The sequence below is a fragment of the Rhinolophus hipposideros genome (genome assembly GCF_964194185.1).
Source record: "Rhinolophus hipposideros genome assembly, chromosome: 25".
NCBI lineage: Eukaryota > Metazoa > Chordata > Mammalia > Chiroptera > Rhinolophidae > Rhinolophus > Rhinolophus hipposideros.
In genome coordinates, this window is record NC_138071.1 from 26,616,950 (window position 1) to 26,680,732 (window position 63,783).

Consider the following 63,783-nt stretch of genomic DNA (forward strand, 5'->3'; position numbering starts at 1 on the left):
ATCCTGAGAAGAAGGTGGAGACTGCTTTAGAGTCTCAACTAGAGTTCTGGAGACAAAGCTTTCTTTTTTCCCTTCTCCAGTGTTCTGCTGGGGTCCCCAAAGTGGTCTGGGAGATGGTCAAGGGACATGTGGTTTGGTAAAGGAGAGAATGAGGGAGGGGAGAGTTTTGGTTCCCTTTTATTCTTGAAAATATTTTCTATGAGCTTGGAGAAAATGGTACAGGTTGGGCAACTGTATGTATATGTGGAGAGAGAGAATGAGAGAGAGAGACCCAATCTCTTTGGGAGGAGTCCAGCAAACGCTGATCGTTTAGTCACACTACGATGGGGAACCATGAAAAACAACCGTGCTTACTTGGGAAATAAATTTCTTTCTTCTTCAGACCTGCTGGAAGTCTCTGCTTGTTTACCTACTAGTGTTTTTTTTTTGTTTGTTTTTCTTTTTTTTTTTTAAATTTACAAAAATATACCACTTCATTGGCTTGGGATACAATATATAGTTACTTCTCTTTTATTATCCAAAGTGGCATCACTTCAGTCTCCCCTTGCACTTCTAAAAACTGTTTTCCTTCCTCTCTTCAGACCCCTTCCCCGATCACTCATTTAACACACTTTATTGAGCATATACTATATGCCAGACACAATATCAGGGCTTAGGGACACAGAACAAAACAGGCATGATCTCTGCTCTGAGGGAATTTTATGCTAAGGACAGTAGAGAGAAAATTTAAAAAGCAGACAATAAATAATATCGGATAGAAACAATGTTATGACGAAAATAAAGGAGAGTAAGGAGATGGGGAGTTAGGGTGAGGTTTTTCTTTTTTTTTAATGTAGCAGTGTGTCAGGTGAGGAGACGGGCTTAGAAGAGTCCCAACACTGATTGGCCTTAAGTTTCAAAGAAGTTTATTTTTCCCTGGAGCAACAGCTCGGAGGTGGGTGTTTTTAGGCTGAGGCAGGCTTTGCCTCTTGTGTCAGGCAGGAAAGATCCAGATGATTCCAGAGGAGAGCCCAGGCTTCAGTCTGCGGCCCTGATGAGCTGCTCACCTCAGCCCACTGCGTGTCCTTGCCAAATGGGTTGACATGCTAACTTTCCTACCTTCTCTGACTCCTGCTTGCAGTGCAGTGAGGTCCCTTCCCTTCAGCAAGGCCACTGACACTGTCTTCTTCAAAGGTGTGAACTGTGAAATAGCTACACACAAAGCGCTTTTCTCATGCTTCACTCTCTTCGGCTGCATTTCTTTGTTCTTCAAGTCAGTAACCATCTCCTGGGACATAAGCCAGCATTTATCGAATGCCTTCTCTATGTTGCAGGTACGGGGGCCGAACGAAACAGAACAAGTCTCCATTCTCTTGGAATTTACCTTTTAGTGGTGGGGAGACTACAAAGAAAATGATAAGCAAGTAAATGTACAGTGTGAAAGGTGGTAGCAGTGGGTGCTGGGGAGTAAAATAGAGCAGGGAGCAGGGGACGGGAGTGGGTGAGGCACCAGAAGACAGGTTGCTCTTAAATATAGGCTGTCTGAAGACCTCCTATGCCACACAGACAATATGGTAGAGAACTAAGGGAGGTGAATCTGCCTTACACAAGTCCAGGAGAAGATTGTTCTAGCTCAGATGAATAACCAGCACAAAGCCCCAAGATTGCATGTTTGGGGAACAGCAGGGAGGCTGACGTGACTAGGTCAGATAAAGCAAGGTGGGGGGGGGTGAGGTCAGAGAGGCAGCCAGGACCTGGATTGGGGAGGGTCTTGGAGCACTGGGTCACATGGACACCCCTAGTTGGAAGGAAGCTGGGAGAGGGTGTATTAGTTTCCTGTTGCTGCTGTAACAGAGTTCCACAAACTTAATGGCTAAAAACCCACGCGTTTCTTATTTTGCAGCTGTGGAGGTCAGAAGTCCTAAAATCAAGGTGTTGGGCAAACCTGTGGTCCTTCTGGGGACTATGGGAGAATCCGTGCCCTTGCCTTTTCCAGCTTCTAAAGTTCGCATGCATTCCCCTTGGCTTGTGGCCCTTCCTCCATCATCAAAGCCAGCAGGGTAGCATTTGCAAATCTCTCTCACTCTCTGAGCGCTGCTTCTGTTCTCATATCTCTTTTTTCTCGCTCTGACTTTCCTGCCTCCCTCTTCTAAGAACCTCTTAAAATGTGATTGCATTGGGCCCACCTGGATGACCCAAGATTCTCTGTCTCGAGATCCTAAGCTCAGCGGAAACGGAACGTAGTCCAAGATTTTACCATGTAACGTAGTCCAAGATTCTGGGGTTAGTACATGGACATCTGGGGGGCACATTATTCTCTCCTAGAGACTGTCTAGATTTCTCCCAGCACGTGTCGTGGGTGATGTGTACAGAGAGAACAGTTGTCAGTTTAGCCAATCCCCAGTGTTTGACATTTTACTGCCACGAGTTTATTTCACAAACAGGAGCGCAGAGAAGCTCCTGCTCTCTGGAGCAAGCATTTCTTGTTCCAGTCTGGTCTGAGTCTAGGCCTTGCGTAGCCTCAATCCTTGGGCAAAAACTTGAGTCAAAAAGAGAACTCACTTCCCGGCTGTTCCTCGGTTCACTCTGTGTGAGTTCAGTGCTGACATGTTGCTCTCTGTCCCAGCAGAACCAGCGGGAGCCTGTCTCAGGAGGATGTATCAGAGCAGGGCTGCTCCCCACGGGAACTTAGGCTTCTCCTCCTGGGGAAACAGCGGGCAGGAAAAAGTGCCACAGGAAACAGTCTTCTGGGCAAAGCCGTGTTCAAGTCCAATTTCAGTCAGCAGATGGTGACTAAAACGTGCCAGAAAGAGAGCGGGGATATGAAAGGGGCAAAGGTGGTAGTCATCGACACCCCTGACCTTTTCTCCTCAAATGCTTGTGCCGAAGACAAGGCACATAACATTAAAGCCTGCTTACAGCTCTCTGAGCCCAACCTCCACGCGCTGCTGCTGGTCATCCCCATTGGCCACTACACGGGAGAAGACAGGGAGACAGACAAGGGCATCCGGGAGGTGTTTGGAGCTAAAGCCCCAAGGCACACCATTCTAACCTTCACTCGGAAGGATGAGTTGGAGGAAGACTCGATGCAAGATTACATTGAAAACAACGAGTCTCTTAGAGAGTTGGTTCAAACCTATGAAGGCAAATACTGTGCTTTGGACAACAAGGCAGGTGAGGACCAGCGGCACGGCCAGGTGCAGGAGCTTCTCCACATGGTCAGGGAGTTGGTGAAGAAACAAGGACCATATTACACGAGCTCCAGAAATGAAGGCAATGGGTTCCAGGTGAGAGTTCTCGTGAGGGTCTCCAAGGATCTCTGTGTTGCTAGAGTGAGTGGGAAGCAGACGGGCACAAATAAGTGAAATGTCTCCCAGGCTTTGTTTTGAGTGGATATTGATTCATAATATGGAAAAAGGAGGTGCCTGAGGGGAGGTTACTTGGAATAGTACCCTTTGGACTTGATTGGTAAATTAATGGATACATTTAAATCCTTATCTAGCTTTACCCCTGGTCGTTTTGGACACACAAGTGACTCATTAGACCCTCTCTCCCCTTGATTTCAATAAAACTACGCTCTTCTTGTTTCTCCCCCTCTCTCTGGAGGTTGCTGAGTCCTCCTTTAATGACCTCTAAAGTTGGCATCTGCAGGCTTGGTTCTGGCCTCTCCTCAGCTTGCTACACTCTCTCCTCAGGTGAGCCCACATTTTTATGGCTTTGAGCTCCATCTACTGCTAACAGTTTCCAGATTAGTAGCTCTAGTCTAGGTCTCTTCTCTGAGTTCTGACTCCTTTACCTAACTGCTACTTGATTATCTCCACTTGGCTCTCTTATAGGACCCCAAACTTCACATGCCCACACTTCCGGTTTTCTCTCTTACATCTGTACGGCTTCTATTTTCCTCTCAGCTTGGTCAATGGTTGTGCTGCTCACCACACTCTTCATACCTAAACCCAGAGGTCAGCTTTGATACCACAGCTAGCTGGCCTCTACCATCCAAGAAATCCTCAAGTCTGTGCAATCGATGTACCTGGAACTTACCTACTTCTCTTCACCTCCGCTACCACTGTCTGTCCCACGGCAGCCTCTTCTGTTGCCTGTACTATTTTACAAATAATAGTAGCTGCTCACAGTGTCCCTCTCATTCATTCTTGTGCCTTATACCCCCATCCACGTCACACACAGCAGCCAGGGTGATTTTTTATTTAATTTTTAAACTTGAATGGAAGATGTATTCGTAACTAAGGAAGACACGAAAATGCAAGCCTTGGCCACTGTGGAGGTTACACTTCAATGGGAGTGACTTACGTGTAAATCACAAAGCAGTTGCTGGTTCAGTGTAAGTAAATAGATGTTGGTATAGAGAAGTCTGTAAATACAGGTGCCAGAGAACGTAAAGTAAGCAAAAGTTCACCACGAGGGCAACTTTGGGCAGAATCTTCTCAGAGCTGATGAGTAGGAAGCCCAGACAGGATGCTAGTGAGAGGGATTGTGGGAATGGAAGGGATCAGTGTTTACTGAGCACCTACTAAGTTCCAGGCACATACATGAACTCTACGCAGGAATGTTCTATAGATAAGGACACTGAGGCGCCAGAGAACTTACGTCCTGCTCTCATCTCTGATCTGCTAGGCCTGAGCGTGCACGCGCTCTCTCCTTTACGAACACCTGTCTTTCCATGAATGGCTGCATGGAACAATGGATGACAGCAGAGAGGAGAAGGGGCACAGAATGAGTTTTCTACAACATCACCTGAACGCAACACCCTCTTGTTTAAAATGCTTCAGTGACGTCCCACTGGTCTGCAGATCAAGTTCAGAATCCTTGAGCTGACCTGGTTCCTCCCACTCTGCTTTGCTGTCTACGTGCACATCTCACCGGCCTTCCCCTGGCCCCTTAAACTCACTTTCTCAGGGTGTCCTCCCTGATCGTCCCGTGGAACAGCTCCCACAGCGCCCCTGCCCTCACGGTGCTCTGCACACGGCTGTCATCATATCAAGTGATTCCTATGAGTATATTTGCAGTGGTTTCCTCCCAAAAATTCCATGAGGACAGAACTCAGATCTCTCTTGTTGACCCCAGTCTCTTAGTTTCATCTTCTGTGAAACAGAGATAATAATAATAATATATATCTCAGAGACTGTGGTGAGGATACAATGAAATGCTGACAAAGTTGTTTGCAAATACTTGAAAGTGGGTAAATGTTCAATAATTATTAGCTGCTATTATTATGAGCATCATTATTATAGAAATATATGAGGTCCAAGTAAATTATGCAGACATTAAGGACTTTCAACAATCCAGAGATTGGGCACGATTCCTAATTTTAGGACTTTACCATCCTGGAATAAAAATATTAGTATATATAAAGGTGTACGTACAAGGATATTTATCACTGCATATTTTGAAATAGTAAAGCTGGAAATAACCTGAAGGTCTATCAAGAAAGGAATGGTTGCATGAATTGTAAATGAGTGCATATACAACAAATTGCATTACAAAAAAAAAATAATAAAACTACATGTATTGGCTTTGTAGATATATGGAACATATTATTAAGCAGATTGCAGAACTGTAAGCCTAGTAAATCGCCCTATATGTTCATAAATGCTTGTATGCATTTGTATAAACATAGACGGCTATACATGAGTTAACAACCGTTACTTTTCTGCTGGATTGGAGGTGGAAAAATATTAATTTTTAGATCGTGCACATTTGTATTGTAACAATCTTTAGAATTTTAAAAAACACAAAAGCATTTGATCTTGGCTATATAAGGTGAAAGAAGTCTGATAATCAGAGCTGAGTGAGAGGACCCTGGGAAAGAGATGATTGGAGGTGCCAGTGGTTTGGGGGAACACCAGGTAACAAAGCAGAGAGAAACTTTCCTTGGCTGGCATGGAGATTTCACGAAGATAAGGTTAAAATAAAGTATAGGAAGCGTCTAAGAATAACACATTCACCAAGATTGCATATCATTGTTTTCACCTTCTCTTTTGATTCCATGACAATTTAAATTTTGGGGGCAAGTAGAAGGTTCACCAGACAGGTGAAGAGGACGTCAGTTATGTGGCTCTCCATTCTCTGTCATCTCCACTGGCCCACCTGGATGGGAAGGTTCCAAAATTTACTGGATTCATGTTAGAAGAAGCTTCATCTCTACACTGGGTGTGCAGTGAGGGAAGGAGTCATTGGAGATATGTGGGGAACCTCATTCCCAATGCCCCCCCTCCCCTTGTCCCTCAAATGCACATCAGGAATCACTGGGCCAATTTCTTCTTCCAAGAAGTCCAGAAGCTCTCCTTAAGTCTCTGGATTTTCTCCAGGAATAGCAGAGCCTCTGGAAGACTTTGGAAGAAATTACTGTTAGGAACTGTGGAGAAGTAATGTTAGCGCGAGCTGCAGAGAGCTTGGTTAGATGGCATCTGTGGGGCTCCTCTGAGTGAGAGCCAGACCTAGCTCACGTCTGGGGAAGGTGTTGCAGCAGCAGCAACATTGGGGTCTCAAGATTGACTGTCCTTATGGACAGGTCCGCACAGGCCAGCAAGGACCACAGCCATGGCCTTGATTTCAGCACATACTAATCACATTACTCTGAATTATATACTTGTGTCTCCATTTCTTTACTTTGTGAGAAGACGAGATTTTAGATCTGAGTGCATCATTTCCCGTTTTCTTTTCTAGGACACTATGAATGAAGCTACATCTCAGAAGGGGGACAATCCACTTGGTAAGATGATCTTTCCAAAATGTTAAGCTCATACCTTTTTGAATGCCTTTTGAATGCCTTGTGCCTCAAAGTGAAGTGGGAAAAATACCTGGATAAGTCAGAGCAAAACTGCACCCTGGAGACCTCGCTCAGATTGGTGCCTACAGCCTGTCTCCCAGGGCACTCCTAACACTTTTGAGTACATGTAGCACCAGCAAACGTCCTAGACATGGCGTGGCTGCCCCTGACCTCTGAGATGTTATGGAGCTGGGCTTGCCTCCCACGCTTCTCGCCTGACTCAGCCCCTTCCTCCTGGCTTAGGATCCAGCACTACCCAACTTTTGCTTCCTTCCTCCTGGGAGAGGACTAACTTGCAGAATTCAGTGATGGAGCTCAGTCTCCAGTGAGTGACTGTCATCAGTGAGACATCCTGCACTCTACACATGTCAGTACAGACAGATGTACCTCTGTCTACCTGTGTAGCAAATGCAGTTTGGTCCATAGGATGGACATACACAACTATTTCAAACATCCCTGTATTGATGGCCTTTCCAGTTATTTCTGGGCCAGGACTGTGCAAGAACTGAAGAGTCAGCAGTGAATAAGATAGACGATCTCTCTGTCCTCATGGAATTCCCCAAAATAACAATTAAAATGAAAATTTTAATAATAATAATTGCAGCTGACATCGTGTGCTGGAAAATTATGTATAATACATATCGATCCTTCAATCCTCATAGTATAATACATATAATCCTCATACCAACCCTATAAAGAAGATGTTACCATAATTATTCTCGTTTTACAGACAAGGCAACAGCCAGAAACCTGTGAACTCAGGAAGCAGTGAGGATTTAAAGTTCTGTCACTGCCCTTCAGACAAGACCCCCAGGGACATACCCGCGAGCGGACAAAATTGCATTTATTGACTTGTGGTCGCGAGGGCATAGCACCTCACAGGAAACCATGGGGTGTCTCAGAATGTGTTGCAAAGGACTTTTTATAGGGTGTGGGCTTGTGTGGTGATTTTGGGGAAAGTAGTAGCTTTCAGAGGCAACGTAATAGGGATGTGGTGTCACTAGGAATTGAGCTGCTTTCTCTTTCTTTCTTTTCTTTCTTTTTCTTTCTCTCTCTCTCTCTCTCTCTCTCTCTCTCTCTCTCTTTCTTTCTTGGTGAGTCATGATCTTATATTTTTACATATCAAAGGATGTTTTAACAACTTTAAGGATGCAGAAGGAATATGCCATTTTAGCATTTAGATAGTAAGAAAAATCTTATGTAATTAAAGACAATGCAAATTTTGACTCAAAATCTGATCTCATATTATATATTTTGACATAAAGCACACAGTGTCTACAATCAAGATTAACCTTATTGTTAGGAAGAAGAAAAAAATCAGAGAATCTCTGCAACAGGGTCAAGTGATAAGACTTTCAAATCAGCTGCTTTCTTTAAATGCCGTGTTCACTCTCCTTCCCAGACTTGCCCTGCAGACATGGAGCGATGGTTCATACTAATCGTGTCCTGGATGACGCAGAATCAGTGACCATCTCTGTAGCCGATGACGCTGCCATTTGGTCAGCATGTAGGTTTCGTGTTGCTCTTGGATCATGGGAGAAATGGTGGGAACAGGGCATGTGTGGAGAGACAGTTGTGTGTTGCAGGTTTTTACAGAAATTTATTGTGGTATAATTTACACAGAGTAAAATGCACAGAACTTAAGTATACAGCTCAATGACTTTTTACACATCTTACACATACGTGACCACCATCTAGATAAAGATATGCAATATTTCCATCACCTTAGAAGTTCTTCCTGGCCCTCCCCTAAGGGAACCACTCTCCAGCCTTCATCAACATAGAATAATTTTGTCTGTTCTTGAACTTCATAGAATGTATTCATGTAGCGTGTGGTTTTGGCTTCTTTTACTTGGTTTTGGAGATACATTCATGTTGCATATCAGTAGTTCATTCTGTTTTTTTTTTTTTAATTGCTGAGTTGAATTCAATTTTGTGAATATACTACTCTGAGTCCTTTTACATTCATATTCTCCTGGGTCCTGCCTCAGACTTCATGCCCCAGTACCTACCTTTGGTAGCAAAATAAGAGGTGCCCTAAGGACCACCAAGACCAGTGAAAGCCAAGTTTAACATTTGCACGTTCCTGGGAAATCTCAAGCCCTTTAGATATCTCTTAATTTTTTCATGGCCCCTTTCGTGGCTTTCACTTTGATGGGTAGCTTTTGACCAGAACGAAGAGTTCTACTGTTCCAAAGCATTCTTTCCATGCCTATGAAAATGGACAAGGATGAGAAATCATTAAATCTGTCTATGTCTCGGTGTTCAACTGCAAGAAGAGACTCGGAATCTGTCTTTTTCATCCCACAGGGCCAGGGGAGCAGCAGCTGCAGGCCGCAGGGTGTAAGCAGAACCCGAGAATGTCAGAACTGAGAGTCCTGCTTGTGGGGAAGCGGGGTGCCGGCAAGAGTACCATCGGAAACAGCCTTCTGGGGAAGCAAGTCTTTGACACCAGATTCAGTTCTGAAAAGTCAGTAACCCAGACGTTGAAGTCTGAGAGCAGAATCTGGAAAGAAAGGACACTTCGCATCATCGATAGTCCAGATTTGTCATATTTAAGGAACTATAAATCAGAGCTTTTGAATCACATGTCTCCAGGCCCTCATGCCTTCCTGCTGGTGACTCCGCTGGGCTCCTACTCTGAGCAAGATGAGCAGGTGCTTAACATCCTCCAGAACAGTTTTGGAGACAAATGCTTTGAGTTTATGATCATTCTCTTCACCAGGAAAGAAGATGTAGGGGATCAGGAAGTAGACAGTTGCTTAAAAACTAGGGATACAGCCGTCTCTGAGCTCATCAAGAAATGTCAAAGCCGATACAGTGTCTTCAACTACAGAGAAAAGGCAGAATACGGACACAAGGTGGATGAACTCCTACAAAAACTTGTGAGCATGGTGGGACAGAATGAATACAAGCCTTGCAGCTTTTCAAGAAAGAAAAGTAAGTGATTGTACAGAAAACATTTCGTATATGTTTTAAAAATGTAAATATAGGATGTACAAGAGCTTTTTTCTTCTGAAGGGCATAGAGGACAGAGCCTCTCTCTTGACTAATTCTTTTGTCTGTCTCCTTTCTTCTCCAATTCTACTAAAGTTATGTACCTTTCGGTGCACACTACGCCGATCTGGTCTTTAATTCTTTCATGACCCTTATGCCATCTCTCCAATTGGATGGAGAGTGTGTTGAGGGAAGTTGACCTTTTCCAATCTCTTGTTTTCCCCACAGTGTATCTGTTACCCAGGGCTCAGCACTCAGCAGCACCAGTCATGACTTAGCTATGGACCATTGGCTTTCTTTCTCTTTCTCTTAAGCCCAGCTCTCTCCTCCTTTGACATCTTTGTTCATTCTCTTGGTTCTTTTCTCTCTGTTAGTGAGGGGAAGCCATTTTGACAGCAAGGTCTGGGACCCTGAATGCTCATGATGGGTGGGCCCCACATGACACTAGATGGGTTTTATTAGCCCAGCCACACTACCTTATCTACTGCTACACGTTCTGTTGACCTGACCTGAGAGTCTTTCAGCCCAGCACAACTCGTCCCATTCTCTTCTGCTTCAAAATCCTCACGTGGGAGGAACATCAGACCCAAAGGAGCATATCTGTTTATTGAGCCCTTTCCTATTCCTTCTGGGGAGCCAGGTGCTGGGGAGCCTCTTAAAGACATGTGGGAAAGTCAGGAGAAGCTGTGTGGAGAAAGCCCAATTTGAAATGGGCTTTGGAGACTAGGTAGAGTTTGGATGGCTGGGCAGAAAGCTGGACGACATCCCAGACAGTCCACTAGTAATTTGAAGCCAGGACGTAGGACTAAGCATGCCACTTGTCAGGAACAAAAGGAAGTGATCTTGATGGAAATGGAGGGCTCATACCTCTAGATAAAGTTGGAATGGGAGGTTAGGCGAACATCCAGAGGTACTTGAGAACCACATCTCCTGAGGGTCTGAAGGCAGGGACTGAAATGCATGACAAATATGGGGGTGTCAGAAGATATTTTTTCATCCTGTAAGTAACAACTATGAGATTATGGGTTCAGAATAAGCAATTCAGTCATTTCCCCTGGAAAGGAGGGCACAGGGTCGGCTTTCCTCCCTCTTTGTTTTGAGGTGGACATTAGTAACTTGGGAAAGAATTCATAATTGAGGAAAACTGTGAAGAGATGCGAGTGGAAGAGAGAGATTATGGTACAAGTGCAAAGTCCTAAAGAAACCCTCAGTGACGCACATTATACGAGTCCAGTGCACCTGCAATTCCCTTTGTTGGAAAGCTGATTCTCTGCCATCGACACCACACAGAACAGTGGCACTGGCTAGTCATTATAACCACGAGAAAGACACAATTCAGTTTAACGTGGTTGTGATGAGAAATGACTTGTCGTGTGATCCATCTGAAGGAGCTGGTAATCCACTGATGATACATACATGTAGTTGCATTTTCATGGAAAGGAATTCCGTGGAATAATTTTTCAAATACATCAAAGAGGTTTTGCTACAGTCAGTATTCAGTGGCAGCAGGAAGACGCAGTCAGAGCAGGAACAGAAGACAAAGATGAGATGCGTAGACTGGACCCAGCTGAGTAGGTGAAGAGTAATAAATCACAAGGTACCAGGGTGTCAGAGAAGGTACCAGAAAAAGGGAGCAAATTCAGAGATAGGAATAGTGGCGTGTCAGGGGATGAGCAGTGGCCCAAGCCTGCTCCTGAGTTCTGTGTGACTAGAACGAACCACTCCTGTGCTTGGGGCTGCAGCTGGCAGGTGACAGGACGGTCTGGCTGCTCCCTGAGCGCCCATGGCTGTCATGTATGGCCTAACTGAAAGGTGTACCCAGATCAACCCGTAGTCATGAATCATTCCTGCTTCCTTCTGACAGATACCCTGACCCTGGTCCTCGTGGGGAGGAGCGGGACTGGGAAAAGTGCGACTGGGAACACCATCCTCGGGCGTTCCGAGTTCCTCTCTCAGCTCCAAGCACAGCCAATAACCAAGACGTGGCAGAAAAGCGTGAGGATGTGGGATGATCAGGCCGTTGTCGTTGTGGACACTCCTGCAGTCGGCCTGCTCGGTGCTGAAGGAGACCCATCCCAACTACAGGAGCTCAAAAGGTACTTGTCCAGTGGTGAAGGCAGCAACGCCATCTTTGTCCTCGTCCTCCAGCTGGGACGGTTCACTCAAGAGGACCAAATGGCGGTGGAGAGGCTACAGGAAATCTTCGGAAAAGTGGTTATGAAACACACAATCATACTGTTCACCCGGAAGGAAGACCTAGGGGACGGGACTCTTGCTAATTACATCGAAAACACAGATAACAAAGCTCTTAGGAAGCTAATGAAAAAGTGTGAGCAGCGAGTTTATGCTTTTAACAACAAAGAAACTAGCCAACCTAGGGAAAACCAGGTAGAAGGCCTTTTGAAAATGGCCAGCGATCTGATGAATAGACTTGGAGAGTCTAGATGTGTCCTTGCACAGGAGAATGGCAACAAAAAACGAATAGACATGCTAAAATCACACCTAAAGAATTTCAAAGATAAGTCATAGGCAGCTGGGATGTCAGGTTGGGGGTAGGCATGGTAGGACTGGTGGGATGGGAAGAGGGTTCAAGACTTAGGACTTGAGAAGCAAATACACCTCACCTTGTAATGCTTCTGCTCTTTGTAGTTAAAGAATTTGTCGGGCTGGGGCATGGAGTAGGGGATTATAAAGGAGAAAGAAGAAATAAGGGGGGGATGGTTTCAAAGATTAGGCTGATAATAGGGGTCAGAATCCAGTCGCAAGAATCACCTCACCTGTGTAGGCAGATTGGTACCAGGGCTGACACCCTAACTGAGGAGGAGCCAGCCTGTGGTCAGAATGCAGACAGTTATACCAGAACTAGGGCATCCAGGCTCGTGAGAGTGGGGTAACGTCCAGCCAAGGCCCAGGCATAAAAGAGAGAAGCTGGACTCCTGTGGGCCTCCCCACTGGCCCCCTGAGCTGCCCTTTCCTCACCTGGTGACCGTTCCTTCATGCCTTCTTCAAATCTGACTGCAAAGTGGGGTCCAGCCAACGCTTCTTTGTTGTGTCCAAGGAAATGAATATGGCTTGAATGAGGTTTCAGAAGATTTTATTGGTAATCATCACAGTAAAATAGACTAGAACAAAAATCAGAAGCAGAGTAGAATTGCCAAGATCAGACAACCTTGCAAAGTTCTAAAATTCTAAGTATAATTCTTGATTTCCTCTACAAAAAGTTATTGCAAACTCCTTTGCTTCTCTCTCTCTCTCTCTCTCTCCCCCCTGAGGGTTAGGAATTAGATTAAAACTCAGAGAATGCAAATAATAATGGTTTAAACACATCAGGAGCTTATAGTGTGTCCTGTCAAGACGTCTAGGAGAGGCCGTCTGAGGAATGTTCCAGCTTTGTTGTCCTGCAACCTCCACATGTCAGATAGCTTCTTGGTTCCAAGAGGGTGGCGTCCTACCTGTGACTGAGCAGATTACATTGAGAGCTGCCTGATGTGCGCATTCCATGAGATGAGAACTATGGAATCTTTGCCCAGTAGATGTAGGGCCCGATGATTTCAAGATGAACCACTTTATAGATGCTTCGAGAACAGGATCTATGTCATCTGCCTTTGTTTTTTTGAAAGTATCAGGGTACCTTCCAGATTAACCCGTTTGTGAGTGCATGGGCTGTCATCACTAATGCTTTTATACTATATAACCCTTACCACGACAAATTCTAGAAAACGTGTGTGCAAATATTCAGTTATGTGAAATAATAAAGATGAATTATACTATAGTTGACAGCCTCCTGATTTCTACTTTTCTGACTTGGGGAAGGGCCTGCCTCCTCGGAGAGGCAGTGGGATGTTTAGATACCTAGACTCAGCTGAGGTTTTTGCATGTTTGGTGCCTGAGGACCGTTAGACCAGGTGGCAGGCCCTTTCTTAGGCCTCCGCCAGCTCAGGAATCTCCCACCTTGGGCCTTTCACTATAACAAGGACAAATCAATGGAACCTAGGTTAGAACCAGGAACACGGGGGGGAAGAGGGTCTAGAAGGCATTTGTGCCTCTTCCCAGAGCTTTCCTTCGGTTTGAAGGCAGGAACAAACCCCAGGGTGCTACCCATGGTTGAGCAGGTGACATGGGGAGCTGAATGAGGTTGGATGTGTGGGCATCTTCTCCCAGGTAGGACCTAACATATACTCGTATCGCCACGTTATGACCATTCTTGAGTGGGGGAGGGCGGGGACAATACTGCTAAGTCAGTTCATCCTAGACACACTTGCTGACAAAGAGTAGGAGAGCAGGAGGTGTACTGGGGGTGGAGGACGGAGGAATGCCTGTTCAAAGACAAAAAGGAAGAAGCAGAACTGGGCAGAGAAAGCCCCCAGACCTCGCTGCAGATCTGACTTTGCAGAAGGAAAAAGGGGAGTGGACTGGGTTGGGTAATGAGAGCCTCAGATCTGACAAAGCCTGTGCCAACTCGGTAGGAGTTGGGCAAAGACTGCCCAATAGCCAAGTCCTGTGTTGGGCAGACACTGGCAACTCTGCTGAGCTCAGCCCTTGGCTGCAAACTGCCTGGGAAGAGCATGGCTTTGGCTCAAAAACTAAGGTGGTCCTGACAGTGGTGCAGCTGGAGGGGGTCAGCTAACTGCTAAGAATGCCAAATTTTTGTTTCTTCTTCTTTTTTGAATGCTGTATATTCGATTCCTAGAAAGACACAAACTACTGAAAGTGACCCAAGAAGATATAAAAGTCTGAAAATACCTACAAAAACAAAAAATATTAAATTAGGAACGTAAAAAACGACCCCCCAAAGAAAAGCCCAGGACCAGATGGCTTCACTGGTGAATTCTACTAAACATTTAAAGAAGAATTAACACCAATAATTTGCAAACACTTTCACAAAATAGGAGAGGAGAAAGTACTTTACAATTCATTCCGTGAGGTCAGTATTATCCAGACAAAGACATTACAAGAAAACTGCAGACCAATATCTTTTATGAATATAGGAATAAAATCCTCAACAAAATGGCAGCAAATGAAATACAGCAACTCATAAATAGATGTACCTACCATGAGATGTACGTACCATATATAAGTACATATATCTGGGATTCATCCCAGAAATGCAAGATTGGTTCAGCATACAAATATCAATCAATGTATTACAGCGTATTAATAGAATGAAAGACAAAAATCACGTCATCATCTCAAAAGGTGCAGAAAAATTGTTTGACAAAACCTAACCCCCACGTAGGCTAAAAACATTCACTAGACTAGGAAGAAATAGAATTATGATGTTCTTCAGCTTATTATCCTTTTATGCTTCTCAACTGTCCTCACACGTTCCAGACTCCTGGGTATTTTAAGCAAAGCTCTTCATATTGTATTGTCCATTTCAGTCTCCACTCATCTATCAGTATTCTTACTCAGGTAGTTACACCGAAGGGTCCTGCCTTTCTACCCACACCTGACAGTTCCCCCACCTCCACAGGCGTGCACACATGCTGTAGGTGATTATCCAATTCATCATATAGGTTTAAGGATTAATCTTTTTTAATTAAATTAAATTAATTATTTTTAAGAAGGGTGCAGCTCACAGTGGCCCATGCTGGGATCGAACCGGCATGTTGGTGTTGTCAGCACCACACTCTAACCAGTTGAGCTAACGGGCCACCCACGGATTAATCTTAAATCTCATGTTCTTAAGGAAAGTTTTCTGCTCCACCCAAGGCTGACTTAAGTCCTCTCCTATTTATTTGGCTCTATCACATTCCATGCATACCCATGTCAAGTACTTGTTATTTCTTGTCTATATTCCCAAGGATATTGTAAAATCCTTGGTGACAAAAGACTCTTGTTAAATTATATCCCAATATCTGATGTGTCCACGGCCCTCAATTTATAATTTGTCAGTCATATGTCAGTTGGGTGTCCCCTGCTCCTTGATGACTTGGTGAAACTTGGTCCAAACTATAATTTCGCAATGTGTAAGAGTTCAAAATCCTCCCCTCTATTTATAAGAGTTCCTTTTCCTTGTTCCTCAACCTTTTCTCTGTTCCCTCATTTCTGTGAAATTATGCACCGTTTCTATTTCAGCCTATGAGCCTGAAAGCCTAAAAGGCAGTGATTATACTGTTTTTAAGAAAATTGGTATTTACATACAATTATTCATATTCAGCTTTTTCTTTTTTTTCTTTAGTTTTAGAAATTTTACTGGAGATTCTGCAGAGTACAAGAGTTAGCACGCCGACTTCTCCCATTTTGATCACTCTCTTCTCTTTGTTCTCCCTTCTTTTTTTAAAAAATTAAGATGCTTTTTTTGTGTATATGAGATCCTGTCCCTTAGTGGATAATAAATAGTGACATCTCTCTTTTCGTCTGTCAAGCTTTGGTTAAAAAAACCCCAAAAAACAGAAACGAAAAACAACAAAATACCTATTGCCCCTCCTCCCCATATTATATTGAAAGGTAGGAAAAGTCAATTTAACAAACATTATAAAATTTCCCACATATTCAGAATGTTGGATAAATTATAGACGAACATCACGGGTGGACCAAAGAATGTTCAGGTACTCCAGCAGGTCTAATAAGAAGATATATTTGTACTTATTTTTGGTATCTAATTTTGTTTTTAAAAATCTTCTAGTTCCTGGAGAAGAGCTATCTCTTTCCGAATTTTATCCAACTGACTTTTTCTAGCTGTTTGCTGGTTGTTGCTTGTTATTTTAGTTGTTTGATTGCTTTCAGGTTTTTTTTTTTTTTTCAGGTTCTTGATTTTTCCCCCTCCACCTCACGATCTCATGATGTCTCCTGAGAAAAGGTGTTTTTAGTATGTTTCCTGTTTTTCAGCTTGTGGTCTCATTGTTCCTTTGTGTTCTAGGGGCTGTGTTTAGATTGGCTTATTATTTTGCTCTTGTGGTTTCATACTATTCTGGGGTGGCTTCTCACGCAGCTTGAGATCAGTGACTTGTTTGTTCCTTAGAGCTGAAGTTCTAAAGGTCATTCCAATACCAGCTCCTCTCTGGGTACTTTACTTAGAACTGCTTGATAAGTTACCGAGTTCACTGGAAATACTATGTCCAAAAATTTTGGCTAAGAAAGTGGCCATATTTATGCATTTGATGGCATGTTAATCTTGTGCAAGAAAAAACTAGTTGTCATGCAGGGTGTCAGGCAGGGTCTCTGGTCCCGCTCCCCACATAAGAACGCAGGACATGATGAGGCCAAAAAGGAACACCCACGGAGCCATAGATAAGGGAGTCATAGCATTATATTATCACTGGTGGCTGGGTTGGAGACACAGGAAGTAGGAGCCACACAATCCGAAATCCACACTCTACCTTTGCTAGCTCCCCCTATTTTCTGCTAGTGTAGTCATATTAGTGGCCAATGGCTCACTGGTTACAGCAGACGGTCAACTAGCCACAGCTGATGGCCATCCAGTCACAGTTGATGGTCATTTACTACCTGAGCCAGCACCTTTCTATGTGAGGCCGAGAGCCTGGAAACTGCATTCCTGGCTCTGTCCCACACAGACTTTCTGTTTCTTTATGATTCAGTCTTGGTTGTTTGTATGTTTCTAAGAATTTTATCCATTTCTCCTAGTTTATTCATTTGTTGGCATATAATTGTTCATAGTGGTCTCATGATCCTTTGTATTTCTGTGGTATCAATTGTAATGTCTCCTCTTTCATTTCTGATTTTATTTCTTTGAGTCTTCTCTCTCTGTTTTTAAAATTAGCCCAGCTAAAAATTTGTCAATTTTGTTTACATTTTTAAAAAATGTCTCTTACTTTTGTTGATCTTTTCCACTGTTTTTCTGGTCTCTAGTTCTGCTCTGAACTTTATTTCCTTCCTCTGTTAACTTTGGGCTTTCTTCTTTCATTCCTGGTTCTTTGAGATATAAAGTTGTTTGAGATCTTTCTATTTTTATTAATGGAGGCATTTATCCCTATAACCTTCCCTCTTAAAATTGCTTTTGCAGCATTCCATTTTTGCATATTGCATTCCCATTGTTTGTTTCAAAACATTTTTTTATTTCCCTTTTGACTTCTTCCTTGATCCATTGGTCATTCAGGAATGTATTGTTTAATTTCCATGTTTTTGTGAATTTTCCAGTTTTTTTCCTGTTACTAACTTCTCTAGTTTCACACTGTTGTGGTCAGAAGATACACTTGGTATTTTTTCAACATTTCAAAATTTGCTCAGACTTGTTTTATACATGTACACATACTGTTTCTAGACATTGAACAACAGGCTGTTCATGGGTCAGAAGTATGAAAACTGAAAGTGGATGACAATTGGGATCATCACAAAGAAATGAGAGACCAAAAAATATTAAATATCTGGAAAAATACAAAAGATTCTTTTTATCATTTAAAAATTTCTTCAAAAGACAATTGACCCTTGAAAGCAAAATAATAACAATATATTGTTGCCTTTATATTTTCTGTAAATGTAAAATGTGTAACTGCAATAAGGCAGAAGATGGGAGGGAGGAAGTAATAGTATAATGTGATAAAGGTCTTATAGCATATGTGAAGTGATATGATAATCACTGAAGGTAGAATATAAGTTGAAGGTGCATATTGTAAATTGTGGAGCAACCACTAAGAAAATAAAATAAGGAACAGCTAATGAAGCAATCATGGAAATAAAATGGAACTGAAAAAATTCACCAAAAAAAAAGCAGAAAAAAGGAAAAAGAGCAAATGGGACAAATAGAAACAAAGAGCAAGAAGATGAATTTAAACACAGCAATATCAATAATCATGTTAGCTATAAACTATCTAAATGCTCTGATTTTAGGACAGATTGGATTTAAAAATATCAAGACCTAACTGCATGCTGTCTAAAGGAAATTCCACTGTAAATGTAAAGACACAGACAGGATAAAGGAGGAGAATTGAAAAAGAGAAACCATGAAAAAGATATGCCATGCTGGATTAAGCACATGAGACCTGCGGTGGTTATATCAGAGTAGGGTTGAGAACAATACCATCTCCATCCACGCCCGGGCTAAAGGAACTTTCATAATGGTAAGTAGGTGAACTCATCCACAAGATAAAATAATACTGAATGTGCATGTGCCTCATAAGTCACTGAGCTTTAACGAAACAAAAGCACTTCAAGAAGTGAAAGCTGACACAAATGAATGGAGAAATAGGCAAATCCACATTTGTAGTTGGAGATTTCAACACTCCTTTCTCAATACCGTATATTATTTTCTCTTTTTCCTAAACTGAGCACAGACTAGGAAGGGAAGAGAAACTGTTTCATGATTCAGATTTTTCCCCATCACCCTCTGACTTATGACTTCATTTCCACAATTCACACAGTCTTATCTGAAGAGGATACTGGAGGAAATTTCAAGTCTCAGCATTTGGCACGGGTGTTCCTGTATTTGCAATGATTTGCACGCGATGGCCCATGGTTGTGGGCCTCTTGTTCCAATATGTACTCAGCTGGTGCAGATTTTTTTCCTCTTTTACGTGTCTCTTTAGTGACCTGAGGTCATCAATAACCCAGGAATCTCTAGCTGTGAAGGCCGCGGTGGAGGATACTGTAGGGAAGAGATCTGGAATTGCACAGCAGTGTCGGAGATGAGTTTGAGTTTGTGTGTGAGGGAGGTGTGGGGACAAAGCCCCAGAAAACTGTTTCCAGGCTCTCAGCCTCACATAGAAAGGTGCTGGCTCGGGTAGTAAATGGCCATCAACTGTGATCAGATGGCCAGCAGCTGTGGCTAGTTGGCCGTCAGCTGTAACCCGTAAGCCATTGGCCACTAATATAACGGCTGTGGCTACGCTAGCAGAAAAATGGGGGCTAGCAAGAAGATGGTGGCTGGCAAGCATGGACTGCTGTTGGGCAGATTATGTAGATCCTGCTTCCTGTGTCTCCAGCCCAGCCGCCAGCGAGAATATGTTGGTTTGACTCCCCTATCTATGGCTCTGTGGGTGTTCCTTTTTGGCCTCAACATATCCTGCGTTCTTATGGGGGGAGCGGGACCAGAGACCCCGCCGGACGCCCCGCATGACACATGGCGTAGTTGGCAGGATGACGGTGCCGGCCAAAGCTCTCCGAAGGGCAGTGGAGCAGTTTGTGCGTATGAAAGCTCAATCTGAGGAAGACCAGGAGGAGCAGCTGCTGGAGAGCTCGATCCCCGTGGAGGGGTGGGAAGATGTGGACGGTTCCTCAAGCAGCAGAGGCCTGAGAAAGCGGAGGTTGTTGCCGCCCTGTGGGCTGGGAACTGCTTGCTGACGCAGCCTGGATGCGGGACTTGTCCCAGGAGGAAACGCTTGCTGAGTCCTCCGTGGGAGATGAGGGTGAGGTCAGGGTCGTCCCTCACCCCCAGGACAGCCCTGGTGAATGACTATGGACTATGAGGAATTGCCTTCTATTTCTGATTTAATGGACGCTTGACTGTTTGGGAACATACCACCATGTAGTGGGACTGGCGGATGTTTGCTTTTGTGTCTTGACTGGCCGCCATTGAGAATATGTAAGCACCTTGATGTGAGCCGCTGTTGTTCCAGCCCAGTACCCCGAGAGGCCCAGAGAGAGAGTGGCAGTGCCCTGAGGCCCTGGCTGTGCCCGGGGAGACTGGTGGTACCCTAAGAAGGCCAGGATGTCTGGCTGTGCCCAGAAGTACTGGGGTGGTGCCCTGAGAAACACTGGCTGTGCTCAGAGAGACTGGCTGTGTCCAGGATATTGCATTCACCTCCAGGCTCCTCGCCCAGGGACCCTCGCGGAAGACACTTGTCGCGTAGATTGTGAGGCGAGACCCTGTAGGGGTGGAGTGTGGGGACAAAGCCCCAAAAAAGTTTCCAGGCTGTCAGCCTCACATAGAAAGGTGCTGGCTCGGGTAGTAAATGGCCATCAACTGTGGCTAGCTGGCCGTCAGCTGTAACCCGTAAGCCATTGGCCACTAATATAATGGCTGTGGCTACGCTAGCAGAAAAATGGGGGCTAGCAAGAAGATGGTGGCTGGCGAGCGCGGACTGCTGTTAGGACGGCAGGTTGCAGATTATGTAGATCCTGCTTCCTGTGTCTCCAGCCCAGCCGCCAGCGAGAATATGTTGGTTTGACTCCCCTATCTATGGCTCCGTGGGTGTTCCTTTTTGGCCTCACCATGTCCTGCGTTCTTATGGGGGGAGCAGGACCAGAGACCCCGCCGGACGCCCCGCACAACACATGGCGTAGTCGGCAGGATACGGTGCCGGCCAAAGCTTTCCGAAGGGCAGTGGAGCAGTTTGTGCGTATGAAAGCTCAGTCTGAGGAAGACCAGGAGGAGCAGCTGCCGGAGAGCTCGATCCCCGTGGAGGGGTGGAAAGATGTGGATGGTTCCCCAACCAGCAGAGGCCGGAGAAAGCCAAAGTTGTTGCTGCCCTGTGGGCTAAGAACTGCTTGCTGAGGCAGCCTGGAAGTAGGACTTTTAGTCCCAGGAGGAAACGCTTGCTGAGTCCTCCATGGGAGATGAGGGTGAGGTCAAGGTCATCCCTCACCCCCAGGACAGCCCTGGCGAATGACTATGGACTATGAGGAATTGCCTTCTATCCCTGATTTAATGGACGCTTAACTGTTTGGGAACATACCACCATGTAGTGGGACTGGCGGATGTTTGCTTTTGTGTCTTGACTGGCCGCCATTGATAATATGTAAGCACCTTGATGTGAGCCGCTGTTGTTCCAGCACAGTACCCTGAGAGGCCCAGAGAAAGAGAGGCAGTGCCCTGAGGCCCTGGCTGTGTTCAGGAAGTCTGGCGAGACCGTGTAGGGGTGGATGTGGGGACAAAGCCCCCAAAAACAGTTTCCAGGCTCTCAGCCTCACATAGAAAGGTGCTGGCTCGGGTAGTAAATGGCCATCAACTGTGATCAGATGGCCAGCAGCTGTGGCTAGTTGGCCGTCAGCTGTAACCCGTAAGCCATTGGCCACTAATATAACGGCTGTGGCTACACTAGCAGAAAAATGGGGGCTAGCAAGAAGATGGTGGCTGGCAAGCGTGGACTGCTGTTAGGCAGATTATGTAGATCCTGCTTCCTGTGTCTCCAGCCCAGCCGCCAGCGAGAATATGTTGGTATGACTCCCCTATCTATGGCTCCGTGGGTGTTCCTTTTTGGCCTCACCATGTCCTGCGTTCTTATGGGGGGAGCGGGACCAGAGACCCCGCCGGACGCCCCGCATGACAGGGCGTGTGCTGGGGACCGAGCAAGTGTGGGTGGACAGATAGGACTGACAACGCCGGCGAACCTGGCTCGTTTCACCTGACTCAGGGAGCTGACTCCCAGATCTACATGGGACGGAAGGGGTGACACCTTGCCCCACCACTGGATCACCAGTGCTCAGCCCACAAAGACTCGTTTATTTTGAGACTGAAGTAACAATTTCCAAACCTCTTAATTTTTGTGATTTATCTCTGACTTGTAAAGCATATCCTCACCCTGTGAATGTGTCAGCCAGTGAGAAAGCTCCTCTTTTGAAGGAAACTTTCTGCAGGGTCTCCGTGGCCCCTGGGGACCTGAGTCTCTGCTTATAGTTTCCTTGGACTTGTAGAAATGTCCGTATTCAAGCTGCTGGAGGGGTCTAAATGGGGATGCAGGGGGTGGTGTCCCCTGCTGGGACAGGTGGACTGTTCTTCAGAGTGTTCTCTTCTGATGAGCACCCTCCACTCCCCAAGTTTGTATGTGTGTGTCTGTCTGTATTTGATGTGTGGTTTTTGCAGATGGAATTAGGAATGACAGGCTCTGTTCAATGGGCATATAAGGCAGATGAACAAACATCTACAAATACTGATTTCCTTTAACAATATTTAACAGTGTGATTGCCCCATACATTTATTCATTTGATTCAAACTAAAGGGTATGGACTGAGGCTCTGTGTTGGCCTTCTCCCTTGGTCCCGTGGAGAAACCAGGGATGAGAGGACAAATGCTCATCTGCTCTTAGGAGACATGACAATTCAATGACAGGGATGGGCGGCCTGAGGTCAGTGGGAAACGGGCAGAAGCAACAACAGTTGTTTGGCTTCAGTAAGGGGAGAACTCAGGGAGGGCCAGGTCACAGGGCAACGTATTGGGGAGAGATGGGATCTCTCAGCACTCTGTCCTTGTTAGGTTATGTCCAGGTGAGAGAGGCAAGGAGAGCCTGGGGGCCAGGAAGCTCACACACCAGGGATGAATGCGCTTATGCGTTGATGGGTCAAAGTCCTGTTGGCTGTCACTCAGGACCTAACTCATCAATGGCCTTAGGCCACAGCCTGCAGAGCAGCAGGCAGAGCAGGACCGCAGCGCCCAGCAGCGCGGCCACGCGCCGCCGCCTGGCCGCCACCCACGCGCGCAGCCGGGAAAGCAGCCCCCGCCGCGCCCGGGCCCGCGCGCGGCCCGCCAGGCTCTCGGCCACGCGGCGCCGCCGCTCCTCCGGGCTGGCCCCGGCCAGCGCCTGCGCCAGGCCGTACACCTCGTTGCAGTAGGGGGCGCCCCCGTGGCGCCGCACCAGGGGCTCCACCAGCGCGCGCAGCTCGCGCACCTGGGCCTCCCGCGCCCCGCCCCCCGCGCGGTTGTCGAAGGCGCACACGCGGCCCCCGCACTCGGCCACGAGCGCCCGCAGCGCGCGGTTGTCGGTGTCGCGCACGAAGTCCCGCAGCGAGGCCCCCGCCAGGTCCTCCCTGCGCGTGAAGAGCACGACGGTGCGCGCCAGCACGGCGTCGCCGAACAGCTCCCTGAGCGCGCTCGCCGCCTGCAGGTCCTGCGCCGTGAAGCGGCCCAGCTGCGTCACCAGCAGCAGCGCGTGCGGCCCCGGCGCCGACAGCAGGTAGCAGCGGCTGCGCTCCTCGAAGCCCGGGTCCGTGATGGGCACCTGAGCGCTGAACAGGTCCGGGGTGTCGATGACATCCACGTGCCACGCGCCCCACCTGCAGCTCCCCACCTCGCAGGTGCTGGTCACCGAGGTAGCTCCCAGCCTGGAGAGGAAGCGCCTCTGGCCCAGGATGCTGTTCCCGGTGGCGCTCTTCCCGGCGCCTGTCCTCCCCGCCAGGATGAGCCGCAGCCTGGGCTCCCGCAGGTCCTGCGTGGCGTCCTCGGACCCTGGAGGACACGTGACTTGTCAGCTGCAAGCCTTAGAGCACCGCCGCCTGCTTCCCTGGGCCCCCCCGGAGCCCTCTGAACAAAGGAGCACAACAGGGCCTTCACCTGCGCCTTTCCACCCCACCCTCCCTGAGCTCATCTGGGCGGAGCTTCCTGCACTCCCGGCATCTTCCCCTTCTGTTTCTTTCCCTGTGGCGTCACCACGTGCACCTGTGGATGCTCAGCACCCGTGAGCGTTTCTCTAGAGGACGCCCCTTTGCACTTCCAGACTTGTCCTCACCAGACGTTATCCCTGCTCGGCCTTACCTTGCACAGCTGTCCCTACTTGGCGGCTTCAGGGGCCTCTGCCATACTTCTCCCGAGTCCATCCCAGGGAGGAAGGGCAGGAGGGGGCAGTAGGCGGGAGGTGAGGGGCTGTAAGGAGTCCCAGACACCTGGGTTTGTCTGGCAGCGGCGCCATCGCCAGCTGTGCAGCCATGGGGATTGCTTAATCTAAGTGTTAAACTGTAGTCACACAACAGCCTAGCCAACTGTCCCCCCCCCCGCCCCCCCTGTCTTTCCTTAAGGAAAGAAGAGTCTGTGAGACTGTGCCTGTCTGGGACTCTGTTCCATCCTTGTGTTTGCACCTTATGTCTCTCTATCTGGTCTCCAAAAGATGGTTTGCAGCCAAAGACGGGTAAGATATTTCACGGGAGATACAACCCAAGCCAGGTGGAACCAAGTGGAGATGCCTTAGGAAAATACGGGAAGGGGCCTTGGCTCCCCTCCCCCCTGCCTAGGAAAAGCCACTGCTGGCTCTGGCTTTTCTCTCGCACCTGTTTGTGAGCGGTCATGAGGACAGTAAAGATCAGTTCTCTCTACTTTTCTCAACAGAACTGTTACAATGTGAGAGACTTGACTCTGAGAGGGTATATACCTTAGGTAAGACATCATGGGACCTTGCGCTTCGGCTGTTTACAGACAAAGGGTGGTTGGAATGAACATTTTTCTGCTATGATGTATGAGTCTCACAGACCGTGTAAGAAACAGTGTTACTTGCATGAGTGTCAATAAAAACCTCCAGTCGGTCGATTAGGTGCTCCAGTCCTTTGAGACTGTGAGGCCCCCTGGCCTTCGGAGAGATTTAACTACATTAAGTCTCTGTTTCTTTCTTAGAAACTTAACCCAAAGCCTCCTCTTCTCATTTCCTCACTGCCTGTGTTGCGCGGGACGCGACATTAAACCTTTTTGAGAAAACGGGAATATTGATATAGAGTTGTCTCTCTCAGGGTTGTTGAGAGATTAGACAAGATCATCTCTTTCCTTCTCCCTCTCCCTCTCTCCCTCCGCCTCTCTTTCTTCCCTCTCCTCCCTCTTCAAATTGCTTCCTAGTCAGACACCTGTTTAACCCTCCATCCTGGTTCTCTAACATTCTACCTGGTCAATCATGCTCCCTCTAGTGCACGATCTGATACCCTCTACACCCTCTTCTGTGGACATGAGAATAGGTTTACTGTCCTCATTTTACCCTTTGGTAACAGAGGTGCAGGCTGGCCAAAGAAGTTAACATCTCACAGCTGGGCAGGGGCAGCAGCGATCCAGCAAAAATGCACATCTCGGGCTCTTGCTGTTTCTCCCCAGACACCTCAGAGACACCCTGGGGCTTGTCTGTTCAGTCCTGAGTCTGCCCGACCCCCTCATCCCCCAGAGTTCAACGTGGGGGCAAGTGTGCAGTGCGAGACATGTTCTTACCATAGGTACTTTCTTCATCTCTCGCCACCTTCCGTCCTCCCATGCTGACCTGAAAGAGTCCCAAACACAACTTGTTCATTTATTCATTCGTCCAATAGGTGTAACTACCTGCAATGTGTCAGGCAAAAGCCAAAGAGCTGCTGACAGACATGACAGTGACAACATCGTGGTTCCTGCTTGCCCTGGGACTCAGAGTTAAGGGAAGACATTGGAAGGGCCTGGGCTGGGGTTGGAATGATACAGTGAGCGCCTTCGGTGAGCTTGGTTTTGTCTGCTCAGGAGCCAGATGAGAGGGCAGACGGGAGACTGGAACGCTCACTACGTCGGTGAGTAAGCGTTGGATATTAATTGTTCCCAGGTAATTTTATGTCGGTGACAAAAGCTGTAGATATTACGTTTTCCCGGGAGATTGAGAAGCCAGGGAGACTTTGGAAAAACGTGAGAACCAGAAAATTTGCTCAGTGACTTCGGGAACCACTAGGGTGGTTGGCCTGGGAGACAAACAGGAAGAGAATTGTAATATTGTTTCTGGAAATTGGAAAAGAAAGGTCTCCCAAGCTGATCCGGAGAGCTTCTGACTCTGCTCTCAGGAAGCCAAATAATCTGTCCTGTGTCAAAGTGTCTGAACATGGTCGTGTGCTGGGGAGACTGGACGGTCCCCTGCCACCCCTGCCGTTCCTGCCCCCACAGCTGAGGCTTCTCCAAGTAAGGAGGTTACACCCAACCCGTCATCATTGAATACAAACCTTCTGTGGTCCCCGAGACCCCAGCACAGGGCAGTCTCCTCACCTGCCTCTGCAGCCTCAGGACACCTACCCCACCCCCAACCCCCCAGCTGCTCCCAGAGCAGATTTCAGGGCCTTGTCCAGCCACCTTGTGCTCGCTTGCCTGTGGCCTTTCGGCCTCTGCCGTGGTGCGTCTGGGTCCTGTCTGCGCCTCACTGTCCCTTTCACATTCTACCTCCTCATGGCGTCCACCTGGTTACCGCAGGTGACTGTATTCTCTCCCGTTGGCCCCACACGAGGGAAAGCAGAGGGAGAGGCTGGCTGAATAGCTTCTCTCTGCCAAAGGGCTTAGATGACAGGCTCGGTGGGTCCTTGATCCAAAGGCGTTCGTGGTTCTGCAGGAGCTGCCCTGCCCCGCCCACCCCAAGCCTTCAGTCAAGTTCACCCCCACCCAGGCCTCATTTTGTGTGTAGAATTCAACACACTCCCATGACTGACGCCAGAGCCAGAATGGAGAGACAGCCACAGATTCAGAGCAAAGAACAAGAATTTAGCTAAAGCCAGAAGTCCTGGTCAAAGATGGAGATGGGAAAGTACAGGGAACCCCCAGGACCCTGGGGTAGGCCCTTTAGAACTTCCCACAGAGTTTGGAGTGGGGCTGAAAAGTTCTTCTGAAGCCTGAGAGTCCAAGTCTGGGGTCACAAAAGGCCAAAAGGCGCACAGTTATTGAAGACGGGAACCCACGTAGAATCCGATAATCTTAAACCTCCAAGGGACTGAGTTCACCACCTGGTCCAGCACCTCCTGAACCTGCTCTCTTTGGGAGTTAATTATCTCGGGGATTCTTTAATATGTATAGTTCTTAGGGATTTTGAATCATTGATCTGTACCTTTAAAAAACCCTCCCCACCCAGTGATTCTGATGCGTTCGGTCCATGATGTGACTTCTGGCTCGGTTATCCTAGCCTGACCCCTTATCATCCAGAGCAGGTGAGGAAATGAAGATGGCTCAGGGCCCGCACAGCCCTGGGAGCTTGGGCTGGGAAGCAGGTGTTCAAGGGCACAGGTTTGAAGCCCTTGTTCTCGACCTTCGATGCCTCCTGCGATACCCTCTTGTGGACACTCTGAGGAGAGTGGAGTGAGTGTTTTGGGCGGTTCAGACCAGATGGACACAGAAGTTTCACCTTGCAGCTTGTTCCGAGGTTAGACTGGCCTATACGTCCCCAGAAATAGCTGCCTGTGCCGAATATGCTTTCGGGGAGTGTTTCCTGCCCAGAAGTGTGTTTTGTTCCCTGCACTGGTCCTAGGCCAACTCAGCAGGGGAGCAGGGAAGGAGTGGAGTCCGTCCCAAAGAAGAGCCAGTGCGTCCAGGCTCGATGCTCACCCTTCTTCTGAATTTACTCAGTGTTAAATCAGGACGTCCTTAAACCCCTGGGAGTGTGCAGTGACTGTCTAGATTCCGCTCCCCTGCCTGGTCCCTACTAGAAGGCAGGTGCTCACTTAGCGAGCTTCCTACAGGCTCCGCATTTTTCTGGGTCCTCACATCTCCTAGTTCTCGCAGGCTCCCTTCCCCTGCTTGGGCTCACCTTTCCTGCAGAAGTGGCGACAGGCTCTGACGCTGGCCCCTGAAGCCCCTGACCTATTGCTTTCCCTTCGGCTGTGAGTGCAGCAGGCTGTGTGCCCAGCACACGGGGAAGTGTAAGCATCTCTCAGACTCAGAGGGCAGGAAGCCCCAGGAGGGGGTGGGGGCTGGGGTGACCGAATTAAAGAGACAGAAACATTTGCCAGTGAGGCGCTGGGGATGGGGGTTGGGAAGTTTCCACTGTGAAAGTCACTCCCTGTTTTGTACTATGGTGATGTTTTCAGAAGGTCCGGTGACATTAATATCGTGTCCATAACAGGGTATCACCTCAGAGGAGAAGAGCATTTTTTAATTTAATTGCTTGGGTTTTTGCTACTGAGGTGTATGAGTTCCCTGTATATGTTGTATATTACCCCCTTATCAGGTATATGATTTGCAAGTATTTTCTCCCATCCCATAGGTTGTCTTTTAATTTTATTGATGGTTTTCTTTGCTATGCGGACGCTTTTTAATTTGACGTAGTTCCACTGGTTTATTTTTGTTTTCGTTTCCTTGCTTTTGGTGTCAAATCCAAGCAATCATTACCAAGACTGGTGTCCAGGAGCTTACCTCCTTTGTTTTCTTCTAGTTTTATGGTTTCAGGTCATGCATACAAGTCTTATTCCATTTTGAGTTGATTTTTGTGTGTGGTGTAAGACAGGAGCCAAATTTCATTTTGTTGCATGTGGGTATCCAGTTTTCCCAACACCATTTACTGAAGAGACTATCCTTTTCCATTGTATTTATTTGGCTGTTTTATTCTTCCAGTGCTATAGTGAGTAAAAGTGGTGAGAGTGAACATTTTGTGTTTTCCCTGATCTTAGACGAAAAGCTTTCAGCACTTTACTGCTGAGTGTAGTGTTAGTGTGGGTTTATCATATATGGCCTTTATTATGTTGAGGGTCATTTCGTTTGTACCCAGTTGTTAAGAGAGGATGTTGAATTTTGTCAAATGCTTTTTTTGTATGTATTGAGATGATCAAATGAGTTTTATTTTTCATACTGATAATGTGGTGTATCACATTGGCTGATTTACAGATGTTTACCCATCCTTGTTTTGGAACAGTGTCTTTTCTTGCCAATTTCCTAGTTAGAACCTCCTGTACAAAGTTGAAATGAAGTGACAACAGCAGATATCTTTGCCTTATTCCTGATCAAAGCAGGAAAGCGTTCCGTCTTTCAACATTAAGTGTGGTACCACTTGTAGAATTTTTATAGATGCCTTTTAGCAGGTTGTGAAAGTTTTTTTCTCTTCGTAGTTGGTTGAGTGTTGCTATTATGATAAGGTGTTCAACTCTGTCAAATGCTTTTTCTAAATCTAGTGAGATTATCATTTTTTTCTTCTTTATTCTATTGAAATGGTTTATGATATTAATTGATTTTTGAATGTTAAACCGATATTGCATTCCTGGGATTACTTCTACGTGGTCACAGTGTATTCTCCTTTTCATATATTGATGAAGTCTTTTTGCTAGTATTTTTGCATCTATGTTCACGGGAGATATTGATCTGTAGTTTTCTTTTATTGTGATGTCTTTTTCTGGTTTGGTATCAATATTGGCATCATAGAATGAGTTGGGACATGTTCTCCCTCCTCTATTTTTAAAAAAAGTTTGTGAACAATTGGTATTAATTCTTCTTAAATGTTTGGTAGAATTCACCAATGAAGCCATCTGGACCTGGGTTTTTCTTTGTAGATAATATATTTTATGAGTAATTTAATTTTTTATGTGTTATAGGTCTATTCAGACTTTCTATTTTTTCTTTAGACAATTTTTGTAGTTTGTGAATTTTCCATTTCATCTGTGTTATCTGATTTGGGGGCATAAAATTATCTATAATATTTCCTTATAATTGTTTTATTTCTGCCAACTCAGTAATAATGTCTCTTCTTTCATTCCTGATTTTAGTAATTTAATTCTCTTCCATTCTCTTTTGGTCAAACTAGCTAAAGATTTGTCAACTTGTTGATATTTTCAAAGAACCACGTCTTGCTTTTGTTTGTTTTCTATATTGTTTTTTTGTTCTCTGGTTCATTAATTTCCACTCTATTCTTTATTATATTCTTCTGATTGCTTTAGGTTGAGTTTGCTTTTAATTTCTCAGTGCCTTAATGTGGAATATTAGGTTATTGGCCTGAGATCTTTCTTGTTTGAGATAGCTATCTATCTATCAATCAATCAATCTATCTATCTATCTATCTATCTATCTATCTATCTATCTATCTAATTTCCAGCTATAAATGTTCTCTAAGCGTTGCTTTAGCTCTACCTCATAAGGTTTGCTATGTTGTTTCTTCATTTTCATTCATCTCAAAGTACTTATAATTTCCCTTTTGATATCTTCTTTGATTCATTGGCTATGTAGAATTGTGTTGTTTAATATCTACGTACTTCTGAATTTCCCCCAATTTTTACTGTTACTGATTTCTAATTTTACTTTAGTTTTGGCTGGAGAACATACTCTGTATGATTTGAAGCCTTTTAAATGTATTGAGGTTTATTTTATGGCCTCACAAATGGTCTATTTAGGAGTATGTTCCTTGAGCACTTTTAAAGAATGTGTATGTGCTGTTGTTGGGTGGAGTGTTCTGCTGTTGACCTACTTGGTCACATCTTTTCTTTCTTTGTTGACTTTCTGATTAGTTGCTCTGTGCATTATTCAAAGTGGGGTATTGAAGTCTACAACTATTATTGTTGAATTGTCTATTTCCCTTTGACATCCGTTAGTTTTGGCTTCATGTGTTTCAGGGCACAGTTGTTAAGCTCATACCATTTCCCTGAAAATAAGACCTAGCCGGACGATCAGCTCTAATGTGTCTTTTGACGCAATAGTTAACATAAGACCTGGTATTATGTTATATTGTATTACGCAGGAATTGAACCAGCAACCTTGTTGTTGAGAGCTCGCGCTCTAACCAACTGAGCCATCCGGCCCCCCCTCCAGCAGCTCAGCAGCTAGATTGTCTTCAATCTAGTTGTGGAGGGCACAGCTCACTGGCCCATGTGGGAATCGAACCGGTGACCTCAGCGTTAGGAGCACAGTGCTCCAACAACCTGAGCCACCAGGCCGTAGGGCAGCGTTTAGAGATTTTAATTTTTTTAAAAGATCATTTTCACCAGTTGTGGTTGTTACACCAGCAATAAGTCTGCAGGGTTTCTCATAATGTTTCCCAGAAGTGGAAATCCTGTCAGTAGTTTTAGATTAAACTGTAGCCTGGGCTAGCTCCACTCATCTTCCTTCCAGCTGTGTGCATGGATTTTGTATGGTTTAGTTTCCCTTCTTGTTCTGTAGTGGAGTTGAATGAAATATTGCTAAATAGGGACCCAGGTGGCAGCAGCCATTGTCCTCCAGACTGCTATCTCCGTCTTGAGTCCTTGGTTTTCCACTAAATGCAGACATGTAATGCTTGCAGAGGATAGGAGAAATGCTGATGTCTCCTTGTATTTCTAAATAGTCACTTATGGTTTTTCACAGCTTGGATATGAATCCTTTAATTCTAATTTATAAGGGATATTTCTTCATGATAAATAATGTTCAAAAACAATGAGGCTGCTGAGCTATTTAGTAGCTCCTTGAGCTTTGAGAAGTTCGTTGTTAGAATTTTGAAAGCGACACTCGTAAGCACCTGTTCCAGTTTAGAGCAGAGTCCATTTTGTTGGCTCCTGTCAAAGTGTTAAGTGTTGTCCCTGCTCTGAATGGGGCCACATGGGTCTGGAGACTCAGAAGCAAACTCTTTCTTTAATTCCTTGGCCAGCACCAGCCTGAGAAGGGGTCTGAATAGGATCCCGAGTTCAGTGCGATCTCCATGGTGGTGTGTCTTCTTGGCCCAGCCTTTCTCCCCTCACCTCTCTGAACACTTCAGCAGGTACAAATAAGGGGACATGGACCCTGTAACCTAGCCTTTCTAGTCTATGCTGTGACCACAACTTGAAGTGATGAGGAAGACAGAATAAGGAGGATGTGAGAGAGGAAATGGCTGTGGCCGAGGCAAGATGCATGTTTTTCTGTACAGAAGTGAATTTACAATAAATCATCCTGAAGCTCATTTCTTGGAAATACAGGGGCTTATGAGAAACCAAAAAAGTTTTTTTGAGCTGTGACATGCTGAGATATATATTAAAATGATCTCTTTGTCTCTTGTTAATGTTTTATTTATAACATTTATCATTTGTAATAAAGCTCTTAAGAACACTCTATGGGAGGGTTGGAGGGAAGCAACAAAAGACGTCAAATTGCAACCAAAAGGAAGAAATACAGATAATAGCAGAAATCGTGCAAACCAAATTGCAAATCCTGGAAAAAGGACAAGTTAGTGAATACTACCAGATGGATATGGCAGCCTCTGAATTTTTCCCTCAATTCCTGTTTTCCTAAGCAGCCTCTCCTTTTACCACCAGTGTCATGGAATGGCTAAGAATTGAGAGGGTATCCAAGCAAACATTGTGGGGTTTGGAGGGAGGGGACTAAAAAGTCTTGGAAGACGAGTAAGGCAGGGAGCTGTGGGTGTGTTGAGAGTAGCAGAAAACTGGGGGAGAAAATGCCTGCTTCCTTGCTTCTTGCTTTCTTGGATGTTGGTGCCAAGTGGCAAATATCTGTATCTGACATCTGTCACTGATATCAAAGACCTGGTATCTGTCACTGTCTGTAACTCTGCGTGATTCTGATGGCTCTTGGGACTCAAAGCCCTGGGAGAAGAGGGCCCGTAATAATGTTGCTGCCTCACACCAGACCCTTCAAGCCAAGCGCCCCAGGACTGGTCCCTCCCTGGGGTCTCCCTTTGAGGACCTCTGTTCCCTGTAAGAGGCTGAAATCTCTAATCAACCAATGTGTGAGAAGTAGTGTGAGTAAGAGGCCAGCACTCGTGATTCATTCCGGTGGGCGAGTCTGGGGATTTGTTCTCACTGGGTAAGACCCAAATGTATCATATACCTCCTGGGTAGGCATCATCTTAGATCATCTTAACACGTCCCTGTCTTCTTATCCGTAAAGATAGTGGGGCTCAGAGGGGTTATGGTTTGTTGTCGTTGTTGTTGTTGTTGTTGTGTGTGTGTCCAAAGCCATAGGTCTAGATAGGGGCAGGATCTTTTCCCGAGTACACTTCATGTGCTAACGGCAGATCCCCGTGCGGATGCGGTACTATGAGAGTCTCCCCCGAAGCTCATGGAATGAAACCAGCGTCGTTGGGCAAACTGCCAGACGGTGTTGCCATCCTGAGCTGCCAGTGTAGCCAAGTAGACGCCTCCTGTATACTGAAATGTGTGAAAGCCGGTTTTATCTTATTTGTATGGGGTATGTCCTCTACTTTTTTTTAAGATAAAATGATTCTTTTGTATGCGTTTGGTGTCCTGTAAGAGTGTGAGATTGAGTCTTCCTGGTGTGTCTGGGGCATGTTTTCAGGCAGACGTGGTCTCATGACCTCCTGTGCTCATACCATCAGGACTGTTTCCCGGACGAGTTCAGGAGCCTTATGCACTGCCAGCCTTTCATTTCGTCTGTCCCTCTGGAAAATAAACAGTTTTTTGGTTTTTTTTGGTGCTGTATAAATTGTTGAAAACCCCAAATTCTTCTGTAAAGGACCTGAGTTCAGAAAGGGTCACAGTAGAGAGGATGGCCGGGGTGGGAAGGTAGGAGGGTGGATCTAGCATCTGGGAACCCCGGGCAATGAGAAGTCTCTGAGAAACAGGCTCAGGCAGAGTTTCAAACACCTTTCTGAGAAAGCCACCACTTTGCCCATCACGAGGTTTCCATGGTCCACCTGGATAGGGGTGAATGGGGCATGGGAAAGCATGGATTCTAGTGAGTGTGCACGGCTCAGACTGTGTAATGCAGAAGGGGAATATCTTGGAGTTGTTAAGAGGATGGAACAAAACGCAGGTGGCAGAAAAGGTGGAGGAAAAGATGTACGAGGTTCCTAGGGTTGTTGTAATGGATGGCCATCAACTGTGTAGCTTAAAACAATGGAAATGTATTTATTATCTCTGAGTGTGAGGAGTCCAACGTCAGAAAGTTCATGCGGTCTCTGAAGGCCCTGGGAAAGGTCTTCCTTGCTGCTTCCTAGCTTCTTGTGGTTTGCGGCAATCCTTGGAGTTCCTTGGCTCGTAGAAGCATTTCTCCAAACTCTTGCCCTGTTGTACTCTCCTATAAGCAGCAAGGAGAGACCAGGCTGCACTTCCCATGCTCTGCTCAGAAACCTCCTCTGCTACACACTCACGTTCATCACTCACCAGTTCCTCTTCCACCCAGCGGTAGAACATAACTCAGCACCTGCTGCTCCGCTTTATAACAAGTATCACCTGTCCTCCAGTGTCCAACAGCACGGCCCTCACTGCGGTCTGAGATCTCACCTTTAATATTTCCACCAACTGTCTTCAAGGAAATCGAGGCCTTTTCCATCATGTGCCTCCAAATTCTCCCAGCCTTTGTCCATTACCTAATTTCAAAACCATTTCCACATTTTAAGTGTTTTATTTTTACAGCAGCACCCCACTTCCTGATATCAGCAGTAACCACATGAAGTAAGTGCTCCATTTTAAAGATTAGGAAAGTGAGTTGCAAGAGAAGTTAATTTATCCACATGAGGTAGGCTAAATAATGGCCCCCACCCCACAAAGAGAACCACGTTCTAATCCCCAGAACCTGTGAATTGTTACCTTGTTGCAACAGGATTTTTTTTTTTGCAACAGATGTGATTAAGGTAATGATTTTGAGATGGGGAGATTATCCTGGACTGTCTGAGTGATCACAAAGGTCCTTATAAGTGGGAGACAAGAAGATCAAAGAGGAAGTAGGCACTGTGATGATAGCTGCAGAGATTGGAGTGATGTGGCCACAAGCCAAGGAATTCTGACAGCTTCTAGAAGCTGGAGAGGCAAGGGATGGATTCTCCCGTGGAGCCTGCAGAAACGACGAGCCCTGCTAATGCCTTTGTTTTATTTTTGTAAGACTAATCTGTGGCCCTGGATCTCTAGAACTGTAAGAGAATAAGTTTGTGTTGTCTTAGGCCACTACATTGTTAGTAGTTTCTTATGGCAGCAATAGGAAACTGACGTACCAGTGTTAATTGTCCATTTGTAGAAGAGTCAGGAGAGCGAGAGGAACCAATTCCTTTTGCCTGCTGCTATTATTTCTGCAATGTCAATAAGTTTGAGCTTTGAATTTATCTAGATCATAGCAGCAGGAAAAGCCCTGAGCTTCATGAGGCAGACTCCATGAGACAGGATTTTAAAAAAGGTCTTTTAATATCCCCTGACCTTTTGGAAAATTCATATCTATCTACATGGCCGTGTGTGTGAGGTAAAGAATAAAGGGAAAATGTTAAAAAGGAGGCTGGGGCTTCCTCCACATTCATCTCTTTGCGTCTGAGTGTGTGGCAGGAGCCGTCTCCTAGGGAGGGGCAACCTCATGACTTGTAGGTGAGGACCAGCAGCAGAGACTCAGGTGGCTCTCCGCAGAGCTGGGCGTGGAAAGGAGCTCTTCACGAAGAGGTGCAGAGAACAACGCAGGAGAGAGAAAAGGCAACCGTCCTCCTATCACAAATCTCATGAAGGGGATCGCTCCTAAGTTAGGGTTCATAGGTGGGATTACTATGTTCCAGATCCTCGTCTGGGACCAGTAGCCTCAAGGCTGTGCCCACTAGATTCGCGTCCTGTTTCCTACAGCGTCAGGACTGTGCTCTACTACTTCCCCTTTCCCGTTCAGTGTACTGAGCATCATACCTGCAGAAGCAATTAGCTGACCAGGAAAATTTCCGAGGTAGCTTATGGCAGGACGAGTTTCACTCTAGAAATTTGTAGAATGAAATGGAACTGGGCCATGGTGGACATATTTTGAGCAGGAGATGTGGTTCTGGTTCTGCTCCAGACTCATAGAAAGGCGGCCCTGTCAAGGTGAACGTCGTGGGTATGTGGTCTGCAGAGCTGCACAGGGCCTGTGCTAGAAGGACCCCTCCTTGGGTTTAATGCTCTGTTGATGTCATCTGGAAATTCTCAGTGATATTTGAACAAAGGACCCGACTTTTTCCTCTTGTCCCAGACCTTGCAAATTACGTAGCTGCTCCTGATCTGTGCCTTTGTTGAGTCTGGAAACTGTTCCCTGGGACCTTTCAAGGTGACCCAAGTCATGAACACCAATAATTGGTCATTAACACCGTCATTTCCAAACCTAGCTGCTTCCCTGCATGGATACCCGTCCTGCTGGCTACTTCCTGCCACCACTGGTCATCTTAGTACTTACCCTCAAGCTTAAGCATTGACTAATCTAGCTTCTCAATCTAGTGAACCAAAATTCATCATAAAGAACTTAATATTTTTATGGCGATGCAACAGACAAGTGGAACATCTTGTGAACTGTGAGAGCTTTGACAGCCTGCCTCTCATCTCGAGAGAATTTCCAGAGCAGGTGGGAGCCATCCGCTGGGTAGATTTAGGGTAAGCTGTCTCTGCCGGGGCCTGGAGCAGGGGAAGGTAGCAGGCTTGGGAGGGAAAGTTGTATCTGTCTCCCGGGGGCGTCTTTACCTGTTACCTCACCTACACTTCCAAGCTGGCAAGAACCACATGAAAAAAGCCAGACACACTGTGTGGTTAGAGGAACCCTTTTTTCCAGGCCTCCTATTCCTCTTCCTCTGGGCTCCCAGGAGTTTAGATCCTTTTGGCTTTGTACCTGAGTCTTGCTAATTTTTGAAAAAGTAACTTGAGACCCTCCTGAAAGACTAAAGTCACATATTATATACTATGACTGGCAAGCACCCCACGATACCCCAAGTCACATGCCTGGCTTCTTCCTTCCAGAATCACCTGTGATCTCCCACTGCAGCAGGGACACTGATGAGACTCTGTGCCTGGCTTTCTGGGCACGTTTTGGGTCATTTAGTCAGGGCCTTTTGGATCCACCAGTATAACCTGGATCAAGGAATATGGCTTTGGAAATTGGGGCCCATGGAAGAAAAGGTTTTAACTTGAGAAAAACCACAGCACCCACCAACCAAATGATGGGGCAGTATTTCTGTCTCTTTAAGGGCAAATAGTTCCTCCACTGGCTCCACCCAATCTGAGCTTCCTGGCTCAGTGGTTTCCAAGGGTACAAACACGTTTTGCTCACACTTAAAGCAAAAGCACCAGCTCAAACAGCTTCTTTGGAGAAAACCTGAGAAGTCATCAACTCCTTGCAAAGAAGGTGAGCCTGGCTGACAAGTGGCGCCCAAGCAATAGAGCTGTAAGGGCGGTCAGGTGCAGGGAGTCTGTGCGGGGGTGGGTTCTGGTTGGGAAGAGACCAGGTCCAGGCTGGCAGCACAGCAGGGAGGATGCTGGCAGAGTGGTCGGAGTAGATGGAGGGAGTGGAGTGAGGAGTCCGGCGTGCTTCCATCTCACGCTGAATGGGGCGAGCTTGTGCTGACCAGTGCACCTGCCGTGCGCTTGCCATGGTGACAGAGACGGAGGGCTGCCTCATAACCCATTCTGTTCCCTTCATAGGACACTAGTGTCCCCACGGCAGATCTATCCAGCTGGAAGGCAATTTGGAGACCACCCGGTCTAAATCCCTCTTTTCACTGGAACAGAAGCAGGAGGACAGAGAGAGTGGCACTTCTCCAGCTTGCCCACTCGCTCATGGCAGAGACAAGCTAGAATTCGGTGTGCTGAACGCTTTCCAGAATTTCACAGGGAGAAGCCGTGACCCTAGAAGTGTGCCATCTGAGGGGAGGAGGGAACGGGGTGAGGAGAGGTTGGCTATTCTAAAGCGTTGTATGCGAAACCTTTCTTGTAGCTTTCCCTCATTCCAAGCTGGCTACCAGCTCACCATTCTGGAAAGAGTGGGGCTCTTGTCCCTGCCGTCCCTTACTCTATTTCTGATTTGTCATAAATGGAATTTTAGAATCATGGTGTTGGGCAAGGGTTTCAGCATTTTTGGTCCCCATCAATGTCCTCGTTTAAAAAGTTGAAATAATAAAATTAGCTTCTTTGCAGGCTGTTATTGGGGGGTAAGTGAAATGAAGTACACAGCATGTTTATCAGGAGGCTTGGTATAGTGTTCAGTAGAGGTCATGTTACACACAGGTGAAGATACTTATTGTGGAAAATTTTAATTCTTCAAAGTAAAAGAGAATAACCAAGAACCTCCATGTGCCGATACCAAACTTATCATATAATTATCAACTGATGGACATCTTATTTCATCCATCTACACACTAGTCCCCACCCACTCCACATTATTTTGAAGCAAATATCAGACATTGTATCAGTTTATCAGTAAATATTTGAGTCGATATGTCTGAAAGGTAAAACCTTTTTAAAAGTATTACCATTATCAGACGTCAAAAAGAAAGACAAGTTTTTAAAAACTTACTAGTTGTGTTCAGATTTCACGGATTGTCTCATAATTTAAAAAATGATTTGAAGATGTATCCACGTAAGATCCAGAACTTACAGTTATCGGATATCGCTGAAGTTTGACTTCCTATAGAGGTTTCCAACCTTCCTGGTTTCTTTCTGGGAAATTTCTGTGTTTAAGAAAGGGGAAGTTTTTTGTCCAACAGGCTTGGGCAGTACATTTTGTTGGTTAAATCCTTGAGCTGTGATTTCACCTACTCTTGTAGTTCCAGTGTTCTGTGTGAATTTATATTTTAGGGAGAGGCTTGGTCAGATTTGGGTTTGACTGTTTCTTTGGGGGGAATCCTTCATAGGTGCAGCTGTAAGCTTCCCTCAGGAGGCACGTGATGTTTTTGGTTGTCTCTCTTTCTGTGACCATGACAGACTTTCATGATTGCCTAGCGTAAATTTATTGTTTCATTAAGGGTCACAAATGATGATAATTTGAATTCCATCACTCTTTCTTCATTTTTTAGATGGAATAATCCTATTAAAGGAAGTTCCCCTCAACCATTCTTTCCCTTTCACTAGGTACAGTTATATAGCAAAGACAAAATAGGAATGCTTGACTCTTGCCCTTTATTTTGTCAGTGTTCAGAAGAATGGGATGCTTTCCTAGTATACTCCAAAGGGAACAATTGATTCGAAAGAATTGATCCATGTTTTTTCCACTATTAATATGGATTAATTTCTTATATTTAAATTTCTAACCAATTAGGAGGTTGAATGGCATGAGGCAATGGATGCAGTTTTATCTTCTTCTATCTCGTTATATAGATACCCCCAAATTGCTTATTAGTCCATCCTTTTTTTCCGACGGATGTGAGATGCTACCTGTTGACCATAAATTTAGCATAATATAATTGAATCAAATAATAATGAATATTGTATGATCAATTGGGTCTAGTTCTGTCTTTTCTGTTTTTGTTTCACTGTTCTCTCTCTTCATGCACTGACATCATACTGCTTTCATTATAGAAACTACAAAGTTTTACTATCTGGTAGAGCTAGTCATCCCTCTTTGTTCTTTTTCTTGATGGTGTAGGCTTTTATTTTTTCCTCATCCAAATGAATTTTATAATCTATTATTTTAGCTGCAGAAGGAAATATAAGGACAAAAAGTTTAAATTTGTAGTTATATGAAATCATATTGGAGAAGAATCTATTAATTCCAATTTTATGAAATACTTTAAACATGAGTCAGTGTTAAATTTTGCCAAATGTCTTTTTTGCATTGAAGTTATTTTCTTCTTAATCTATTAATGAGATGCGTTGTAACAACCAATCGTCTCATATCTAACCACCCTAGTATTTCTGAAATAAATCAGATGATAATGTATTGCTTTTTTTTTAGTGTCTCATAATTTATTGAGGATTTTGGAATGAATATTCGCAAATGAGACATGTCGGCAGCTATATTTATTGGTGAAGTCCTTGTTTGCCTTTGGGATCAACTTATACTCCATTCATAGAAAAATGGAAAGTTTTTCTTCTTTTTTAACTGATCAGGAATAGTTTAAGTAGCACTGAGATTATCAGAGCTTTAAAGGTTTAAATGAGTTCCCTTATGAAAGCACCTGGACCCTGTACTCCTTTGTGGGAAAACTCTGGAACTGCTGTTTTATTTCTTCCATAGTAATGAACCATTTCATCTTTCTGCCGTTACTGGAAACAATATGAACTATTAGAAAGTTTCAGGGAGAACAAAAGAAGAACAGAGGGCTGGAAGTGGTTCCCAATGACCTATATTGACCCCCTTTCCCTTTCCTTTCCTTCCTTAAAGTCTGTGGGTACCTAAGAGTGAGAGCCTCTTGACACGATCATGGCTGGCCTTCAGGACAACACTCTGAGGATTGTTCTGGTGGGCAAAACCGGCAGCGGGAAAAGTGGGACAGCAAACACCATCCTTGGGAGAAGAGAATTTGATTCTAAAATTGCCGCCGATGCTGTTACCAAGAGCTGTCAGAAAGCATCACGGGAGTGGAAGGGGAGACAGTTTCTTGTTGTTGACACCCCAGGTCTCTTCGACACTAAAGAGAGACTGGAAATGACCTGTAAGGAAATCAGCCGCTGTGTCGTCACCTCGTGCCCTGGGCCTCACGCCATCGTCCTGGTGGTGCGGCTGGGCCGCTTCACGGAAGAAGAGAAGAAAACTGTTGCATTGGTCAAGGCCGTCTTTGGGAAGGAAGCCATGAAGCACATGATCCTCTTGTTCACTGGTAAAGATGGATTAGAGGACCAGAGCCTGGAAAACTTTATAAGCGAATCAGATGTGGACCTAAGAAACATCGTCAAAGAGTGTGGGGACCGTTGCTGTGCCTTCGATAACAGGAGTACAGACAAGGCTGAGAAGGAAACTCAAGTGCAGGAGCTGGTGGAGATGATAGACAGAATGGTGCAGGGCAATGGAGGGGCTTACTTTTCTGGTGACGTCTACAAGGATGCAGAGGAAAGGCTGCAACGTCAGGAAGAGGTCCTGAAGAAAATCTATGCTGATCAATTAGAGAAGGAACTTCTAATAGTAGAGAAAGATTATGCTGATAAACCAAAGGAAGAAAAGGAGAAAAAAATAAAACAGCTAAGGATGAAATATAACGAACAAATAAAAAACATAAGAAAAGAAGCTGAAAAGAATGTATTTGCAGAGGTTTTAGATAGGATTTTAAAGGTGATTTCAAAAATATGGGATATGTTTTGGAGGTAACATAAATGTTATTTCTTCTTAGCTTACGATGATTTGTTAATGAGGTAGATTGTCTTTTCCAAAGTTAGTTACAACAATATCTTAGATTGTCTTTTCTAAAGATGGCTACAACAGTGTCTTTTGTCCTATGTATTCTTCTTACAATCTGAGCTTGTTACTCTTTCTGTTGAGTCTTGGGATCTGTGTCCCCTACCTAGGAATTGGATGGACTTTGTGACTGCTTCGATGAATCATGGATGGTTGAAGCGACACCATGTGACTTGTGCGGTTAGATAGGGACAATGCTGCCTTGCTCTCTTGGGGTGCTTGCCCTTGGACCTTGGCCACCATGTTGTGAGGAAGCCCAAGAAGCCCATTGAGAGGCCACATGAAGAGGACATGAAGTCACGGGCCCACTTCCCTGGATGTTTTTTTTTCTGCCAGGCAGAACCAACATGCCAGCTGTGCAAGTCAGGCAACACGGAAGCAGATTCCCCAGCTGCCAACTGAGCCCCCTCCCATGAAGCTGCAAAGAGCCAAAAGGAGCCATCCCCACCATGTCCTGTCCAATCGCCGATTCCTGAGAAAGAGAAATAATGGCTGCTGTTTTAAACCGCTACGCTTTGGGATCATTTGTTATGCCAGCTCTCTCCCCATTTCTACCTGTCCCCCCTCACGATGCCACAAGTTTAAGAAGTTACAAAATTGGCATAATCGGGCAATAATATATTCTGTACAGTTCAAAGACTCAATTTAGGGCAATTCAGATAAGAAATCCCGCACACGTCAGGCGTTAGCACCACGGGTGACGCATGTTATTTCAGTCCACGGCTATAAAGCTTCATTAGTGAAGCATCAGGCTTCCCCAGTAAGACGGTTCTGTGGGTCACGGGGTCTGGAAGCTGAGAAATTCTCTTATTGTTTCTCTCTTTGTTAAGGTACCATCCTAACTTAAAATGTCCCTGACTGTAACTTACAAATCTCTTCTGTGCCCAATAGTTTCCATTTGCCTCTGCAGATCCACACCTCGCCCTTCACGCAGCTCTCTGCCCAAAGAGGCTGAGCCATGTGGACTCCACCAGTGGGGTCTCTTGCTCTCTGGCTTCTGTTTGGCTTCTGCCACTGGGAAGTCCACGCAGTAGACCTCTGGGGGTAGGAAACCAAGGCTGGGGTATGTGTTTGCCTGCCTGTCTCCCTGCAGGGCACCTGTGACTAGCTGCCACCCTAAGCCCAAGTGTCACTGTTCCCCACCTGGGGGCCTCTCTCTCCAAGTCTCCTTCTGGGTTCCAGTTCTCATTCACCCCTTTAGGATTAGGGTGTCATTTCCTCACTGCTGCTAACACTCTCCCTTGTGGTTGCCACACCCTGTATCCACAGCTTGTGGGAAGCGCCTGCACGAGACTTTCCCCCAAGCACCTAATAGAGTGGGCCATCCCTTCTGCTCGAATCCTGACTGATATAGCTTAACGATACCCACTTTCTGTGCTCTTTTAGAGATTCCCTGATCTTTCTTATTGTTTTTTCCCCCCAATTCCATCTACTATTTTCTGACACCTGAAAAATCTCTCCTGACAGTGGCAATCTATGTCACTATCTAAGCAGAATGTTTTGTGTTCCTATTCTATGAGTCTGCTAACGTATCTCATGGTTTGGGCAGTTCTTCCTCAATGCAAACATGCAGCACAATTTTTGCAGACGCAGCTCTCAGGGGATGAGCTTGGCCTGAACAGTGACAGGTAAGCCTGGCCAGCTACAAAGAAGAAATCAACGTATAACTAACCAAATAGTGTATATAGAAGCGATGGCTAAGCTTCCCTTCAGAGAGGCAGAGCTTTAGAAATTATTCCTTGTTTCCTTTATTGTCACCAGTAAAAATAAAACCTTTTAATCCCACAAGTCTAGTGTTCCTTTGGCTCAAACACTCCCAGAGATGAACCCATGGTGTTCGGTTCATTGCGGTAGGTCATGGAGAAGACGTGACCCCCGATTGTCCAGAAAGCTGGACCTGGGCAATTGGAAAATCCCTCCCATCACCCTTTCCGGCCCGACCTCCCTCAGCCTGTTCCTGGAATGTGTGTTCAGTTTGCCCTTTGTGTTCCCAGGAGTTGCCCTGAGGACCCAACCTTGAAATAGTAATGTATTGTTGAGAAGTCTCAGGAGGATTTATGTAATAGCCTAGCTCTGTAAACTTTTCAGATCTGGCAGGCAGGAGCATCTTGGGGCTAGACAAGCTTTGTAGAAAAGTTCCCCTGAGGGTAAGCGGGCAGGGGGAGGTAGAAGAGGGTGAAGGGGTTCAAATATATGGTGATGGACGGAGACTCTGGGTAAGGAGCACCCAGTGCAAATATATAGATGATGTATGATAGATATGGACACTTGAAACCTATGTAATTTTCCTAACCATTGACACCTCAATAAATTTAATTAAAGAAAAGAAAGTTGACTTGCTCATTAAAGTGTCACGTCCCCATCTTGAGTGGCCTGCCTCTTTCTTGGATCTCTCCCGCCCTCCAGAGGGGTGCTGGTTTCAGATGGCACCTGGGAGGTTTCAAGCCAAACACCAATCTCATCTGTTTATCCACAAATATGAAAAAATGGAGTATCTACGGCAGGTGTTCTCCAGTTCTTTCTAACTGTGAAAAAGCACTCGATTACCTCACATTCTTTCTAAATCCGTGTTTGGAATCAGCAAATTGCCATGTGACAGAAAACCATAATCATCACCATGATTATCGTCTCATCCTCCACAGAGGTCACAGGTCTCAGCTCTGAGTCTGGGTCTCAGCCACGCACACTCACATCAAGGGACACTTGCCATGCAAAGTGCCATATACGTGAGTGTTTGCCTGGAGCGCGGGTGGGCAGGAGAGCAGGGGTCACTACTGGGTATGAGGAGATGTTTGTGGCTGGTGGATGTAGTCATCACTTAGTTGTGGTGATGGCTTCACGGGCGGATACATACGCAAAAAAATCAGTAATTATATACAGTTTATTATATGTCAAAAATGCTTATTCGTATATTTTGTCCTTTTTAAATTGGACTATTAGTCTTTTTACTAATGGATTTTAAGAATTCTTATATATTTTGTTCTTTGTCAGCTCTTATCAAATATATTTACAAGTTCCTTATGCGCTATGTGGGAGAAGGCAAACATTTTCTCCCAGTTCGTAGCTTGCTCTGACTTTGTAACATTTTAATTCCATCCCCATTCTCCCTACCCCATCTATATAGTACAGTTGTTATTTTAATTTTCTTTTTTCTCTTTTTAACCCTAAAGGTTGTTTCTATTATTTCTACTGTCTCTGTTTAGAGTTAGTCTTTTTTCTTAACCTCGGATTTCCCATCTGGGATCACTTTCCTCTTGCCTCAAGTAAATCGTGTAGACATTCCTTTAGTGAGGCAGTGCAGGTGGCAGGAGAGGTCAGTCTTTGCTGTCTGAAATGTGGGTGTTTTGCCCTCAGTTCTGTCGGCTGTTTTCCCTGAGCGTAGAATTTTAGGTTGAGTGCTGTTTGCTCTCAGCACGTGAAAATCTGCTTCCAGTGTTCTCTGGTTCTTTGTTAAGACATCAGGCCCATTCCAACCATGGCTTCTTCCAAGGTCATCTGTCTGATTTTCGCAGCTCCCATTAGGCTATTCTTTTTGTTTTGATGTCTACTGCTGCACTGTTGTGTGCCAAAGTGTGAATTCCTTCTTAATTACTTTCCTTGGTTTTGGTTAGATTTCTGGAATGTATGCACTGGTGCATTTCCTCAGGTCAGAAAAACAGTCAACCTTACTGCTTTGAAAACTTTCTCTACCCTCTTCTCTGGTTTTGCTCTATAAACGTCTTTTGCCTCTTTCAATGCCCTTCTGGCCTTTCGTTTTTCAAATCTATCATGCACTCACCAATTAGAAGTCACTGACTTTATTGAGGGGGTAGCCCTTTGGGGTTTATGGTAAAAGTTCCCTATGAGACCTCCCCTCTTGAATAGGTCCTTGCTTTTGAGTCATTAGGTCAAGCTTGCCTGTTAGAATGGCTATTATCAAAAAGACAAGAAGTACCGAGTGCATTTTAGTTGTAAGTGTGGCTTGGAGAAGCAAAGTTGAAGTCCCCCAGGTTTGGTAAAATAGTCTCAGAGTGTCAACCAGCTGCTAATCTCCACTTACCGTCTGGTTTTCCACCCTCACTTCGCTCCGTGTATGAGAACTTTTATTTTCTTGCCTTCTTGCAAATGCTTTTAAGAAAACATATGTACTGTTTTTCAGTACTTTTACTTGATTTCAGTGGGAGGGTTAATATCCTAGCTACCTGCAAGAGAAATTTATTTTTATTTGTTTCGTTAGTTTCCCCCCCACCCCCGGTTTTGTTTTTGTTTCCTGAGTTAATGGCTGCCTTTAGGGTTATCTTTACTATATTTTTGCCTCCTGTCTTTTCCTTTCAAATTGTAGTATTTCCTTAAGTGTCATCTCTCTCTGATTGCCTTTTCAAATTTAGAAATAAATCATTAGAAAAGCTGCCTAGAAGTTACAGCTTTAACTCTAACCTAACCCTAACCTAACCCTAACCCTAACCTAACCTAACCCTAACCTAACCCTAAAGGATGGTTGTGACTGCAGGCCTCACCTGCGGTGACAGAGCAGGACATGCTGTTATGCCACAAAGCAGAGGTTTTCCTGTGGAGGTGTTCTAATCTTTAGAGCAGGTCCCTCTTCTTGAAGTGTGGGGCTCTGAATTAGGGGTATACCAGTGGATCACGGCGTCAGTTTTCTGATGTTGCATCTTCAACTAGTCCCCTACGGTCAGTCCCAGCGCCCCATTCCATTTTGGCCGATGTCCCTGGGGTGCCCCAACCCACGTGTGTGACCACGTCAGCTGCAGCCTCTCTGCGACCCTGTTGTCTGTGGGTTTTCTATCCCAGTGCACCCTTCACCTCTCTCTACCTTCCAGCATTTTGTTGAAAGTCTTGGAACCCACACTCACTCCCATGTGTGAAGATTCACACGTATGTGTGAAGATTCTGAGACACGAGCTAAGGTCAGTTGTAGACCACAGACTCCTGGGGACCCTGCTGTGATGGCTGTGAAAATCATCCTCTGGTCTCCTTACCATTCAGTTTCCAGGAAAGTGGGCCGATACTTTTGTATGCAAGAGAAGGTAATACATGGGTGAAAAAGGGTGTCAAATTGTGCAGAAAACAGGAAACGCATAAAAGACCAGAAATTTCCCCAACTAAACGACAAAGCCTTTGAGGCTTTGAGCTTCAAAAGGTGCAGAAATAGACTCTGTCTCTGGAGGGGCAGAGATACAAATTTATCTTATAAAAGGGCATAGCTGAGATGTAGTGTGACAGCTGGCGGCCAGTTTACAATCAGTCCACCACAACTGACCACCCTATTTACATCTGATTGCATCTAAATGTCTGCAATTTCCCCACTTTATTAAATGTTCATTTACATAAAATAGAATTCATTACCTTTTTAGTAGATTGAATAATCAATTAAAAAAATATTTCCAACAAGTCTTGGTATTTCTTATTAGCTTACATTTGTTCCAACGTGTATTTGTTTTATATTTTATTTTAGTTTTTTAACTTTTGATCCCCTTTGACCATTTCTCCTACCTCTGACCTCTGGCAACCACCCACCTGTTCTCTGTATCTATGAGCTTGGTTTTTTTTATCGTTTGGTTGATTGGTTTTCAGATTCTACATATAAAAAAGATCATACAGTATTTGACTCTCTCTGACCTCTTTCACTTAGCAAACGCCCTTGTGGCCCACCCCTGTTGTTGCAAATGGTATGACATGGGTTTGTTTTTTTTTTCAATGGCTGAATAATCTTCCATTGTATAGATACACACCAGAGTTTTTTCATCTACTCATCCGTAAATGGACACCTAGGATGTTTCTGTATCTTGGCTATTGTGAATAAGGCTGCAACATAAGGGTGCAGATGTCTTTGCAAGTTAGTGTTTTTGTTTTCTTCAGCTAAATACCCAGAAGTGGAAGTACTGGGTCATATTGTAGGTCTATGTTTAATTTTTTGAGGAAGCTCCATACTGTTTTCCCTTATGGCTGCACCAATTTACACTCCCACCGTGTAGTGCTCAGTGGTTCCCGTTCTCCACATCCTCGCCTACACTTGTTATGTCTTGTCTTGTTGATAACAGCCATCCTAACAGGATGTGGTTTTGATTTGCATTTCCCTGATGAGTACTGATGTTGAACAATTTTTCATGTACCCATTGGCCATCTATATGTCTTCTTCTATTCAAATCTTTAGCCCATTTTTTAATCAGATTGTTTTGTTTGCTATTGAGTCTTGTGACTTCTCTTCATAGTTTGGATATTAGCCAAGCTATGAAATTATCAGATATATGATTTGCAAATATTTCCTCCCATGTAGTAGGTTGCATTTTCATTTTGTTGATCGTTTCCTTTGCTGTGCAGAACATTTTTGGTTTGATGTGGTCCCACTTATCTATTTTTGCTTTTGTTGCCTTGCTTTTGGTGTCAGATTCAAAAAACCAAGGTTAATGTCAAGCAGCTTCTGCGTCTGTTTTCTTCTAGAAGTTTTATGGGCAGTTCTTATGTTCAAGTGTTCATTCCATTTTGACTTAGTTGTTGTTTTATAAATCCCTTTTATAATGGGATCTATGTCTCTAGAGAAGGAGGACCCTTATTACAATAATTTCCCAATTTCTGTTTTCATGGTGGGTAGTGTCAGATGTTGATGGTTATACTATTCTAGTGCTTCTAGTACCATCTCATAAGATGACTTTGGGCCCATCCTAATTAGGCAGCTGAAGACCAGTGACCTCTCTTGCTTCTAGCAGATAATTCAGACAATACACCCAGATATAGCAGCCCCCTCTCTCTGCCATGTCAGTGGGAGGAAGCAGATGAGGTGATACCTGGCTACACTGAGACAGCCCTAAAACAATGGGGCAAATGTGGGGCTGGGAGGCCAACTGTGCCGAGAAGTAGGTCTTTCAGAAGAACTAGCAGCTCCCTGGTTTTGGCCCAGCAGTTTCTTCCAGAATTTTGCAGCACAACCCCTATTCCTTCCCTCCCTGTACAATCTTTACATGGTCCAATATGGTAGCTTCCAGGCAGATGGGACGATTTAACTTTAAATTAATTAAAATGAAATAAAATAAAAAATCCTGTTCTTCAATCACATTCATCACATTTCATATGCTCAACTGCCCATGAGGCTAATGGTTACCATGTTGAAATGCACAAAACAATTCCATCATTGCCGAAAGTTCTTTCAGTGACACTGGATGGTAAGGTGGGCAGGTCTCTTACGCGAGCAAGTTTGGACAGCTCCTCCCCTCACTTCCTCTTTCTTCTTCCTTTTCAATATCATCACTTAACACTGCCTTCAAAGATAAAGAAAGGAGCAGGACACAGATTTTCCAGGTAAAGGAAGATGTGCGTTTGGGGTGGGGGGCAAAGGTGGGAAATGTGTGATTTAGTAGAGAGGAGACCTCTCCCCTGGATCTATAACCTCCCGGCAAACTCGCTTTCAGACTATGTTTCTCATTGCTTTCTGTTTCCTGTCTCTGCTGATTTGAGGCTGTAAACTGTTTTAAAGGCTGAGCCCTACAAATTAATACCTCTTTCAGGGGTTGCTGCAAAGAGGATATGTCACCGCCTAGAGAATCTAGAAATAAACTTGAAACTTTCAGGGATAGAGTTGGGTGAGCAGACAGAATTAGCTCTGAGGGCTGCTGGTGGTGCTGGTGGGTGAACAGCACTGGAAGGTGTCAGCACAGCTCGCCATGTCCCCCTTGCTGATACTCCATCACCAACGTCCACTTTGTGGGCAAAGCTGATTTGTAAAAATCCTGTGATTTCTCTTCCCGGTTTATAAGAAGCTGTCTTATTCCCTATCATTAAAGAATAAATAAATAACTCATCTTTCAAAAAGGATTGTCTCTAACGGTGTTGCAAATTTGCACTTGATGGCTTCCTGTCCTTAACAACTAGCTTTTTCAGACTCTCCCAGTCAAAGTCTGCTCCACTAGGAGTTCTTCAGATGGCATTCTCCATTGCCAAATGTTGGTAGGCAGCCATGGAACAAAATATTTAAAATGTAATCCCATGGATCTATGACTCTAACCATTGATTAATAAAGAAAGGATAACCTTTTAGATGTAGTCTAGACATAAAGATCAGAGAGGAGGCAAGAATCGGGGATTTTTGATCAATTTATTTAATAAATATTTATTGAGAACCACTCTTTGTCCAGTATCATGTTTGTCTCCAGGCAATAAAGGGAAATGCAGAACACAGATGGATGAACCATCACACAGTTTACAGCCAAAAGGAGAGAGTAATAACAAAAGCAGACAAACAACTTCCTATGTGATTTGTACTTTATAGGAACCCCTGGGAGTGAGACAAGAGAGAATAGAAAGCACACCACACCACAGCTGTATTGGTGGTGGTGGCGGGGGAGAGGCATTGGAGAAGCCGCTCTGGAGAAGTGAGGCCTGAGGGCTGAGCAGGAGTGAACTGGACACTCACTCCATTGCAGTGGGAGTGCTCCAGGTACAGGGGACTCTTCTGCAAAGGCCTGGAAGTTGGGAGGAGCTTGGGGGACTCTGGGGACATTGAGTAGGCCAGTGTGGTTAAAGTGTTTTGAGAGAGAGAGATAACAGTGGTTTGGATTGACATGAAGATGGGGAGACATGGATAATTTGGACTTTTTTTGGAGGTAGAATCCATAGGATTTTCTGATGGGCTGATGAGCAAATGAGGAAAGAAGAGATGTAGATGACCCCAGCATTCTTCAGGAGCTTCTGGCTGAATGGCGATGCCATCTACTGAAATGGGGACAGAATCATTTACATGATCTGGGGCAGAACAGGCTGGGGTGGGGGTGAAGGGTTCCATTTTGACTGAGTTCTATTTGAGATGCCCATGAACTTGCTAAATGGAGCAGTTGAATGGGATATAAAAGTTTGGAACGCTGAAGAGGGTCTAGGCTACAGACAAGGTAGTAATAGCATTCAAAGCAATAATTCACTGACAGAGGGGCAGAAGGGAGCCCAGAACCAGTGCTGAGGAAGCATTGAAGCATTATGTTTGCTAGAGAAAAAGCAACAATTTGAAAGCGAGACTGATGGAGAGTTGAGGAGAAGTGTTGGGAAACAGAGGAGGAGAAAACAAGTAGCAAGTTTATGGAAAAGAAGAAGCTGTTGGCTACATGAGGTTTCAGTTTCCAGTTATTCTCCATTACCCTAAAATGACACTTAATGTTTCTTGATTTACAGGAATTCAAACTACAACAGCAGCTCGATCCCACAGTATGAGTTTCAACGTCAGTGAACCCAGGACCAGCCACGGTGAGAGGGTCCTCTTAGCTCCCCAGACCAGGCCGGAGGGAGGGGGGTTCTCCTGTCCTGCCTGCCGTCCCCATCTGAACAAGAGCAAAATGTTTCCAACCCCATTTCTTATGTTCTCTTCATTGACTCCACTCTTTCTTTTCTCTACACTGTCTCCTCGTAATGGAGCATAAGCGCTAAGAAGAAGCGAGGTTAAAATATCCTGATACATCCCAGGCTTGATGAGGTTTCTTATTTCCTCCTTCCTACAATGTGGACACTGGAACAGCCAAGTGTAGCTTCTTTGGATGTTTTTCTGTTCCTCTCTTCAGCCTGGGAGAGGGTTGGGAAAGAGGAACATGAGAATAATTGATGCTTCATTCAGTTCCCTAATTTCCCAGCTCCTGGTGGCTTCTCTATAACCAACAAAGTCAACAAACTGACTCCCTCAGTTTTTCACATAGCCCTCCCCTTACTCCCTCATCCATAGAAATTGACTAGAGCCGTTGAAGTGTTGCTGGTTTAGCAAACCCCTCCATAGTTTCGAAGCCTAAATTTCGTTGGCTCTCGATTTTGTCGGCCAGTTGGGCAGTTCTTGGATCTGAGCCAACCTGGCTAATCTCAGCCAGACTCGCTCACGTGGTAAGCTAGTGGTTCAGGACAGAACTGGATACTCTTTTAAAGATTAAATTTATTGGGGTGACATTGGTTAATACATCAGATAAGTTTCAGGCGTACAGTGCTATAATACGTCATCTGTGTATTGCATTGTGTGCTCACCTCCCAAAGTCTAATGTCCTTCTGTCACCAAACATGTGACCTCCTTTACCTTCTTCAACCTCACCGCCACCCCCTTTCCCCAACCATGCTGATGTCCGTGTCTACGAGTTTGGTTGGTTGGTTCTTTCGTTTGTTGCTTTCTGTTTTATATCCCACATACGCGTGCAATCATATGGTTCTTGCCCTTTGCCATCTGACTTATTTCACTCAGCATGAAGCAGCAGCTGGCTAATTTTGGATAGCCCCGTGGAGATGTCTGGTGGTTCGCAGGCTCTTGGGCAGGCCAGGGTGACAAGGACAACTGGGCCTTGTGTCCCTCCTCATCAAGCATAGTCCAGGCCTCTTCATAGGGCAGTCGCAGGGTTCTGAAGAGCAGAGAGAGAAAGCAAGGCACGGTGCACAGCACTCTGGAGTCTCTGTTTGCATTGTGCTTTTACTAGTTTCTTGTCCAGAGCAAGTCACGTGACCCACCCAGATTCAGGGGTGGAGAGACAGACTCAGCATGTTGTTGGGAAGAACTACAGCTCCACAACCCAAAGAGGCATGCATACAGAGACGGGGAGCAAGTTGCGGCCATTTCTGCAACCTACACCCTATGGGGGCCATATGCGAACAGCATTGGCAAATTGTTTTAGTGTTGGAGCTGGCCTTTGGTGGCTTTTCATTTCACCTCCCATGATTTTCCTACTTTCTCTAACGCCCTCAGGATATCCTTAGGTGGGAGTCTTTCATTGTGATGCCAACTGTGTAATAATCACAACTCCCACTCACATTTTCCCTTAATCTTAGTCATCCTCTACCCAGTGTTCTCAACTCCTGGAAATTTACTTTTCTCGTCCCAGGACTCTGCTTATCAAATGTGGGAAACTCTGATTTGGGGATGGATTAGCAAAAGCTTCACCATAAAGTGTGTGGGAGATGGGGGTTACCTACAGATTTTGTGGAAGCCAGAGTGAGGGTACTGCAAAATCTCTCTTCTGTTTGATATTTTTAAAAGATTATTCCAATTTACAGACTCGACTGAAAGGGGCCACAATGGAAGTAGAGAGACCAGTTAGAGGACTGCTGAGGTGTGGGTGGTGACAGGGGTCTTCAAAATGGAGAGCAGGGGACAGATGTTGATGGAGCCAAGAGAACTTGCTGCTGGGTTAGATATGGAGAGTAAAGGAAAGAGTGGAATCAAGGGTGATTCCTACATTTTCGGTCTGAGGACCTGGGTGAATGGTGGTGATCCCTCTGAAAGATAAAACGGGCTGTGTAATCGTGCCTGTGATATTGTCGGTGTGCTAACGTAGGCACTATCTCAAAGCAGAGCTAGATGGTTGTAATACAAGCTTCCTCCTGCGGGCATCATTGTTGTTCAAGGGCTGTGCTGGCGGGGTCTGCCTTCTCGGAGAAACAGGCTGTCACCTGTGGTTGTCAGTTGTCTTCCATGGTCGCGGTCTGTGCTCGACAAATCCTGAACATAAAGAGATAAGCAGAGCATTACTGAATACAAATACTCAAGAGCTATAGAGATGACTTGGTGTTTAACTTAAGACACACTTATTTTGAACACATCGTTTCAGGTGATATGCTATGCTGGTCTGTTATTAACTTTCGACTCTCCTGGGAAGGGGCTATGTTTAACCAAGTGAAACTAAGATATTATAACTCTACTGATGCTATGTATGACTTTATTATTGTTATTATTATTATTATCATGTCAAGGGATTTTATATAGAAACTCCAGAGAACTGTCAATACTTTCTGGCTATAATTCTTCAATGTATTAATTTAAAATATAAAAACTTTCCTAAATTTCTATGTTAAGGTCGTAACTTTCAATGTAAGGTATTTTGTTCTCTTGTGTGTCAGAATCCCTGATGAGACGGTTGCATGTGTGAAATATAAAGGGACACTCTTCCTTTCCGCACAGGTGTCCCTTTCTCCCCTGCAAGGGTGGGATGGCTTGTGTTACCCACCCACCTGGTTTCTTACTGGGAAGAAAAGTCCCATTTTGAATATAAATTGGGGCGGGGGTAGATCTTCTACGGTGATGTCCCGAAGTCAGATCTTGTGTTATTTCCTGCATTCGCTTTCGAGAATCAGCTACCAGCAGCAGCTCCGAGTTCTCGTCTTAAACCATTTTATCCACTCCTCTGTGGTCACTTAGCGATCACAGGTCAGAATAAGTGCACAGGCGTCCCCCAAGTACTGCAAGAGGAACATTGGGCCGAGGGGTTCTACAGACCTCGTCTGAGTGCAAAGGTCACTCAGGGAATAAGACCCCAGCAGGCAATAGAGAAGGGCACTAGAGGGGTAGGGGAATGCAGGGGAAACAGTTGGAGGTTGATCCTAACATGGTGACTTTTGTTTCCTGTCCCAGGGCTTGGAAACCAAGGCCCCGGAGATTCACAGCTGAGACTTGTCTTACTGGGTAAGACTGGAGCAGGAAAAAGTGCAACAGGAAACAGTATCCTTGGAGAGAAAGTGTTTCATTCCAGCATTGCAGCAAAATCCGTCACCAAGAACTGTAAGAAAGGGAGAAGCACATGGAATGGGAGAGAAATTGTCGTCGTGGACACGCCTGGCATTTTCGACACTGAGGTACCGGATACCGACACCCGCGAGGAGATAGCTCGCTGCATCCTGCTGAGCTCCCCAGGGCCTCACGCTTTGCTCCTGGTGATCCCGGTGGGCCGTTACACAGCGGAAGAGCACAAGGCCACAGAGAAGATGCTGGCCATGTTTGGAAACAGAGCTAAGAACTACATGATCCTCTTATTCACGCGGAAAGATGACTTGGATGGCATGCATTTCTGTGATTACTTAAAGGACTCTGCCAAAGGCATTCAAGAGCTGATAGACCAGCTCGGTAATCGCTACTGTGTGTTCAACAATAAGGCGACAGGTGCTGAGCTGGTGGCCCAGAGGGAAGAGCTGCTGGCCCTGGTCCAGCGCGTGGTGAGGGAGAATGAGGGAGGATACTACACGAATAAGATGTTCCAAAGGGCCGAGGAGCAGATTCAGAAACAGATCCAAGAGAGGCTAGAATATCATAGAAAAGAGGCGGAGAGAGAGAAAAGGCAGATAATAGATGAGTATGAAGAGGAAATCAGAAGGCTGAAGGATGAGCTGGAGCAGGAAAAGAGAAAGGCACAAATGGAGAGGCTATTGAGAGAAAGAGAGAATCAACATATTTTTATGCAACAAAATGTCAGAGATGAAGTTGAGACGCAGAGTGGAATAATTGAATTCATGTTGACAGCATTGCAGATTGCTTTCAATATTTTCACGTCTCTGTTCGATGACGATTAAGCTTAATGAAAATCTGTCTATGTTTCCTGTGTATGTTCAGGTGCCTCTGCCCCGTGTAACTCATTCACCAAAGCCAGAGCTCTCTGTTTCTGTCTCTCTGCCTCTTGGGACTAGGGAGTGTAGTCAAATTCACTGTTAGAAATTGGTAGAGGTTTGATTGTTTTAACAAGGGGGAGACAAATTCTCAATTTGTAAAAACTCCAAAGCAGAAAGTATGGATGCTCCCTGTCTTCTGAATTCTTTCTCAGAAATACAGAGGAAAGGAATGCAGGAGAACAACAGAACATGACCCCAAGCTTTCTCTGTTTATCCCTAGTACAAGTTTCTCCTCTAGATTCTTTCCAGATTGGCAGATAATCTCTGTCTGTGGCTTCTACTCTCTTGTTTTTAGGACCGCAGTGATCATTTTACCCACATGGTTTGCTAGAAAAATCAATTCTTTGCATTAGGTAATCTATAGATACAGCTGCTTGTAGACTTTTTTCTAGATGAACATAAATTTGTTTAATTACATTCTTACGGAAGGACTCAAATTGTTCCTTCTCATCTGCCCACTCACTAAATAACAATGAGTTATCTGGAAAACAGATCTCTCAGAACTCAACTAAAGTGAAATGCCAGAAAGAGCAAATGGCAGAGATTCAACAGATAGAAGAACAATGTTTGGTATATTCAGATGAGCTGTAGAAAGTCTTTGACCAACCTCAATGTCACCAATTTGCTAAATAACCAGTTCGCTCCTTTTCTTGTGAAGCTAACTGTTGCCACCCCACCTCTACCCCACATCTTGACTGCTGCCACCACCCACTTGAATTGTTTGCTGGCTGTTATCATAATAAAACTTTTCTGTTTTCTCATGTTTGTGTAAAACTGGAATCTGTTATACCTTAGGAAATACCACTCATACTTCTTCTAAGAACACAGGGATGAATTTCACTTTTTGGTAAAAGTTCAAGATGATTTTGGAGCTAAGTTTGGTCTACCCTCAAGATGTCTCCCCGTCTCCCTTTCCCTGGAAGTTTGAGCCACATTCTTATCCATCTGTCCATTGAAAACCACATTCTCCTTCAGTTCGTTCATTGTGTGCTGACAGAAATTATGTATAACCAAGGCTTCTGAGACCTTAGTGGTTTTCCTAGTGCAAAAAAAATTTCCTTTAATATATGGATAACAGTAGTTGAAGTGAATCCCTTTTCTACTGGGTACTCCTAAATAATAATTTCTAGGATTTCTCAAAGCACATTTCCATGTTCTACCAGCATGTCCTGTTTGTCATATGCCAACTCTCCTTGTTCTGCCATCTTGAAATTGGCTTCTCCATGCCCTGACACCATTTTGCCCCCACTAGGATATATACCTCTCCCTTACTTCCCCCAAACACACATGAGTTTAGACTGTACATTTAATAAAAGTTAGCAAAGGCTCAAGGATAAGAGAAGCACCACATAAAGAAGTTCATGATTCCTTCAGAGACAGTCATTAAGAGTGAGACAGATTTGGTTTCATTCTGCAGAATATGGGTGCATTTTGTGTCTATTCTCACCACTGGAATTTTAGACAAAATTCTAAGATATTAGTTTAACCTCCTATTGTACCACAAACCTTCTATAAGCAAATATTTAACCAAAGAGCCACATATACCTTGTAAGAAAAAGGAAGTACAGGTTTAACATGAAAACAAATGTTAACTACTGGGGTTATTTTCTGTGTAAATGCACATTCAATTATTTTTACTCTTGCATTCAGGTTATGCTGTAAGTTAGGCAAAGAAAAAGTTTCTCCTCCGGAGAAGCAGGGATGAGATGAGAAGCCCCTGTGAAAACCCCCATGATCAGTGTTCCCATTTGTCTCCCAGGGCAGAAGGCAGAGAGAAGGTCCTTCACAACTACCATGGATTCTGATTAATACAATAGAAGAGGCAAGTTCCCTTCTCTCAAGCATTTTGGGAGTTTGTACCTAGTCATCCATTCATTAACAGTCATTGATTTTTTGTACTTGGTGGTAGATTTTATACCAGACACTGAGAATCTGGAAATAAGTAAAACAAAGTCCTTTTTGAGACTGGCTTCCTTCACTTAGCATAATGATTTTGAGAATCATTCAAGTTGTGTGTAGCAGTGCTGTCCTCTTTTATTGCCGAGTAGTATACCATCTTATGGATGTACCACAGTTTGTTTATCACTTCTTCTTTACTTATTTTTATGCCCCTAATTGATTTCTCTTGTCTAATTGCGTTGGCTAAAACCTCCATTATATTGTTGAATAACAGCAGATGGGCATGCTTTCTTTGTTCCTGGACATGCCTTTAGTGTTAAGTAAGTGAGATACAGCACTACAGTGGTATGTGGTATGTATTTGTGTGTGTGTGTGTGTGTGTGTGTGTGTGCACATTAAGGAAGTATCTCCCTATCACTATTTTCTTGAGAGTTTTTATCATGAATGGCTATCGAATTTTGTCAAAGACTTTTAAAAAATCATCTATGAGAATAATCTTATGATTCTCCTGAAATCTATTAATAAAGCGAATGATACTAGATTTCCAGTTTTGAACGACTTTTTCATGTCTTTGTTTTGAGTCCCAGTTGATGATGATGTATCACAGTCTTTATGTGGTTTTGGAGTCTATTTGCTAATATTTTATTTAGTACTTTTGTATTGTTATTCATGAAACATATCAGTATATAGATTTATTTTTTCATACTTTCATTATCAGGCTTAGGTTATTAGTGTTATATTTGTTTTGGAAAGGAAATAAGGACACTTCCTTCATTTTTCAATGCTTTGGAGCAATTTAAAGAGCACTGGAACTATTTGGACTTTGCAGGTTTGGAAGAATTCCCATACAAAACAGTGCGGCCCTGGTGCTTTCTTTGTGGTGTGGCTCCTTAATAGCTCTCTCTCGTTCTTCCATGAAAATCGGTCTATTTAAATTTTCTCTTTCTAATAGAGGCAATTTTGGTAATGTGCATTTACTTAGGAAATTATCCATTTCATTTAGGCTTTCAAATTTCTTTGCAAAGAGATTTTAAATTTTCAAAATTTCTTGAATTTCCGTGGTTATGTCCTCTTCCCATTTTGGAAATTTTATTTGTGCTCTTTTCTCTCTTTTGTTTTTGAATCAGTTAATTAGTACTTTTTCTATTTTAATTTTTTTTCAAGAAACCAGGATATTGATTTATTAATTAGGCCTAATGTTTCTTATTTTCTACTACATTAATTTTTCTTTTCCATAGTTGTGCTTTCTTTTGATTTACTTTATTGTACTTTGTCTAGTCTCTTTTTATGAGAATTTAATTTATTTTCATTCTTTTGTTTTTGTTGCAAAAGTCTTTAATGCAAAGCACTTTCCTCTGATCACTTCTTTAAATGAATCCTATAACTTCGGATATTCAGTATTTTCATTATTGTGATCTTTAAGAAATTCTAATCTCCATTTGTATTTTTCTTTTCAGCAAGAGTTGTTCCACAGAAGGTATTTTTTTTTCTAAAGTAATTTCTGGTTTTATTGCACTGTGATCAGAAAATGTCGTTTGTAATATTTTGACTTTATGGAACTCTGATGCTTGCTAATGCTTATTAGTATGATCAATTTTTGTGACTATTCCATGTGTGTCTGCAAAAAAGGGAATATTCTCTGTTATTATTGCAAAGAGAGTGCATTTTCTATATATCCAGGAGATCTACTTTCTTCATTTTGTTGTTTCATTCTTCTGCCTCCTTACCTACTTTTGTCTATTTTATTTGTCTTGTACTGAAAATGGTGCATTAAGGTCTCCTACTATTGGGGTATTTTAATCTGTAGCCCTTGCATTTCCTGTAGTTTTTACTTTATAAACTTGCTTGCTATGTTATGTGGCATATAGCATTATATCTCTGATATAGAATTTGTGAGAAAGGATAATGAGATAGGGAAATTTTAATTCTATTTTTAATCCCTTGAGGTAATTGCTGCTTTTGTAGGAAAAATAATTCACACAAGCTTGCGGAAATGAATCCTCTAAGACTTTAAGCAAATTACTTCTTGTGGAACAACTTCAAATTCACTGGAAACAGCCTACATGGCAAAATTAAACATAGGCTGCATTTGAAATATAAAGAGAAAATGTACATTTTTAATTTTTTAAAACCTTTCCTAGCTCCCATCCATTACTTGTAGGAAAAAAATATATAACTAAATGTTTAATCTTTTTTAAACCAGTGCAGTCTGATCTGGGAAGGAGTCCCCTTAGATGGTGTCCAGTCTTTCTATTTAGGTGACTTAGAGAGCCATCCGCCAACCATCGTGGTTCTCTCCCTCAGTGGGATGAACGCTTTATGTGACATTGTAGTTTGTGGAGAGAGATGGGGTCCCCAGACCTCAATCTCTGTCTCTCTACTTGGGTGAAGTTCCTTGCGTATCATGTCTCTGAAGTCCTGTTGGCCCCCAAAAAGGAAGGCCGGAAGCTAGTGTAACCCGGAGTGAATTTCTCAGTCCAGGCAGTACCCCCTGGGGTGCTTGTTGGCTGACTTGACCACAGCTTGGCTCTGCTGGTCTAAAATGCTCTGTGGCTGCTGTGACAATGACTCTCATTCTGTCCTGGAATATCCGCCTAAAAGTGTGTCTGGCTGCATGTCAGAGAAATTTCACTGAAGTGGCTTAACAAACAAAAAGGTTCAATTTTGATACAACAAGGAGTGTGCAGTGGTAAGTCCAGAGCTGACGTAACTATCCAAAGAACTTGATTTTTTCCTCCCTACCTGCTCCACCATTCTTTGCAAGCAACTTTTGTCCTCAGAGTGGCAAGATGGCTACTTCACCTTCAGCATCATGTCTTAATTACAAACAAAACAAAAATAGAAACAATAAAGGAGACAGAATGGCATTTATATTACAAAAGCAAAGCCAACCCAGAAATCCCCACACGACTTCTGCTTGTATCTCATGGTCCTACGGTGAACCCAGCTGCAAGAAACATTGTGCATTTGGTACTTCACTTGGGCATATTGCTTTTATAAGCAAGATGCAGTTTTGTTAGGAAGGAGGAAGGTGAGAATGGCTAATAAGCAGGTGACTGGCAGCACGTGCCGTGTGCAGCCTGGGTGAATGTTCTCCACCCCTCGCTCCAAAGCCTCCTCACTCTGACCCTGTGGAGATTCCTTAGCCAATCTTCTAACCAAACTTTCATATAATTCTCAACTCCTGTTCATTCTACACATGAACCAAGGAAAAGACAGGAAAATAAAACCTCAGTGCTTGAGTCTCGTTCCAAAAATGACAAAAAAGTTTATGAAAGACTATTCTACAGATAAACTATTAAAAATCAAATACTGGAGAGCAACCCAAGCCAGATAGAAACTAAAGGGTCCCCATCCTTGAAATAAGAACTATCTAAGGTGACATCCATACTTAAAATCCTTTTTCCCCGAGGGCTCTCCCCAGACCACAGATCAAGAAGTGACTAGAACTCCATTATCTGACATATTTGTGTCCTAAACCTGGAGAGACACAATTTGGGACACATGTGATTACTTTTCTTCTGCCTTCTTTTCTGTTCCCTTTTCCCTGTAAGAGGAGGGGGTTTCCCATCTCCTCTTAACTGGACTTCTGCTGTATAAAATGTTATTGCCTAGACAAATGAAATCTGGACCTTATTATGCAAGTTGAGTAAGTGATAGAATATAGACAATCCGCTCTAAAGAAAATACCCAGATCTAAAGGCTGTGATCTTTTGACAAAATCCTGTCGATGGTTTTTTAATAGTAGAAACGGAGTATTCAGGTGTCCCCTCTGTCTTCTGTGAAGCGCTAGCATGCATCAGAGCCACCTGGAAGGCTTGTTTAAATACAACATTTCTGATTCAGTTCATGTGGGGTGGAGCCTGAGAACCTGAATTTCTAACAAGTTCTCAGAAGTTGCGGGTTCTGCTGCTCTGGGACCACACATTGAGAGTGACCACACTGGAGCCAACATTCTGTGTTTAAAAAGGAAAAATCACTTCGATAATGTTCAAGGCATTTCCCAGTGTTACCAGCTATATCCAGGGTGTGAAAGGCCCTTCACCCCTTCAGGGACTCCAAAGGAAAAGTCTATACACAAAAGTCTTGGATTGCCTAGTAAAGGTGAAATGGAGACCATAGCAGGGACCAGAGGCCAAAGTGAGGTGTCTTGATTATTCTCTCTGAATGGAAGGGACCTAGTTGCACATATGGGGCCACCTGACAATCAGAGAGTCACAATCTGAGAAGATAAAACCAAGAGTCAGACTCAACTGAAACTGCCAAAAAGAGAACTTCTTTGGTCTGCCTATAAGAATGAAACAAGGAACCAAAGTGCAGGTCGTATCTGGTCACCAACGGCCAAAAGGTACAGAGGACAGTCTGTTTCCTGTTTTTCAACAGTAAAAGGAATAGTAGGAAGTGGGCTAATGGATGTCAGGCTCTCTTAAGATCCTCACATCCTGAAAGAGTCAACCTCTCTGCCATTTTCAAGGAGATAATTTGTGAAGTGTCACCCCAAAGTGTCTCCTTCCTGCCTATGGAGGGGTAAGCACTTCCTCTTTCCAGAGGGAAGACAGTCAGCTTGGTGCTAGTGCTGCTGGTGGGACCACCCCCGCCCCCGTGACTTTCAAAATCTCCAGTAAAGAAGCTAAGCCTACAAAACGCTTCATATATATCTTGTTATTATGGAAGCCAGCTAGAGAACTGAATTTCAAGTCTACATGAAATGGGGTAAAATAGAGGACAGTGGCACATGACTGAAAGCAGAGGGAAGCATGAGGAAGCGAGCTTAGAAAGTTCCCCAAAAGAGCAAGAAAGATTTTCGACTCTCTATGTTGTGGAAATGTAGCCTGAGCGCAGTTGCAGCAAATCTCCAAGGGGTAGGGTGAAAAATATTTAGTGAGTGCCTCATGTACACCAGGAACTTGGGAAAAAAATGGAGAAATTCCATTCCACCCACTATGATGGCAGTATACGTTAGTACACTGAGACGACAAGTACGTAAAATACAAGATAATAAATTAATACTTTGTCCTGGGCATACCCAGCATCAAATAGGTGTAAGTCCTTGTTTGTTATCTTGGATGAGATCAAAATGTTTCCAAAAGAAAGTCAGATAAAAGGTGAACCCTTACACATGAATTATTCAGCTGTGCTAAATCCTCTGCTGTAAACATGGCACCATTGATTGTACCTCTGTGTTCTCTGCATCCCAGGGAAGGAGGCTGGAACGACATTCCTTACTATCCCTTCTGGATAGGTCCAGGTTGGAGTCTATAGATGAGAGGCACTCCCGCGAGATTTGGAAGATGGACGAGAAGGAGTACCATTGTAGTCTGGCGGCTATTGCAAACACACAGTGGTTGTGTTTCACCTCATGGCTCCTGAAAACCACCATCCTACTTTTAATACCTACATGACTTCAATTTTCCTAATGGAATACTCTGTATAGTGGAGGGAGATGAAATGTTTCTGGAAACAATAGAGACAAAATAAAGGTGGGATCCAGAAGTGAAGAAGACATGGTCCAGGGATTCTGGGGCACAGAGCATGAGAATGAGACTGGAGTCTAATGCAGGCGCTTCCATTATGGAGGATTCGTGCCAAACATTTATTAAAATTCTCATCTGACAGGTGCAAATGATTTGAAAATATCTATACCACTAATCTGAATTTTTTTTCCTTGAGCTTACGGTATCTCTTCATAGATTTGGGAATCCTTTAAGACTTAAGTATTATTTAGGCAGTGACTTATATTACACTTCTCATGTAGCGCTAAAGAAAAATACAATTTTTCAGATTTTAAATCAATCTTTGGTGTTATTAAAAAAGGTCTTGTCTTCAATGGGCAATTGTTTGGTGCCTTTATGGAAGGTAATTCATGTTTTATATACTTTAAAAATTTTTATCCTTTTCTTAAAATTTTCCGACAAAACTTTCCATAACCGAAGTAATAATCTCTTTTACCATCTCTCCATCTAAAAGTATTTTTCTTGTTTTTGTGCAATTTAATCTAAGTGGTTTAATAGCTGGCTCAACTTACAAGTTCAGATCCTATTAAAAATGGGTTAGGGTTTTTTGGTTGGACATTTAATTCTGGCTGCAGCTCCTAGCTGTGTCAATTCTGTTTTTGATTGTTGAGAGGAAATGTCTCATCAAACTCCCTATCTCTTTGCTGAAAATGTCTCTAACAGTTTTTTGTTGTTGTTTCGTTTTGTTGCACTGCAGCAAATTGCAATTGCTGTTTGTCATGAATTTTGTAACTAAGCTTCTTCCAGTCTCCTTTTCCCTTTCCCGTCCCAGTCACAGTACTTATTTAGTCACCTCCGTTCATTCTGCAGCTATATCACACCTTCTTTTTAAAGTTAAAAATGTGTCCATACTTGTTTTTGAAACTAAGAATTATTTACAACTGAAATAATACTCAATACTTACATGTAGTTGCCAACTACAATGTAGGTAGGTGTCACCGTAACTCATGCTGTCTACAGAAACCACTCAGATACAAGTATTACATCAGTGTGTCGAAAAGAGTATTCAAAAGCATCTATCTACTGGCATTGACTAGATCCATGACGTGTTTAGGTGTCATACTAGAAACAAGGCATGTGGCTGACACTTGAATTGCAATACAGCATTAAAATGTGACACAGCAGGTAGAGGGAAATATATTTCTATCAAAACAACAAAACTGTGCTTCATGGTAAAATATTTTACACTGCTTCTTGAATTTAAAATTTAAATTCAAGCTAGATCAAGTTTAAAATGAGATAAAATTTAAATTATTTTTATTATTTATTAGTTTCAAGTGCACAAGACAAGGTAATACTTAGACGTTCATCATTTATATCCCTCACACTGTGAACCCCCCCCTTCCCATCCCCCCAACCACTATCCCTCCGACCTCGCACCGAGCCATCACATTATATATATAAAATTATAGTTGGCATTCATTATTGTTTAGCTTCAGGTGTACAGTGCCATGACCAGGCATCTACATCTCCCCTGAGGTGGTCTCCCAAATGGAACATGTGTCCATCTGATACCCTACAAAATCTTTACAACATTATTGATCACATAATCAATAATGTTTTAAAATTTAAATTTTTAATTAGATAAAATTAGAATTCAGTTTCTCAGCTACGCCAGCTACATTTCAAGGGCTAGCCACTTGTGGGTAGTGGCTTCCATATTGGATAAGGCAATTTCTAGAAAATACTCAAATATTTGGACATACTTCTAAATAATCCATGAGTGAAAAAAAAAAGACATCACAAAGAATATAGAAAACATTTTAAACTGAATGATAATGAAAACAGAATATACAAAAATTTATGAAATATAGATAGACATGCACGGAGGGAAATTTTATAGTTTTCTAGTGTTATGTTAGAAAAGAAGAATTTTTAATAGTTTACATGTTGTAAACTATTATAGATGTTGTAGATAACATGCTGGTGGAGACT

At 44.1% G+C, this 63,783-nt stretch overlaps 4 protein-coding genes across 7 annotated transcripts in view; 3 read left to right on the forward strand and 1 right to left on the reverse strand.

Annotated features, from left to right (window-relative positions):
• Positions 1-13,533, forward strand: part of GIMAP8 (GTPase, IMAP family member 8) — a 14,321-nt gene extending 788 nt beyond the window's left edge. The window contains exons 2-6 of the mRNA XM_081038378.1: positions 2,609-3,266; positions 6,664-6,709; positions 8,169-8,273; positions 9,077-9,706; positions 11,628-13,533. Of these exons, the coding sequence (XP_080894504.1) occupies positions 2,609-3,266; positions 6,664-6,709; positions 8,169-8,273; positions 9,077-9,706; positions 11,628-12,292 (2,104 nt within the window). The 3' untranslated portion in view covers positions 12,293-13,533. The remainder of the gene's footprint in view (positions 1-2,608; positions 3,267-6,663; positions 6,710-8,168; positions 8,274-9,076; positions 9,707-11,627) is intronic.
• Positions 13,534-22,956: 9,423 nt separating this feature from the next.
• LOC308492743 (GTPase IMAP family member 1-like) lies at positions 22,957-25,596 on the reverse strand (the record flags this gene model as incomplete). The annotated part of the gene is made up of 2 exons (XM_081038072.1): positions 22,957-23,822; positions 25,554-25,596. The coding sequence occupies 2 exons, from the start codon at positions 25,594-25,596 to the stop codon at positions 22,957-22,959; spliced, it is 909 nt and encodes a 302-aa protein (XP_080894198.1).
• Positions 25,597-36,981: 11,385 nt separating this feature from the next.
• On the forward strand, positions 36,982-55,197 carry GIMAP4 (GTPase, IMAP family member 4). 4 transcript variants are annotated; one of them, XM_081038069.1, is made up of 4 exons: positions 36,982-37,073; positions 49,317-49,484; positions 50,210-50,281; positions 53,409-55,197. In XM_081038069.1, exons 3-4 carry the CDS (start codon positions 50,245-50,247, stop codon positions 54,338-54,340), a joined length of 969 nt encoding a protein of 322 aa, XP_080894195.1. In that variant the 5' UTR covers positions 36,982-37,073; positions 49,317-49,484; positions 50,210-50,244; the 3' UTR covers positions 54,341-55,197. The 4 variants fall into 4 exon arrangements, with proteins under 4 accessions (XP_080894195.1, XP_080894196.1, XP_080894194.1 ...); XM_081038068.1 differs by lacking the exon at positions 36,982-37,073 and adding an exon at positions 48,299-48,350; XM_081038070.1 differs by lacking the exon at positions 49,317-49,484 and having other exon boundaries at positions 36,991-37,073.
• On the forward strand, positions 37,044-43,366 carry LOC308492744 (GTPase IMAP family member 7-like). Its single transcript, XM_081038073.1, has 2 exons — positions 37,044-37,073; positions 40,047-43,366. Exon 2 carries the CDS (start codon positions 40,086-40,088, stop codon positions 40,965-40,967), a length of 882 nt encoding a protein of 293 aa, XP_080894199.1. The 5' UTR covers positions 37,044-37,073; positions 40,047-40,085; the 3' UTR covers positions 40,968-43,366.
• Positions 55,198-63,783: the final 8,586 nt, after the last annotated feature.

Excerpts from the sequence above, each read along its gene's own strand:
- LOC308492744 (XM_081038073.1), top strand. The coding sequence starts at position 40,086 with ATGGCTGGCCTTCAGGACAACACTCTGAGGATTGTTCTGGTGGGCAAA.
- GIMAP4 (XM_081038069.1), top strand. The coding sequence starts at position 50,245 with ATGAGTTTCAACGTCAGTGAACCCAGGACCAGCCACG. Across the intron at positions 50,282-53,408 it reads TGAACCCAGGACCAGCCACG|GGCTTGGAAACCAAGGCCCC; the intron begins GTGAGAGGGTCC and ends TTCCTGTCCCAG.